This window comes from Heptranchias perlo, unplaced genomic scaffold (genome assembly GCF_035084215.1).
Source record: "Heptranchias perlo isolate sHepPer1 unplaced genomic scaffold, sHepPer1.hap1 HAP1_SCAFFOLD_180, whole genome shotgun sequence".
NCBI classification, from domain to species: domain Eukaryota; kingdom Metazoa; phylum Chordata; class Chondrichthyes; order Hexanchiformes; family Hexanchidae; genus Heptranchias; species Heptranchias perlo.
The window spans coordinates 361,218-433,098 of NW_027139077.1; the positions used below are offsets into that span (position 1 = coordinate 361,218).

The 71,881-nt window shown below is 51.5% G+C and overlaps 1 protein-coding gene across 4 annotated transcripts; it reads right to left on the reverse strand.

The window, feature by feature from the left end:
• Positions 1 to 1,197: 1,197 nt before the first annotated feature.
• Positions 1,198 to 54,769, reverse strand: LOC137309790 (netrin-G1-like). Of its 4 annotated transcripts, XM_067977821.1 has the most exons (7): positions 54,196 to 54,769; positions 21,375 to 22,018; positions 18,492 to 18,664; positions 17,395 to 17,421; positions 9,098 to 9,265; positions 4,013 to 4,147; positions 2,260 to 2,670 (listed from the first exon to the last, which is right to left on the reverse strand). In XM_067977821.1, the coding sequence occupies exons 1-7, from the start codon at positions 54,436 to 54,438 to the stop codon at positions 2,441 to 2,443; spliced, it is 1,620 nt and encodes a 539-aa protein (XP_067833922.1). In that variant the 5' UTR covers positions 54,439 to 54,769; the 3' UTR covers positions 2,260 to 2,440. The 4 variants fall into 4 exon arrangements, with proteins under 4 accessions (XP_067833921.1, XP_067833922.1, XP_067833919.1 ...); XM_067977820.1 differs by lacking the exons at positions 2,260 to 2,670; positions 9,098 to 9,265 and adding an exon at positions 1,198 to 1,270; XM_067977818.1 differs by lacking the exon at positions 9,098 to 9,265.
• Positions 54,770 to 71,881: the final 17,112 nt, after the last annotated feature.

The window sequence follows — 71,881 nt, forward strand, 5'->3', positions numbered from 1 at the left end:
GAGAGGAGGTGAGAAGGCCCCAAACAGCAGGTGAGAGCCTTTATCGCACGGCTTGTGGGCCCGGAGGAGCAGGAGTGCTTCCCCCAGGCCCAACAAGCTTCCCTGGGGCAACCCCTCCGCCCCATGATCTCTGACCCCCCGACACACAATCTCCAACCTGCCCCTACAATCTCAGACCCCCCCCCCACGATCTCCGACCCCACCACGATCTCCGACCCCCCCCTCGCCACGGTCGCCGATCCCCCCACAACAATCTCCGACCCCATCACCATCTGTGACCCCACCCACGATTTCCAACCCTACCACGATCTCTGACCCCTCACGATCTCTGACCCCCCCACGACCTGCGACCCCCCACAACCTGCGACCCCCACATGATCTGGGACCCCACCACGATCTCCGACCTCACCACGATCTCCGACATCCCCCACAATCTCTGACACCTCCCATGATGACCCCTGTACCCTGCGATTACTCCTGCCCGCTGGTGCCAACCCCCGATGACCCCTGATGACTATCGACCCTTCACCCCCGGTGAATTCCAGCCCCAATACCTCCCTCCCGCCCTCCGTCTAACACTCACCCCTCACATCATCTTCCTTGCTCTTCTCCCGTCCGACTGAGACCAGCCTGTCAATCCAGACGAACTTTTGGGCGCAAAAAAACCTAAAAGACGTCCTGACGTCAAAATCCTAAGGACGTCCGGGAAACCCGGACTCAAGGAATTCGCCCCCCGCCGACTTCACAGCTTGGAGTTAAAATTTCAGCCGGTGTCTTCGATCCCCGCCACAAACTCCGTTCCCATGCTGCTGATTCCACCCCCTCCCCTCCTCCCTGGCCACTGTCCCCCTCCCCCTCCGCCGCCTGTCTGGGGTCACGGGGTCAGGTCACTCAATCTCCCAGAGTGCAATACGGCCCAATCTGTCGATGGCTCCCGTTCAACAGGCTCCTGGAATCGGGGAACCCAGGACTGGAACCGACCCGGGACACTCCCCCCGAACCCCCTTCCTAACCCCCTTAACCCCTTCCCCTCAACCCCTTTCCCTCCCCCTCAACCCACTCCCCTGCCCCTCAACCCCTTCCCCCTCCCCCTGAACCCATTCCCACAGACACATAGTCAGGACCCAGATCAGGAGACCAGGACACTTTCTGCAGCAGCTTTTATTGTTGTCCAGAGTAAAGCATCAAATCCTTTCCTGGATCTTATGACACTTTCCAGAGCTGTAAACTCAGATGCTTTCATGTCAGCACGTTGCAGTTACAGAGAAATCTGCACAGGAAAATCATACAAATAAAATAAAACCGTCTCATTCCCCCCGTCGCTGGGAATTACACAGTGAGAGATATATTCATCAACACAAACCGCGATTCATACAAAAACTACATGGAACATTGTGGGATTGCAAGAAAATAACTTCATCTTAATACAAAAGAATCGATAAACGTACTAACACTCTCCACTCACTGCTCAGGATTATTCCCCCATCGCTCTGATGCGCTCCAGGATTACACACAACGGTCACTAAAGCCCAGGTTGTAGGCCGCTCGAAGCCGGCCCACAGATTTCCTCAGGTCACGATGTACCGTCAGCAATCCCTCGCAGTGAGTGAGGGAGTGAGTGAGTGAGGAATGAGTGAGTGACTGAGTGAGTGAGGGAGGGAGTGAGGGAGGGAAGGAGTGAGGGAAAGAGTGAGGGAGGGAGTGAAGGAGTGAGTGTGGAGAGTGAGGAGTGAGTGAATGAGTGAGGAGTGAGAGGGATGGAGGGAGTGAGTGAGTGAGGGGCAAGCAATTGATGAGTGAGTGGAGTGACTGAGGGAGTGAATGAATGAAGTGAGGGAGGGAGGGAGTGTGGATTGAGTGAGTGGAGGGACAGAGTGAGTGAGGAGTGAATGAGGGTGTGAGGGAGAGTGAGGAAGGGAGAGAGTGAGGGAGAGGGAGGGAGTGAGGGGCGAGCGAGCGAGGGCTGCACCAGAGCGGGGAACGGCCTCCTCTGAGCTCCACAAATTTTCTGCCGTGTTTCCTACATTCCAACAGTGACGACACTTCAAAAGTACTTCATTGGCTGTAAAGCTCTTTGGGACGTCCTGAGGTGGTGAAAGGCGCTATATAAATGCAAGTCTTTCTTTCTTTCTTCTTTCCCAAAGCTGGCCATCCGAGGCCAGGCTGGCGATTGGAGAATGAATATTAGCAGCTGCCTCCCTCCCTCCCTCCCTCCCTCCGGCGGGGGGTCTGAAAGTACAGTCCCCACTGACTGCCCATTCCTTCAGGGCTCGGAGATACAGTCGGGCTCGGTGGGTGGGTGGGTGGGCTCAGGCCTGGGTTACAGTTTGCCTTTCCCGGGCCGGAGGGCGGGGTCCGTGTTTAACGGGGACGCAGTAAACGCTGGATTCTCCTCCGCTCTTTGCACCTTCCCGTGAGCGTCCGTGGCGCTGGAAGCGGGTCAGAGCGCCGGGCGTCCGTTAGCGGTGGTTAGCAGCGCAGTGAGTGACAGCAGCACCCGGTGTAAGGTGGGGTCCCGGGGGGATTGGGAGACACACCCTCCTGCTTCCTTCCCACACTGGCCTTTCTCACACAGGAGCCCGGTGTAGGGAGCGGGACAGCGACACCTCCCATTGTCCTCGCACACTCCTCCGTTCTGACACCGCGTCAGCAAGTTATCGCACACGCCGGCTGCAAGAGGTCAGAGAAAAGAAACGTCAGGTCACTGAAAATCTCCTGACCTCAGAGATTGTTTGAACTGTCGCCGCTCCCAGTGTTTCACTTTTACACCAACAACTACTTGCATTTATATAGCGCCTTTAACGTAGTAAAACGGCCCAAGGTGCTTCACAGGAGCGTAAATCAGACAAAAATTAACACTGAACCACATAAGGAGATATTAGGATAGGAGACCAAAAGCTTGGTCAAAGAGGAAGATTTTAAGGAGGGTCTTAAAGGAGGAGAGAGAGGGGGAGAGGCGGAGAGGTTTGAGGGGAATTCCAGAGTTTCGGGTCCAGACAGCTGAAGGCACGGCCGCCAATGGTGGGGCGAAGGAAATGGGGGATGTGCAAGAGGCCAGAATTGGGGGAGCGCAGAGATCTCGGAGGGGTGTCGGGCTGAAGGAGGTTACAGAGATAGGGAGGGGCGAGGCAACGGAGGGATTTGAATGTGAGGATGTGAATCTTAAAATTGAGGTGTTGCTGGACCGGGAGCCAATGTAGGCCAGAGATCACAGGGGTGATGGGTGAACAGGACTAAATTGATGGTTAAATACTGAAGGAGAGACTGAGGGTTAAATTCTGTGTCAAATTATTGTGTCCAATTCTGGGCACCGCACTTTAGGAAGGATGTCAAGGCCTTGGAGAGGGTGCAGAGGAGATTTACCAGAATGGTACCAGGGATGAGGGACTTCAGTTATGTGGAGAGACTGGAGAAGCTGGGATTGTTCTCCTCAGAACTGAGAAGGTTAAGGGGAGATTTAATAGAGGGGTTAAAAATTATGAGGGGTTTTAATAGAGTAAATAAGGAGAAACTGTTTCCACTGGCAGGAGGGTCAATAACCAGAGGACACAGATTTAAGGTAATTGGCAAAATAACCAGAGGGGAGATGAGGTGAATGTTTTTACACAGTGAGTTGTTCTGATCTGGAAGCAGATTCAATAATAACTTTCAAAAGATAATTGAATAAATACTTGAAGGGGAAAAATTTGCAGGGCTATGGGGAAAGAGCAGGGGGAGTGAGACTAATAGGATCGCTCTTTCAAAGAGCCAGCACTGCCTCGATGGGCTGAATGGCCTCCTTGTGTGCTGTCTGATTCTATGAAATGCTCCTCACTGAACTCCAGTCCCTCCCTTTGCGAGGAGCTGTGCCACTAATTGTTTCTCAGGGTGATGGGGGAACCCAGGAGGGTTCCTTGTCTAAAAGCCTTTGTCTTTCCCCCCCTGGTATCTCTGCTATCGGATCCACTGCTGACCCTGACACACAGGAGCCAGGCGGAGTGAGGGAGGGTCTGGTGCTGGAACGGTTACTTACCTCGGCAGCCCCTGTGCCAGTAATATCCGGGCAGGCACTTGTCACACTTGGGCCCTGCTGTCCCCTCCTTACAGTCACAATATCCCGTCTCATTACAGCGATCATGGAGTGAGCCATAGGGGTGACACTGACAGTCTGCAGAAACAAGACAACACACACACTGCACATGGCTGTTCCCAATAAAACCCATCGACACAACCTCAGGGACACAAATGACTCGGGCCCAGGACAGGGGACGAGCCGACTCCGGGGGGAAACAAGTCTCCAACAGTTTACAAACAGCGTCAATCGTCCACACACTGATTGGACACGGCCCGTGTTCCACTCCTTGGGGCGACTGCACACAATTAACGCAGGTTAACAAGACCATAAAAAGCAAACCAAGCTCCAGGGTTCATTATTAGAGGGAGAGAATTCACAATCAGAGAGGTTATGTTAAACTTGTACAGAACCTTGGTTAGACCACACTTGGAGAACTGTGCACAGTTCTGGTCTCCATATTATAAAAAGGATAGAGAGACACTGGAGAGGGTGCAAAAATTCATCAGGGTGATACCAGAACTGAGAGGTTATAAATATCAGGAAAGATGGAACAGGCTGGGGCTCTTTTCTCAAGAAAAGAGAAGACTGAGGGGTGACCTGATAGAGGTCTTCAAAATTAAGACAGGGTTTGATAAGATAGACGGAGAGAAGATGTTTCCACTTGTGGGGGAGACCAAAACGAGAGGCTGTAAATATAAGACTGTCATTAATAAATCCAATAAGGAATTCAGGAGAAACTTCTCGATCCAGAGAGTGGTGAGAATGTGGAACTCACTGTAGTTGAGGCAAATAGCATAGTTGCATTTAAGGGGAAGCTAGATAAACACATGAGGGAGAAAGGAATAGAAGGATATGCTGATAGGATGAGATGAAGTAAGGTGGGAGGAGCCACGTGTGGAGCATAAACACCGGCACAGACCAGTTGGGCCGAATGGCCTGTTTCTGTGCTGTACATTCTCTGTAATTCTATGTGTGGAGAATGGGAAGGAGATGAGGAAATGGAGAGAGAACATTGATGTTAGACAATGGGGGGAGGGTAACATTGAGCAGAGGCGAGTGATGCTGCTACGATGAAGGATGTTCGTTTGCCGAGAGAACAAACAACATACAAATTCCAGAAAAACAATGGAGACAGGGAAGCAATGATTATATCGTCACAACACAGGGCTTTCAATTTACCTCAGGGCCAGGCCGCATCGCTAGGGAAAGGTCGGACCGGGTCTGATCTCCGGGGAAAGGTCGGACCGGGTCTGATCTCCGGGGAAAGGTCGGACCGGGTCTGATCTCCGGGGAAAGGTCGGACCGGGTCTGATCCCCGGGGAAAGGTCGGACCGGGTCTGATCTCTGGGGAAAGGTCGGACCGGGTCTGATCTCGGGGGAAAGGTCGGACCGGGTCTGATCTCCGGGGAAAGGTCGGACCGGGTCTGATCTCTGGGGAAAGGTCGGACCGGGTCTGATCTCCGGGGAAAGGTCGGACCGGGTCTGATCTCTGGGGAAAGGTCGGACCGGGTCTGATCTCTGGGGAAAGGTCGGACCGGGTCTGATCTCTGGGGAAAGGTCGGACCGGGTCTGATCTCCGGGGAAAGGTCGGACCGGGTCTGATCTCCGGGGAAAGGTCGGACCGGGTCTGATCTCCGGGGAAAGATCGGACCGGGTCTGATCTCCGGGGAAAGGTCGGACCGGGTCTGATCTCTGGGGAAAGGTCGGACCGGGTCTGATCTCTGGGGAAAGGTCGGACCGGGTCTGATCTCTGGGGAAAGGTCGGACCGGGTCTGATCTCCGGGGAAAGGTCGGACCGGGTCTGATCTCTGGGGAAAGGTCGGACCGGGTCTGATCTCTGGGGACAGGTCGGACCGGGTCTGATCTCCGGGGAAAGGTCGGACCGGGTCTGATCTCTGGGGAAAGGTCGGACCGGGTCTGATCCCCGGGGAAAGGTCGGACCGGGTCTGATCTCCGGGGAAAGGTCGGACTGGGTCTGATCTCTGGGGAAAGGTCGGACCGGGTCTGATCTCCGGGGAAAGGTCGGACCGGGTCTGATCTCTGGGCAAAGGTCGGACCGGGTCTGATCTCTGGGCAAAGGTCGGACCGGGTCTGATCTCTGGGGAAAGGTCGGACCGGGTCTGATCTCCGGGGAAAGGTCGGACCGGGTCTGATCTCCGGGGAAAGGTCGGACCGGGTCTGATCTCTGGGGAAAGGTCGGACCGGGTCTGATCTCCGGGGAAAGGTCGGACCGGGTCTGATCTCCGGGGAAAGGTCGGACCGGGTCTGATCTCTGGGGAAAGGTCGGACCGGGTCTGATCTCCGGGGAAAGGTCGGACCGGGTCTGATCTCTGGGGAAAGGTCGGACCGGTTCTGATCTCCGGGGAAAGGTCGGACCGGGTCTGATCTCCGGGGAAAGGTCGGACCGGGTCTGATCTCTGGGGAAAGGTCGGACCGGGTCTGATCTCTGGGGACAGGTCGGACCGGGTCTGATCTCCGGGGAAAGGTCGGACCGGGTCTGATCTCTGGGGAAAGGTCGGACCGGGTCTGATCCCCGGGGAAAGGTCGGACCGGGTCTGATCTCCGGGGAAAGGTCGGACTGGGTCTGATCTCTGGGGAAAGGTCGGACCGGGTCTGATCTCCGGGGAAAGGTCGGACCGGGTCTGATCTCTGGGCAAAGGTCGGACCGGGTCTGATCTCTGGGCAAAGGTCGGACCGGGTCTGATCTCTGGGGAAAGGTCGGACCGGGTCTGATCTCCGGGGAAAGGTCGGACCGGGTCTGATCTCCGGGGAAAGGTCGGACCGGGTCTGATCTCTGGGGAAAGGTCGGACCGGGTCTGATCTCCGGGGAAAGGTCGGACCGGGTCTGATCTCCGGGGAAAGGTCGGACCGGGTCTGATCTCTGGGGAAAGGTCGGACCGGGTCTGATCTCCGGGGAAAGGTCGGACCGGGTCTGATCTCTGGGGAAAGGTCGGACCGGGTCTGATCTCTGGGGAAAGGTCGAACCGGGTCTGATCTCCGGGGAAAGGTCGGACCGGGTCTGATCTCTGGGGAAAGGTCGGACCGGGTCTGATCTCTGGGGAAAGGTCGGACCGGGTCTGATCCCCGGGGAAAGGTCGGACCGGGTCTGATCTCCGGGGAAAGGTCGGACCGGGTCTGATCTCCGGGGAAAGGTCGGACCGGGTCTGATCTCTGGGGAAAGGTCGGACCGGGTCTGATCTCTGGGGAAAGGTCGGACCGGGTCTGATCTCCGGGGAAAGGTCGGACCGGGTCTGATCTCCGGGGAAAGGTCGGACCGGGTCTGATCTCTGGGCAAAGGTCGGACCGGGTCTGATCTCTGGGCAAAGGTCGGACCGGGTCTGATCTCCGGGGAAAGGTCGGACCGGGTCTGATCTCCGGGGAAAGGTCGGACCGGGTCTGATCTCCGGGGAAAGGTCGGACCGGGTCTGATCTCTGGGGAAAGGTCGGACCGGGTCTGATCTCTGGGGAAAGGTCGGACCGGGTCTGATCCCCGGGGAAAGGTCGGACCGGGTCTGATCTCTGGGGAAAGGTCGGACCGGGTCTGATCTCTGGGGAAAGGTCGGACCGGGTCTGATCTCTGGGGAAAGGTCGGACCGGGTCTGATCTCCGGGGAAAGGTCGGACCGGGTCTGATCTCTGGGGAAAGGTCGGACCGGGTCTGATCTCCGGGGAAAGGTCGGACCGGGTCTGATCTCTGGGGAAAGGTCGGACCGGGTCTGATCTCTGGGCAAAGGTCGGACTGGGTCTGATCTCTGGGGAAAGGTCGGACCGGGTCTGATCCCCGGGGAAAGGTCGGACCGGGTCTGATCTCTGGGGAAAGGTCGGACCGGGTCTGATCTCCGGGGAAAGGTCGGACCGGGTCTGATCTCTGGGGAAAGGTCGGACCGGGTCTGATCTCTGGGGAAAGGTCGGACCGGGTCTGATCTCCGGGGAAAGGTCGGACCGGGTCTGATCTCCGGGGAAAGGTCGGACCGGGTCTGATCTCTGGGGAAAGGTCGGACCGGGTCTGATCTCCGGGGAAAGGTCGGACCGGGTCTGATCTCTGGGGAAAGGTCGGACCGGGTCTGATCTCCGGGGAAAGGTCGGACCGGGTCTGATCTCTGGGGAAAGGTCGGACCGGGTCTGATCTCCGGGGAAAGGTCGGACCGGGTCTGATCTCCGGGGAAAGGTCGGACCGGGTCTGATCTCTGGGGAAAGGTCGGACCGGGTCTGATCTCCGGGGAAAGGTCGGACCGGGTCTGATCTCTGGGGAAAGGTCGGACCGGGTCTGATCTCTGGGGAAAGGTCGGACCGGGTCTGATCTCTGGGGAAAGGTCGGACCGGGTCTGATCTCCGGGGAAAGGTCGGACCGGGTCTGATCTCCGGGGAAAGGTCGGACCGGGTCTGATCTCTGGGGAAAGGTCGGACCGGGTCTGATCTCTGGGGAAAGGTCGGACCGGGTCTGATCTCCGGGGAAAGGTCGGACCGGGTCTGATCTCCGGGGAAAGGTCGGACCGGGTCTGATCTCCGGGGAAAGGTCGGACCGGGTCTGATCTCCGGGGAAAGGTCGGACCGGGTCTGATCTCTGGGGAAAGGTCGGACCGGGTCTGATCTCCGGGGAAAGGTCGGACCGGGTCTGATCTCCGGGGAAAGGTCGGACCGGGTCTGATCTCCGGGGAAAGGTCGGACCGGGTCTGATCTCCGGGGAAAGGTCGGACCGGGTCTGATCTCTGGGGAAAGGTCGGACCGGGTCTGATCTCTGGGCAAAGGTCGGACTGGGTCTGATCTCTGGGGAAAGGTCGGACCGGGTCTGATCCCCGGGGAAAGGTCGGACCGGGTCTGATCTCTGGGGAAAGGTCGGACCGGGTCTGATCTCTGGGGAAAGGTCGGACCGGGTCTGATCTCTGGGGAAAGGTCGGACCGGGTCTGATCTCTGGGGAAAGGGGAGCTGATTCCTTTTGCTCAGCCCTATCGAAGGTTCCTTTTTGTTTCTTTATCTTGTTTTGGGCTGAAATCTGAAGGGTGAAGGAAGGAGGCGAGAGCGGAGATTGTAACAGGAACTGACCGAGGCAAACGTTGTGATGGTCCAGCTCTGCTGACGGGTTTCGGTGATAGCCCAGTCGGCACAACTGGCAGTGTCGGCCTCTCGTGTTGTGCTTACAGCTCACGCAAATGGTGGTGGTGAGCAGCTCGATGTAACTGCACCGGTTCGAGTGGCCGAAACATTCACAGTCTTGCAAGGAGAAGACAGAAAGTGTAGACGGGACGTAGACAGGACGTAGGCGGGTCGTAAACTGCGAGCGGGTCACATGCTGCAGGAATGAGAGGCGGAGAGGAAATGTCTGGAATGGAAGGGAGGGGAGACACTGAGACTTTTAGCAGTGAGGGGAGAACATCAGACTCCTGGCTCGATACGGTCACATTGAATCAGGCAGATGGCGATGGATGGGAACGTTCCAGGGTTTATAGAGTCCGGTGGTGGGTTTTATACAGGGCTTCCAAGTTAAGGGCCTTTCAACTGTGGCTCAGAGGGTAACACTCTCGCCTCTGAGTTAGGAGGACGTGGGTTCAAGTCCCACTCCAGAGACTTGAACAGAAAATCCAGGCTGACAGTCCAGAGCAGTACTGAGGGAGTGCTGCACTGTCGGAGGGTCAGTACTGAGGGAGTGCTGCACTGTCGGAGGGTCAGTACTGAGGGAGTGCTGCACTGTCGGAGGGTCAGCACTGAGGGAGTGCTGCACTGTCGGAGGGTCAGTACTGAGGGAGTGCTGCACTGTCGGAGGGTCAGCACTGAGGGAGTGCTGCACTGTCGGAGGGTCAGCACTGAGGGAGCGCTGCACTGTCGGAGGGTCAGTACTGAGGGAGTGCTGCACTGTCGGAGGGTCAGCACTGAGGGAGTGCTGCACTGTCGGAGGGTCAGCACTGAGGGAGTGCTGCACTGTCGGAGGGTCAGCACTGAGGGAGTGCTGCACTGTCGGAGGGTCAGCACTGAGGGAGTGCTGCACTGTCGGAGGGTCAGCACTGAGGGAGCGCTGCACTGTCGGAGGGTCAGCACTGAGGGAGCGCTGCACTGTCGGAGGGTCAGTGCTGAGGGAGCGCTGCACTGTCGGAGGTGCCATCTTTCTGCTGAGACATTAAACCGAGGCCCTGTCTGCCCTCTCAGGTGGAGGGAAAAGATCCCATGGCACTATTTTGAATAAGAGAAGGGGAGTTTTCCCGGTGTCCTGGCCAATATTTATCCCTAAACCAACCTCAAAAAACAGATTATCTTGTCATTTATTTCATTGCTGTTTGTGGGATCTTGTTGTGTGCAAATTGCCTGCTGCGTTTCCTACATTACAACAGTGACCTCACTTCTAAAAGTACTTAATTGGCCGTAAAGCGCTTTGGGACAGCCTGAGATTGTGAAAGGCGCCATATAAATGCAAGTCCTTCTTTCTCCATCTTTCTGCTCCAAGCCAGTAGCATTGTTTGAGAGCTCCTCCCTTGCTTTGTGTTCGTGACCTCTAGTGATGAGATACTTGGCCGTGTCTGACCTTGCTTTGTGTTAGTGACCCCTAGTGATGAGATACTTGGCCGTGTCTGACCTTGCTTTGTGTTAGTGACCTCTAGTGATGAGATACTTGGCCGTGTCTGACCTTGCTTTGTGTTAGTGACCTCTAGTGATGAGATACTTGGCCGTGTCTGACCTTGCTTTGTGTTAGTGACCCCTAGTGATGAGATACTTGGCCGTGTCTGACCTTGCTTTGTGTTAGTGACCCCTAGTGATGAGATACTTGGCCGTGTCTGACCTTGCTTTGTGTTAGTGACCTCTAGTGATGAAATACTTGGCCGTGTCTGACCTTGCTTTGTGTTAGTGACCCCTAGTGATGAGATACTTGGCCGTGTCTGACCTTGCTTTGTGTTAGTGACCTCTAGTGATGAGATACTTGGCCGTGTCTGACCTTGCTTTGTGTTAGTGACCCCGAGTGATGAAATACTTGGCCGTGTCTGACCTTGCTTTGTGTTAGTGACCCCTAGTGATGAGATACTTGGCCGTGTCTGACCTTGCTTTGTGTTAGTGACCCCAAGTGATGAGATACTTGGCCGTGTCTGACCTTGCTTTGTGTTAGTGACCCCGAGTGATGAAATACTTGGCCGTGTCTGACCTTGCTTTGTGTTAGTAACCCCTAGTGATGAGATACTTGGCCGTGTTTGACCTTGCTTTGTGTTAGTGACCTCTAGTGATGAGATACTTGGCCGTGTCTGACCTTGCTTTGTGTTAGTGACCCCGAGTGATGAAATACTTGGCCGTGTCTGACCTTGCTTTGCGTTAGTAACCCCTAGTGATGAGATACTTGGCCGTGTTTGACCTTGCTTTGTGTTAGTGACCTCTAGTGATGAGATAATTGGCCGTGTCTGACCTTGCTTTGTGTTGGTGACCTCTAGTGATGAGATACTTGGCCGTGTCTGACCTTGCTTTGTGTTAGTGACCTCTAGTGATGAGATACTTGGCCGTGTCTGACCTTGCTTTGTGTTGGTGACCCCTAGTGATGAGATACTTGGCCGTGTCTGACCTTGCTTTGTGTTAGTGACCTCTAGTGATGAGATAATTGGCCGTGTCTGACCTTGCTTTGTGTCAGTGACCTCTAGTGATGAGATACTTGGCCGTGTCTGACCTTGCTTTGTGTTAGTGACCTCTAGTGATGAGATACTTGGCCGTGTCTGACCTTGCTTTGTGTTAGTGACCTCAAGTGATGAGATACTTGGCCGTGTCTGACCTTGCTTTGTGTTAGTGACCTCTCGTGATGAGATACTTGGCCGTGTCTGACCTTGCTTTGTGTTAGTGACCTCTCGTGATGAGATACTTGGCCGTGTCTGACCTTGCTTTGGATGAGCTGCGTCAGGAGAAATCAGCAACGATTAATCCCAGATGGAGAACAACGCGCGGTCTGAACAGAACATCTGTACTGTGCGCACAAACACATCGACTCGAGACTGCACGGGGAAGCAAGTGGGTCCGAGAGACAAGCAACCAGACACTTCCATCTCCGCCTCTCCACCAATCAGACAAAAACTGACACCGAGCCACATCAGGAGATATTGGGACAGGTGACCAAAAGCTTGGTCAAAGAGGTGGGTTTTAAGGAGGGTCTTAAAGGAGGAGAGAGAGAGGTTTGGGGAGGGAATTCCAGAGCTAAGGGCCGAGGCAGCTGAAGGCATGGCCGCCAACGGTGGGGTGATGAAAATTGGTGAGTCACAAGAGGCCAGAATTGGAGGAGCACAGAGATCTCGAAGGGTTGCAGGGCTGGAGGGGGTTACAGAGATCTCGAAGGGTTGTAGGGCTGGAGGGGGTTACAGAGATAGGGAGGGGTGTAAGGCTGGAGGAGGTTACAGAGATAGGGAGGGGTGTAGGGCTGGAGGGGGTTACAGAGATAGGGAGGGGTGTGAGGCTGGAGGAGGTTACAGAGATAGGGAGGGGTGTAGGGCTGCAGGAGGTTACAGAGATAGGGAGGGGTGTAGGGTTGGAGGAGGTTACAGAGATAGGGAGGGGCGAGGGAGTGGAGGAGGTGACAGAGATAGGAAGCGGTGTAGGGCTGGAGGAGGTTACAGAGATAGGGAGGGGTGTAGGGCTGGAGGTTACAGAGATGGGGAGGGGTGTAGGGCTGGAGGAGGTTACAGAGATAGGGAGGGGTGTAGGGCTGGAGGGGGTGACTGAGATAGGGAGGGGTGTAGGGCTGGAGGAGGTTACAGAGATAGGGAGGGGCGAGGGGCTGGAGGAGGTTACAGAGATAGGGAGGGGCGAGGGGCTGGAGGAGGTAACAGAGACCGGGAGGGGCGAGGGGCTGGAGGAGGTTACAGAGATAGGGAGGGGCGAGGGGCTGGAGGAGGTTACAGAGATAGGGAGGGGTGTAGGGCTGGAGGAGGTTACAGAAATAGGGAGGGTTGTAGGGCTGGAGGAGGTCACAGAGATAGGGAGGGGCGAGGGGCAGGAGGAGGTTACAGAGATAGGGAGGGGTGTAGGGCTGGAGGAGGTTATAGAGATAGGGAGGGGTGTAGGGCTGGAGGAGGTTACAGAGATAGGGAGGGGTGTAGGGCTGGAGGAGGTTACAGGGATAGGGAGGGGCGAGGGGCTGGAGGAGGTTACAGAGATAGGGAGGGGCGAGGGGCTGGAGGGGGTTACAGAGATAGGGAGGGGCGAGGGGCTGGAGGAGGTTACAGAGATAGGGAGGGGCGAGGGGCTGGAGGAGGTTACAGAGATAGGGAGGGGCGAGGGGCTGGAGGAGGTTACAGAGATAGGGAGGGGTGTCGGGCTGGAGGGGGTTACAGAGATAGGGAGGGGTGAGGGGCTGGAGGGGGTTACAGAGATAGGGAGGGGCGAGGGGCTGGAGGAGGTTACAGAGATAGGGAGGGGCGAGGGGCTGGAGGAGGTTACAGAGATAGGGAGGGGCGAGGGGCTGGAGGAGGTTACAGAGATAGGGAGGGGTGTCGGGCTGGAGGGGGTTACAGAGATAGGGAGGGGTGAGGGGCTGGAGGGGGTTACAGAGATAGGGAGGGGTGAGGGGCTGGAGGAGGTTACAGAGATAGGGAGGGGTGTCGGGCTGGAGGGGGTTACAGAGATAGGGAGGGGCGAGGGGCTGGAGGGGGTAACAGAGATAGGGAGGGGCGAGGCCAGGGAGGGATTTGAAGGTGAGGATGAGAATTTTAATTGCGAGGCGTTGCTGGACCGGGAGCCAATGTCGGTTCAATCAATCGCTTCTCCGGGTCGAATCACTGCCCGCGTTGGAGCTCGAAGCCGAGCGAACGCTAATTAGCTGGAATCTGGTCTGTGGAGCCGATGATTTAATGGGGGGAGGCCGGTGACAGGCTGTTATTATGGGATTTCAGTAATTTGAGTAGGTTGAGTGTTTGAAAGACAAACTGTGTAATCCAGTATCTGACTGAGTCTCCCTGTTATTATTCAGCGAGACTGAATCCAGTAACAATCACGGTCAGTCATTAAGGACAAAATAGATAATCATTGAAGACATTAGAACGAGTTTATCTTTCGTTAAGTTTGTGCCAGTGATGAAGGTTTTGATGGTCTGTTTTTTCATGTCGGTTCTGGCTGTACCTGGGCAGGAAAGGGGCAGGTTTGGGTCCAAAGTGTAACGTTTCATAGAACTCCAGGGTGTCCCAGTCCCAGTCCCAGTCCCAGCATCGCACATGTTCCTGTCCAGTATCGGACTGTGATACGGACACTCTGTCCCGGTCAGTACGGGGAGTTATGGACACTCTCTCCCGGTCAGTACGGGGAGTTATGGACACTCTGTCCCGGTCAGTACGGGGAGTTATGGACACTCTGTCCCGGTCAGTACGGGGAGTTATGGACACTCTGCTCCCGGTCAGTACGGGGAGTTATGGACACTCTGCTCCCGGTCAGTACGGGGAGTTATGGACACTCTGTCCCGGTCAGTACGGGGAGTTATGGACACTCTGCTCCCGGTCAGTACGGGGAGTTATGGACACTCTGCTCCCGGTCAGTACGGGGAGTTATGGACACTCTGCTCCCGGTCAGTACGGGGAGTTATGGACACTCTGTCCCGGTCAGTATGGGGAGTTATGGACACTGTGTCCCGGTCAGTACGGGGAGTTATGGACACTCTGCTCCCGGTCAGTGCGGGGAGTTATGGACACTCTGCTCCCGGTCAGTACGGGGAGTTATGGACACTCTGTCCCGGTCAGTACGGGGAGTTATGGACACTCTGCTCCCGGTCAGTACGGGGAGTTATGGACACTCTCTCCCGGTCAGTACGGGGAGTTATGGACACTCTGTCCCGGTCAGTACGGGGAGTTATGGACACTCTGTCCCGGTCAGTACGGGGAGTTATGGACACTCTGTCCCGGTCAGTACGGGGAGTTATGGACACTCTGCTCCCGGTCAGTACGGGGAGTTATGGACACTCTGTCCCGGTCAGTACGGGGAGTTATGGACACTCTGTCCCGGTCAGTACGGGGAGTTATGGACACTCTCTCCCGGTCATTACGGGGAGTTATGGACACTCTCTCCCGGTCAGTACGGGGAGTTATGGACACTCTCTCCCGGTCAGTACGGGGAGTTATGGACACTCTGCTCCTGGTCAGTACGGGGAGTTATGGACACTCTGCTCCCGGTCAGTACGGGGAGTTATGGACACTCTGCTCCCGGTCAGTACGGGGAGTTATGGACACTCTGCTCCCGGTCAGTACGGGGAGTTATGGACACTCTGTCCCGGTCAGTACGGGGAGTTATGGACACTCTGCTCCCGGTCAGTACGGGGAGTTATGGACACTCTGTCCCGGTCAGTACGGGGAGTTATGGACACTCTGCTCCCGGTCAGTACGGGGAGTTATGGACACTCTGCTCCCGGTCAGTACGGGGAGTTATGGACACTCTGCTCCCGGTCAGTACGGGGAGTTATGGACACTCTGCTCCCGGTCAGTACGGGGAGTTATGGACACTCTGCTCCCGGTCAGTACGGGGAGTTATGGACACTCTGCTCCCGGTCAGTACGGGGAGTTATGGACACTCTGCTCCCGGTCAGTACGGGGAGTTATGGACACTCTGTCCCGGTCAGTACGGGGAGTTATGGACACTCTGTCCCGGTCAGTACGGGGAGTTATGGACACTCTGCTCCCGGTCAGTACGGGGAGTTATGGACACTCTCTCCCGGTCAGTACGGGGAGTTATGGACACTCTCTCCCGGTCAGTACGGGGAGTTATGGACACTCTGCTCCCGGTCAGTATGGGTGCTGATTTGGGTGCTCAATGTAGCCGATGGTTTGGAATGACATGGACAGCATGCGAAGGGTTAAATAAACGGGAACGAGTTCATGCAAAATACAAGAAACAAAGGAGAAGAGATTGAGGCCGAGAGACACTCGTCCAGTTCCCATTTCTGTATCTGGGAGAACGGGATTACAACAGGTCCCGATTGATCTCGGTATCAGGAACCAGACAGCTTTCCACAAATACACTCAGTCCCTGTTCACACCTACACCTGTTCCACACTCACTCCCTGTTCACACCTACACCTGTTCCGCACTCAGTCCCTGTTCACACCTACACCTGTTCCACACTCAGTCCCTGTTCACACCTACACCTGTTCCTCATCCAGTCCCTGTTCACACCGACACCTGTTCCACACTCACTCCCTGTTCACACCTACACCTGTTCCACACTCAGTCCCTGTTCACACCGACACCTGTTCCACACTCACTCCCTGATCACACCTACACCTGTTCCACACTCAGTCCCTGTTCACACCGACACCTGTTCCACACTCACTCCCTGATCACACCTACACCTGTTCCTCATCCAGTCCCTGTTCACACCTACACCTGTTCCACACTCAGTCCCTGTTCACACCCACACCTGTTCCACACTCAGTCCCTGTTCACACCTACACCTGTTCCACACTCAGTCCCTGTTCACACCCACACCTGTTCCACACTCAGTCCCTGTTCCCACCTACACCTGTTCCACACTCACTCCCTGTTCACACCTACACCTGTTCCACACTCAGTCCCTGTTCACACCGACACCTGTTCCACACTCACTCCCTGATCACACCTACACCTGTTCCTCATCCAGTCCCTGTTCACACCTACACCTGTTCCACACTCAGTCCCTGTTCACACCCACACCTGTTCCACACTCAGTCCCTGTTCACACCTACACCTGTTCCACACTCAGTCCCTGTTCACACCCACACCTGTTCCACACTCAGTCCCTGTTCCCACCTACACCTGTTCCACACTCAGTCCCTGTTCACACCTACACCTGTTCCACACTCCCTGTTCCCACCTACACCTGTTCCACACTCAGTCCCTGTTCACACCTACACCTGTTCCACACTCCCTGGTCACACCTACACCTGTTCCACACTCACTCCCTGGTCACACCTACACCTGTTCCACACTCACTCCCTGTTCACACCTACACCTGTTCCACACTAACTCCCTGTTCACACCGACACCTGTTCCACACTCACTCCCTGTTCACACCTACACCTGTTCCACACTCAGTCCCTGTTCCCACCTACACCTGTTCCACACTCAGTCCCTGTTCACACCTACACCTGTTCCACACTCCCTGGTCACACCTACACCTGTTCCACACTCACTCCCTGGTCACACCTACACCTGTTCCACACTCACTCCCTGTTCACACCTACACCTGTTCCACACTCACTCCCTGTTCACACCTACACCTGTTCCACACTCACTCCCTGTTCACACCTACACCTGTTCCACGGTCAGTGAGACACGAGGGGGAGTCGAGGGGAAGGTTCGTTCGCTCCAGATACAGAAATGGGCTCAGGGTCAGCAGGTCGCAGGTCAGAGAGCGTAGGTCCTACTTACGGTCACTGGTGACGGTGTTCGGGAGGCCTGGAGAGGGAAACAGAAACAAAAATCAGGGCCTGAGTTCAGGTGTTTGTGTCGAACACGGATTATAAAGTATTTTAGTGGAACAATGTGTCAGAACGCAACGTAAACACATTACAGTGAAAGGAGACTTCTTCAGAGTGAAGGGAGGGGGAGGGGGAGGGGGAGAGGAGGGGAGAGGAGGGAGCAGAGGGGGGAGGATTGGGGATAGGGAGAGGGGAGGAGGGGGGATAGGGAGAGGGGAGGAGGGGGGAGAGGGAGAGGGGGAGGAGGGGGAGTGGGAGAGGAGGGGGAGTGGGAGAGGTAGAGGAGTGGGAGTGGAGGGGGAGGGGTATTGGAGGTGGAGTAGAGATTGGAGGGGGATGGGAAAGGAGTGGGAAGGGGAGACCAGAGAGGGGGAGGAGGGGAGAGGCGCAGCGGAGTGGAGGGGGAGGGGTATTGGAGGTGGAGTAGAGATTTGAGAGGGAGGGGAAAGGAGAGGGGAACGCAAAGGAGAGAGGGGGAGAAAGGGAGACGGGGAGGAGGTGGAGTGAAGGGGAGGGGGGAATGGAGGTGGATTGGAGATTGGAAGAGGAGGGGAGGGGAGAGGAGAGAAAGGGGAGGGGGATTGGAGGGGTTGGGGGAGGGGTTATCGGTTGGGGAGGGGGTTTGTGGGGAGGGGTTGTCAGTTGGGGAGGGGATTTGGGGATAATCCAGGAGTCACAATCACAGACTGAGCCCCACCTTGAGGGAATGGAGGCTCCGCCCCCCCTCCTCCCCCCCTCCTGAACCCCTTCTCCCTCCCTCCTGAACCCTCTTCTCCTCCCTCCTGACCCCCTTCTCCCCCCCTCCTGACCCCCTTCCCCTCCCCCTCGCGGTCCCCTCCCCCTGGAGTCAGTCCTTATTCCTGTTCTCTGTCTCTGTCCAATCTCCCGCTCTGAGTCTCTGTTTACACATTAATTCATTCACAAACATCCATTTGCTTCTATTTTGGAATCGGTGCATTGCCGGGAGTTGGAATTAGAATGAAATCTGAACCGAAACCCAAGGTGCCGCCGGTATCAGGCGGGGCCGGAGAAGCCCTCGTTACTCACAGATATTGGCCGTCCCTTTGGGGATCGGGAGGTACGAGCCGGCTCTCCACGGCCGGCCTTGAAAGCCTTTCTTGCATCTCCCGCAGTCCGGCCCCGTCGTGTTGTGCTCACACTCGCAACTCAGCTTCCCCTTCTCCAGGACACAGTTGTTGGCGTGAAGATTGCACTTACACCTGGCAAAAAAACAAGGGGACAAGCTGGTTTAAAATGACCCCGAGCAGCTCCGTTACACACCGGACTCTCTGCTCCGGGGCTCAGCTCTCCCTTTACCAGCTTAGGTTCCTGGTGTCTCCATCACAGGAAGGTCCTGGATCCCAGTTCAAGGTCATTGCAGAATTTTAAACTGATGCAAACCCCTTCCTGCAGAACATGGGCAGCCTGTGATCCCCTCACACAGTCTCCCCTTTCCCCAAACTGGACCCAGTGACAAGATCTCAGGCCCGAACTGCACAGGACGACAAACCCAGTACAGAGCGATTCCCAGCACGGGGCAGTTCCCAACGCAGAACGATTCCCAGCGCGGGGCGATTCCCAGTACAGAATGATTACCAGCACAGCCCACTCATGGACAATTCCCAGCACGGGACAATTCCCAGCACGGGACAATTCCCAGCACGGGGCAATTCCCACTGACTGGAGCAGCAGAGACCAGGAACATGGGTCAACTCTAAAAAGAGAAAGAACTCCCATTTCCACAGCGCCTTTCACCACCTCAGGACGTCCCAAAGCGCTTTACAGCCAATGAAGTAAATTTGAAATGTAGTCACTGTTGTAATGTGGGAAACACAGCAGCCAATTTACGCACAGCAAGATCCCACAAACAGCAATGTGATATTCAGATCTCGCCTCTGAGTCAGAAGGTCATAAGAGACTTGAGTACATAATCTAGGCCGGCACTCCCCGGTGTCAGTCCTGAGGGAGTGCTGCACTGTCGGAGGGTCAGTCCTGAGGGAGCGCTGCACTGTCGGAGGGTCAGTACTGAGGGAGCGCTGCACTGTCGGAGGGTCAGTACTGAGGGAGTGCTGCACTGTCGGAGGGTCAGTACTGAGGGAGCGCTGCACTGTCGGAGGGTCAGTACTGAGGGAGTGCTGCACTGTCGGAGGGTCAGTCCTGAGGGAGTGCTGCACTGTCGGAGGGTCAGTACTGAGGGAGCGCTGCACTGTCGGAGGGTCAGTACTGAGGGAGCGCTGCACTGTCGGAGGGTCAGTCCTGAGGGAGCGCTGCACTGTCGGAGGGTCAGTCCTGAGGGAGCGCTGCACTGTCGGAGGGTCAGTCCTGAGGGAGTGCCGCACTGTCGGAGGTGCTGTCTTTTGGAAGAGATGTTAAACCGAGGTGGGGGTAAAAGATCCCACAGCCATTATTTCAAAGAAGAGCGGGGGAGTTCTCCCCGGTGTCCTGACCAATGTTTATCCACCAACCAACATCATAAAACAGATTATTTGGTCATTATCACATTGAAGAGGGTTTAGTCGCTGTGATGGGAGTTTACAGTTTCTGGGGAAGGTCGGTCTGGGATCACCTCCTTGTGAAATATATATTTTAATGTTCTAAAGGACACAATCGCATCGCTGACATTAACAGTGAGTGTGATGAAGATTTCCCTTTAGTAAATACGATGTGGAAAGGCCCAGTGTGTTGTGAGGGTTTCTGTGTTGTAAAGTGTGAGATCGCTGGTCTCGGGGATTCTGTGCTAACAGCATCGGGCCGCCGTTTAACTCACTGGGAAGGTGAAGCTTCAAAATCTGCAGATTGGTCCTCACACATTCAGCACATTTGCTGTTCTCGGCACTTTTTGCTGAACTAAGCAGAAACCCAGACAGTTCCTTGGAGGCAAATTAACCTCAGCGTAAACATTTTCCTGTTCCTGTTCTCGAATTAGTGTCTGAAGATTCTCCTGGACTAAAAGCTCGAGTGAGTCTCCCAGATGCTGAGTGTAGAATTTCTCATCTACAGGCTGCCCCCCGTTGACATCATCTGAAAACACAACGTCAGGTTCCACATGTACACTGACGACACCCAGCTCCACCTCACCCCCACCTCTCTCGACCCCTCCACTCTCTCTGATTTGTCACGCTGCTTTTCCAACAGCCAGTACTGGAGGACCAGAAATTTCCTCCAATTAAATATTGGGAAGACCGAAGCCATTGTCTTCAGTCCCCGCCTCAAACTCCGTTCCCCAGACACCGACTCCATCCCTCTCCCCGGCCACAGTCTGAGGCTAACTCTGCTGCCCGTATCCTAACTCGCACCAAGTCCCGTTCTCCCATCACCCCTGTGCTCACTGACCAACATTGGCAAAGCCTCGATTTTAAAATTCTCATCCTTGTGTTCAAATCCCTCCATGGCCTCGCCCCTCCCTATCTCTGTAACCTCCTCCAGCCCTTCAACCCTCCGAGATCTCTCCAATTCTGGCCTCTTGCACATCCCCAATTTTAATCGCGACACCATTGGCAGCCGTGCCTTCAGCTACCTGGGAGCTAAGCTCTGGAATTCCCTCCCTAAACCTCTCCCCCTCTCCACCTCTCTCTCCTCCTTTGAGACGCTCCTCAAAACCTACCTCTTCGAACAAGCTTTTAGTCTCCTGTCCTAATATCTCCTTATGTGGCTCGGTATCAAATTTTTGTTTGATAATCGCTCCTGTGAAGCACCTTGGGACGTTTTACTCTGTTAAAGGGGCTGTATAATTGCAAGTTGTTGTTGTTGATAGAGTTCCCTCCAGATGTTGGCCCTGATAGACCGCCCCCCAGATGTTTGCCTTGATAGACAGTCCCCCAGATGTTTGCCCTGATGGACCGTCCCCCAGATGTTTGCCCTGATACAGCGCCCCCTGGATGTGAAGTGTGGGATCAGTGACCCTGAGCAGAGGTGACGAGGAGCTCTCACCGTCCGTGAATCTCCACGTTGGAGATGGCGTAGAAGTATTTGGAGACGTTGAGCTGGTCGACGCTGGTGGCCCCGGTGGCCGGCCGGAGCAGCCTGACCCGCAGGTCGGTCAGGGTGAAGAAGTCCCTCAGGTCCTTGGTGGTGTCCAGCTGGCCGTAGAGCGAGGCCATGTTGCGGAGAAGGGGCCCCCCGAACAGGGCGAACCGCTCCCTGATCTCGAAGCGGACCGTCTTGTCCACCTTCCACACGTAGCCCCTGGAGTCCTCCTCCGTGCAGATGATGTCCAGCACCGAGGCTGGGCTCAGATCCCGGACCGTTCTCCGCTCCATCCCGAAGGAGTTGAGGCAGTCGGCAGCGTAGAACTGGTAGGGCTGCCACGTCCGGCCGTGGTCCAGAGATTTCTCCAGGACCATCTGCTCCGGCCGGCCCGACTCGAAGGTGATGACGATATCCTCGGTCAGCTCGATGGTCTTGCCCCAGGACAGGGTGATATTGACCAGGAGGGGCTCGGGGAAACTCCTCCAGGAGACGCTTTGCCAAAAGGTGTTTGGGATCCTGCCCTCGTGATCCAGCATCAGCTCGGGGGGGTGTGCGAGCTCGGGCGTGCGAGCATCACACTCGTTGTTGCACATGTAGGGGTTCTCCTGGAAATGGGCACAGAGCAACACAGGTTAGATACAGAGTTAGGCCCCATCGACACTGTCCCATCAAACACTCCCAGGGCAGGTACAGCATGGGTTAGATACAGAGTAAAGCTCCCTCTACACTGTCCCATCAAACACTCCCAGGGCAGGTACAGCACGGGTTAGATACAGAGTTAGGCCCCATCTACACTGTCCCATCAAACACTCCCAGGGCAGGTACAGCACGGGTTAGATACAGAGTTAGGCCCCATCTACACTGTCCCATCAAACACTCCCAGGGCAGGTACAGCACGGGTTAGATACAGAGTTAGGCCCCATCTACACTGTCCCATCAAACACTCCCAGGGCAGGTACAGCACGGGTTAGATACAGAGTAAAGCTCCCTCTACACTGTCCCATCAAACACTCCCAGGGCAGGTACAGCACGGGTTAGATACAGAGTAAAGCTCCCTCTACACTGTCCCATCAAACACTCCCAGGGCAGGTACAGCACGGGTTAGATACAGAGTAAAGCTCCCTCTACACTGTCCCATCAAACACTCCCAGGGCAGGTACAGCACGGGTTAGATACAGAGTAAAGCTCCCTCTACACTGTCCCATCAAACACTCCCAGGGCAGGTACAGCACGGGTTAGATACAGAGTAAAGCTCCCTCTACACTGTCCCATCAAACACTCCCAGGGCAGGTACAGCACAGGTTAGATACAGAGTAAAGCTCCCTCTACACTGTCCCACATCAAACACTCCCTGGGCAGGTACAGCACGGGTTCGATACAGAGTAAAGCTCCCTCTACACTGTCCCATCAAACACTCCCAGGGCAGGTACAGCACGGGTTAGATACAGAGTAAAGCTCCCTCTACACTGTCCCATCAAACACTCCCAGGGCAGGTACAGCACAGGTTAGATACAGAGTAAAGCTCCCTCTACACTGTCCCACATCAAACACTCCCTGGGCAGGTACAGCACGGGTTAGATACAGAGTAAAGCTCCCTCTACACTGTCCCATCAAACACACCCAGGGCAGGTACAGGATTAGATACAGAATAAAGCTCCCTCTGCACTGTCCCATCAAACAGTCCCAGGGCAGGTACAGCACGGGTTAGATACAGAGTAAAGCTCCCTCTACACTGTCCCATCAAACACTCCCAGGGCAGGTACAGCACGGGTTAGATACAGAGTAAAGCTCCCTCTACACTGTCCCATCAAACACTCCCTGGGCAGGTACAGCACAGGTTAGATACAGAGTAAAGCTCCCTCTACACTGTCCCATCAAACACTCCCAGGGCAGGTACAGGATTAGATACAGAGTAAAGCTCCCTCTACACTGTCCCATCAAACAGTCCCAGGGCAGGTACAGCACGGGTTAGATACAGAGTAAAGCTCCCTCTACACTGTCCCATCAAACACTCCCAGGGCAGGTACAGCACGGGTGAGATACAGAGTAAAGCTCCCTCGACACTGTCCCATCAAACACTCCCAGGGCAGGTACAGGATTAGATACAGAGTAAAGCTCCCTCTACACTGTCCCATCAAACACTCCCAGGGCAGGTACAGCACGGGTTAGATACAGAGTAAAGCTCCCTCGACACTGTCTTGGAATCCAGGAATATCGATCCACTCTAATTTTCTCAGGGATAAGTTTTGATTAAACTGTACGCGCTCCATCTCACTGCACTCTGTGCTGGACGGTTAGACGGCTGGTTAATTATATCGCTGTAGTGTCGAGGAATGATTCTCGCTCTGTCGAACTAAAAATAGCTTCACACCTCTAAAATATTTAGAGACCTGAATTGTAAAACTACACAGGAATTGGAAACACAACTGTAAGATCCCACCTTATCCTCACTGGGGGTGATTCCCCGTCACTGGGGGTGATTCCCCGTCACTGGGGGTGATTCCCCGTCACTGGGGGTGATTCCCCGTCACTGGGGGTGATTCCCCGTCACTGGGGTTGATTCCCTGTCACTGTGCAGTTTGTTGTATCAGAATTCGGAATATCTGGATCACAGAATTTATCATCGGCCAATTTCTCAGGAATGTTGTTCTGAAAGAATCATTTGTGTTTATTAATTCTCGGGATGTGGGCGTCGCTGGTGAGGCCGGTATTTATTGCCCAAAAGGAGAGAGAGAGAGAAAGGAGGAGAGTTTTCCGGGCGGAATGATTGAGGGGCAGTTGTCTTTTTACAGTCCGTTGTTAAAACAATCCCTTATTTCCGACCAGGCCATAATCCTGGGCTCTGGGTGTCAGACCACAGCCCAGCCTGTGGTCCTAATGATGCTTTATCTGCGGCTGGTTTGCGAGGAAGCAGTCGGAGATGGCAGGGCTCCCTCGGGCTCACTTCAGGTCAGGGTCCTTCCGCAGTGAAGCAGCGACAGAGACAGCGGCAGCTCCACATATTTCACACAAGGTGCGTTTCGGGAATGAGTCGACGGCCCGCAGACAATCAGAGGTCACACATCAGCTTTTATGTGGGTCGTATTCTCCCATCACAATGTTCCCAGATTCTCTGATGATTCCGACAGTCGGGTGAAGGACAGACGAGGCCTCGGAGAGGGTGCAGAGGAGATTTACCAGAATGGTAACAGGGATGAGGGACTTCAGTTATGTGGAGAGATTGGAGAAGCTGGGGTTGTTCTCCTCAGAGTAGAGAAGGTTGAGGGGAGATTCAATAGAGGTGTTCAAAATTATGAAGGGTTTTGATAAAGTAAATAAGGAGAAACTGTTTCCAGTGGCAGGAGGGTCGGTAACCAGAGGACACAGATTTAAGGTAATTGGCCAAAAAACCAGAGGAGAGATGTGGAGAATTTTTTTCGCAGCGAGTTGTTCTGATCTGGAATGCACTGCCTGAAAGGGCGTTGGAAGCAGATTCAATAATAACTTTCAAAAGGGAATTGGATAAATACTTGAAAAGGAAAAATCTGCAGAACTATGGGGAAAGAGCGGGGGAGTGGGATTAATTGGATAGCTCTTTCAAAGAGCTGGCACAGGCATGATGGGCCGAATGGCCTCCTTCTGTGCTGTAAGGTTCTACGATTCTCTGATTGTAAGTCGGGATGGTGTGTGACTCGGAGGGGAACTTGGAGGTGACGGTGTTCCCATGCACCTGCTGCCCTTGTCCTTCTCGGTGGTGGAGGTGGTGGGTTTGGGAGGTGCTGTCGAAGAAGCCTTGGCGAGTTGCTGCAGTGCATCCTGTGGATGGGACACACTGATAACATCGGCAACACAGAATCAGACCAACATCCTTTTCCAAATGATCACACAGCTCGCCTGTTAGACCGCAATCTTCAGAAAGTGGCTGTTGCAGCAATCAATAAAACTAATGTGTGAGAAAGATGGAGAGGGGGCCGTATACAGAGAGAATAGAGATTAATGAATCTACAATTCTCACAGCATCTTTCTAAAGGCACTGACTAAAGCTGGATAATAGAGATTAACAAGAGAAATTAAAGATAGTGTTAAATCAAATAAAGAGGCAGAGAAAGACACCAGAAAAAGCAGTAAGCCTGAGGATTGGGAGCATTTTAGAATTCAGCAAAGGAGGACCAAGAAATTGATAAAGAGGGAAAATAGAATATGAGAGTAAACTAGCGAGAAACATACAAACAGACTGTAAAAGCTTCTATAGGTATGTGGAAAGGAAAAGACTGGCAAAGGCAAATGTGGGTCCCTTACACACAGAGAGGGGAGAATTTATAACGGGGAAAAAGGAAATGGCAGAGAAATTAAACAAACACTTTTTGTCTCTTCATGGAAGAAGACACAAAAAACCTCCCAGAAATACTAGAGATCCAAGGGTCTGGTGAGAATGAGGAACTGAAAGAAATTAGTATTCGTAAAAAAATAGTATTAGAGAAATTAATGGGACTGAAAGTCAATAAATCCCAAGGACCTGATGATCTCCATCCCAGGGTTTTGAAAGAGGTGGCGACAGAGATAGTGGATGCATTGGTTGTCATCTTCCAAAATTCTATAGATTCTGGAATGGTTCCTGCAGATTGGAGGGTGGCAAATGTAACCCCACTATTTAAGAAAGGAGGAAGAGAGAAAACAGGGAACTACAGACCTGTTAGCCTGACAACAGTAGTAGGGAAAATGCTAGAATCGATTAGAAAGGATGTGATAACAGGACACTGAGAAAATAATAATAGGATTTGGCAGAGTCAACATGGATTTATGAAAGGCCAAAAGGGAAATCATGTTTGACAAACCTATTGGAGTTCTTTGAGGATGTAACTGGTAGAATAGATAAAGGGGAACCAGTGGATGTGGTGTATTTGGATTTTCAGAAGGCTTTCGATAAGGTCCCACACAGGAGGTTGGTGAACAAAGTTAGAGCACATGGAATTGGGGGTAATTTACTGGCATGGATTGAGAATTGGTTAACAGACAGAAAACAGAGAGTAGGAATAAACGGGTCTTTTTCAGGTTGGCAGACTGTGACTAGTGGGGTACCACAGGGATCGGTGCTTGGGCCCCAGCTATTCACAATCTATACCAATGATTTGGACGCGGGGACCAAATGTAATATTTCCAAGTTTGCTGATGACACAAAACTAGGTGGGAATGTGAGTTGTGAGGAGGATGCAAAGAGGCTTCAAGGGGGTATCGACAGGCTAAGTGAGTGGGCAAGAACATGGCAAATGGAATATAATGTGGAAAAATGTGAAGTTATCCAGTTTGGTAGGAAAAACAGAAATGCAGAGTATTTTTTAAATGGTAACAGATTGGGAAATGTTGATGTTCAAAGGGACCTGGGTGTCCTTGTACATGAGTCACTGAAAGCTAACATGCAGGTGCAGCAAGCAATTCGGAAGGCAAATGGTATGTTGGCCTTTATTACAAGAGGATTTGAGTACAGGAGTAAAGATGTCTTACTGCAATTATATATGATGTGGAGATGCCGGTGATGGACTGGGGTTGACAATTGTAAACAATTTTACAACACCAAGTTATAGTCCAGCAATTTTATTTTAAATTCACAAGCTTTCGGAGGCTACCTCCTTCCTCAGGTGAACGATGTGGAAATGTTCCACAACGTTCACCTGAGGAAGGAGGAAGCCTCCGAAAGCTTGTGAATTTAAAATAAAATTGCTGGACTATAACTTGGTGTTGTAAAATTGTTTACAATTTGCAATTATATAGGCCTTGGTGAGACCGCACCTGGAGTATTGTGTACAATTTTGGTCTCCTTACCTAAGAAAGGATATACTTGCCATAGGTTCACCAGACTGATTCCTGGGATGGCGAGATTGTCGTATGAGGAGAGATTGAGTAGACGAGGCCTGTATTCTCGAGAGTTTGGAAGAATGAGAGGTGATCTCATTGAAAGTTGCAAAGTTCTTCCAGGGCTCGACAGGGTAGATGCAAGGAGGATGTTTCCCCCGGCTGGAGAGTCTAGAACCAGGAGTCACAGTGTCAGAATAAGGGGTCGGCCATTTAGGACTGAGATGAGGAGAAATTTCTTCACTCAGAGGGTGGTGAATGTTTAGAATTCTCTACCCCAGAGGGCTGTGGAGGCTCAGTCATTGAGTACATTCAAAACAGAGATCGATAGATTTCTAGATATTAAAGGCATCAAGGGATGTGGGGATGGTGCAGGAAAATGGCATTGAGATCGAAGATCAGCCATGATCTTGTTGAATGGCGGGGCAGGCTCAAGGGGCCGAATGGCCTACTCCTGCTCCTATTTCTTATGTTCTTATTAATGAATCCACAATTCTCACAGCATCTTTCCAAAGGCACTGACTAAAGCTGGATATTGGAAGAGATTATTTTAATGTCTGTATTTAGAATGAAACGAGTGTCCATTAGTAACAGAATCCTAAAGCTGTCAAAAGTATGAATGAATAATCACACTGTCCAGATGTTAAGTGCTCCTGAATTGCCGTGTCCTCGGTCCATAATTAACAGCCCCTTGTCCCAGTGCTACAACTCACCATTCTATGGAATGACAGTGTGTAAACGGTGAGGAAACTCGAGGGGCAATCAGTGGTGGGAGTTCAGTGTGAAACCACAGCGGGAGTGAAGAGAGAGACTGAGCGACTGTCTCTCTCCACCACTCGCTCGAGCTCTCTCTGATTCTCACATTTCTGGACCAGGTTTCTTGTTTACTGTTCCACTGCACCATCCATGCCTTTCTCACCTCCAGGCTCGACTATTCCAATACTCTCCTGCCCGGCCTCCCACCGTCCACCCTCCGTAAACTTCAGCTCATCCAAAACTCTGCCTCCCGTATCCTAACTCGCCCGTTCACCCATCACCCCTGTGCTCACTGACCTACATTGGCTCCCAGTCCAGCAATGCCTCGATTTTAAAATTCTTATCCTCGTGTTCAAATCCCTCCCTGGCCTCGCCCCCTCCTTATCTCTGTAACCTCTTCCAGTCCGACAACCCTCCGAGATCTCTGCACTCCTCCAATTCTGGCCTCTTGTGCATCCCCGATTTTCATCACCCCACCATTGGCAGCCATGCCTTCAGCTGACTCGACCCCAAGCTCTGGAATTCCCTCCCTAAACTGCTCCGCCTCTCCACCTCTCTCTCCTCCTTTAAGACGCTCCTTAAAACCTGCTTCTTTGACCAAGCTTTTGGTCACCTGTCCTAATATCTCCTTGTGTGACTCGGTGTTAAGTTTTGTCCGATTACGCTCCTGTGAAGCACCTTGGGACGTTTTACTACATTAAAGGCGCTATATAAATGCAAGTAGTTGTTGTTGAAACAGTAATTAAAGATCACCACACAGCCCAGGGAGGGAGAGAAACAACAGGCTCCTGCTCTGTGCAGCTGCATCAACGTGGGAAGGGAAGATATTTCAATACACGGATCACACCGTGCGGACAGCACGGTGTGAGGACAACAGTGTGCTGAGAGTTCGGTACGTGTGGGAGTTGAAGGGTTAATCTCTTTAAATCTAGTGCATATTGCTTCAACTGTTTAAGGTCAATTTAAAAGTTTAAATTTCTAAGTTTCTGTCTGGCTTCAGCAGAGAGCTGCTGTAGCAAGTTAATTGGTTAGCTAGATTCAATTGGTCCCTGAAGGTGGGGCAGGCCTGACTCATCTGAGTCTCAACTGTAGAAATACAGGGGCCTGTCAGTGCGGACAGCACGGTGTGAGGACAACACAGTGTGCTGAGAGTTCGGTACGTGTGGGAGTTTGGTGAAGTGGGGGAAGGAGGTGCTGCTTTGCCATGCTTTTCCTGCAGAGCGGTAGTGGACCTGAGAGCGGTGAGCGGCGGTAAAGAGCGAGACCAGAGCGGGGATAAAAACAGCGCGGAGAGAGCGAGAGTCCAGTCGGTGAGCGGCGGGAGAGAGCGAGACCAGAGCAGAGATATAAACAGCGCGGAGAGAGCGAGAGTCCAGTCGGTGAGCGGCGGGAGAGAGCGAGACCAGAGCGGGGATATAAACAGCGCGGAGAGAGCGAGACCAGAGCTTACTCTGAGAGCGAGACTCTGAGACCAGCGGCAGTTCAGGGTGACGTCACCAGTCAGAAAGTGACGCGGCACAGGGGAGGCAGCTGATTGGTGAGTAGGTTCAGGTGAGTATTTCTACCATTTTACTGTAAGTAAAGTAATAAGAAAGGGAAGATCTGCAGGTTTTATAGCAGATAGTTTTTTTTTAGTGAACCTAGGTCCCTAGTATAGTTAACATTTTCTAATTTCAACGTAATTTAAAAGGGGTAACTATGCTAAGGCAAGTCATGGCAGCAGACCTCGCACCCGTGATATGCTCCTCCTGCAAGATGTGGGAAGTCATGGACACTACCAGTGTCCCTGCCGACCATGTGTGCAGGAAGTGTGTCCACCTGCAGCTACTGACCGATCGTATCTCGGAGCTGGAGCTGCGGGTGGACTCACTGTGGAGCATTCGCGATGCAGAGAAACTCGTGGATAGCACGTTTAGCGAGTTGGTCACACCGCAGGTAAAGGGTATACAGGCAGGAAGTGAATGGGTGACCACCAGGAAGAGTAAGAGATGCAGGCAGGTAGTGCAGGGGTCCCCTGTGGCCATCCCCCTCTCAAACAGATATGCCACTTTGGATGCTGTTGGGGGGGATGACTTATCAGGGGAAGGCAGCAGCAGCCAACTTCCTGGCACCACGGGTAGCTCTGCTGCACAGGCTGGGAGGAAAAAGAGTGGCAGAGCTATAGTGATAGGGGACTCAATTGTAAGGGGAATAGACAGGCGTTTCTGCGGCCGCAACCGAGACTCCAGGATGGTGTGTTGCCTCCCTGGTGCAAGGATCAAGGATGTCTCGGAGCGGCTACAGAACATTTTGGAGGGGGAGGGCGAACAGCCAGCTGTCGTGGTGCACATAGGCACCAACGATATAGGTAAAAAAGGGGATGAGGTCCTAAAAGCAGAATATAGGGAGTTAGGAGGTAAATTAAAAAATAGGACCTCAAAGGTAGTAATCTCAGGATTGCTGCCAGTGCCACGTGCTAGTCAGAGTAGAAATAGGAGGATATTTCAAATGAATACGTGGCTAGAGGAATGGTGCAAGGGGGAGGGATTCAAATTCCTGGGACACTGGAAACGGTTCTGGGGGAGGTGGGACCAGTACAAACCGGATGGTCTGCACCTGGGCAGGGCCGGGACAGCTGTCCTAGGAGGAGTGTTTGCTAGTGCTGTTGGGGAGGGTTTAAACTAAAGTGGCAGGGGGTTGGGAACCTGAGCAGGGAGAGAGAGGAAAGCGTAACAGGAAGGGACAGAAGGTATGGAGTAATAGGTAAAGTGTTAAAAAAGGAAAAAGCAGGAACTAAGCGTCACAAAACAGATTTGAAAGTTCTTTATCTGAATGCACGTAGCATTCGTAATAAAATGGACGAGTTAACGGCACAAATAACTACGTATGGGTATGATCTTGTGGCCATTACAGAAACATGGCTGCAGGGTGACAACGACTGGGAATTAAATATGCCAGGGTATTTAACAATCAGGAAGGACAGGCAGGAAGGAAGGGGAGGTGGGGTGGCTATGTTAATAAAGGAAGGAATCACTGTAATACAGAGAAATGATATTGGGACAAAGCATCAAGATAATGAAACAGTTTGGGTGGAGATAAGGAATAATAAGGGAAAAAAAACATTAGTGGGCGTAGTATATAGGCCTCCTAATAGTTGCAACTCTGCTGGAAGAAGTATTAATCAGGAGATAGTCGGGGCATGTAATAAGGGAACAGCCATAATTATGGGGGATTTTAATTATCATATTAACTGGACAAATCAAATTGGGCAGAGCAGCCTTGAGGACGAGTTCATTGAGTGCATTAGGGATGGATTTCTTGAGCAGTATGTAACTGATCCTACAAGGGGGCAGGCAACCTTGGACCTGGTCCTGTGTAATGAGTCAGGATTAATTAATAATGTCCTAGTTAAGGATCCCCTTGGAACGAGCGACCACAACATGGTTGAATTCCATATCCAATTAGAGGGTGAGAAGGTTGATTCTCAAACAAGCGTACTGAGCTTGAATAAAGGAGACTATGATGGTATGAGAGCGGAATTGATTAAAGTGGACTGGGAAAATAGATTAAAGGGTAAGACGGTACATGAGCAGTGGTGTTCATTTAGGGAGTTATTTTACAACTTTCAAAATAAATATATTCCACTGAGGAAAAAAGGGTGTAAAAGAAATGACAGCCATCCGTGGCTAAGTAAAGAAATCAAGGATAGTATCCGACTAAAAACAAGGACATATAAGGTAGCCAAACTTAGTGGGAGGATAGAAGATTGGGAATTCTTCAAAAGACAGCAAAAAGTAACTAAAGGATTGATTAAGAAAGGGAAGTTAGATTATGAAAAGAAATTAGCAAAAAATATAAAAACAGATAGCAAGAGTTTCTATAGTTATATAAAAAGAAAAAGGGTGGCTAAGGCAAACATAGGTCCCTTAGAGGATGAGACCGGGAAATTAATGGTGGGAAACATGGAGATGGCAAAAATGCTGAACAAATATTTTGTTTCAGTCTTTACAGTAGAGGACACTAAGAATATCCCAACACTGGACAAACAGGGGACTCTCGGGGGGGAGGAGCTAAATACGATTAAAATCACTCAGGAGATGGTACTCAGTAAAATAATGGGACTCAAGGCGGATAAATCCCCTGGACCTGATGGCTTCCATCCTAGGGTCTTGAGGGAAGTGGCAGTAGGGATTGTGGATGCTTTGGTGATAGTTTTCCAAAATTCCCTGGACTCAGGAGAGGTTCCGGCAGATTGGAAAACTGCTAATCTAACACCGTTATTTAAAAAGGGTAGTAGGCAGAAGGCTGGAAATTATAGGCCAGTTAGCTTAACATCTGTGGTGGGTAAAATTTTGGAGTCTATTATTAAGGAGACAGTAACGGAACATTTAGATAAGCATAATTTAATAGGACAAAGTCAGCATGGCTTTATGAAGGGGAAGTCATGTCTGACAAATTTGCTTGAGTTCTTCGAGGATATAACGTATAGGGTGGATAAAGGGGAACCAGTGGACATAGTGTATTTAGACTTCCAGAAGGCATTCGACAAGGTGCCACATAAAAGATTATTACTTAAGATAAAAAATCACGGGATTGGGGGTAATATTCTGGCATGGGTGGAGGATTGGTTATCGAACAGGAAGCAGAGAGTTGGGATAAATGGTTCATTTTCGGACTGGCAACCAGTAACCAGTGGTGTTCCACAGGGGTCGGTGCTGGGTCCCCAACTCTTTACAATCTATATTAACGATTTGGAGGAGGGGACCGAGTGCAACATATCAAAATTTGCAGATGATACAAAGATGGGAGGGAAAGTAGAGAGTGAGGAGGACATAAAAAACCTGCAAGGGGATATAGACAGGCTGGGTGAGTGGGCGGAGATTTGGCAGATGCAATATAATATTGGAAAATGTGAGGTTATGCACTTTGGCAGGAAAAATCAGAGAGCAAGTTATTTTCTTAATGGCGAGAGACTGGAAAGTACTGCAGTACAAAGGGATCTGGGGGTCCTCGTGCAAGAAAATCAAAAAGTTGGTATGCAGGTGCAGCAGGTGATCAAGAAAGCCAACGGAATGTTGGCTTTTATTGCTCGGGGGATAGAATATAAAAACAGGGAGGTATTGCTGCAGTTATATAAGGTATTGGTGAGACCGCACCTGGAATACTGCATACAGTTTTGGTCTCCATACTTAAGAAAAGACATACTTGCTCTCGAGGCAGTACAAAGAAGGTTCACTCGGTTAATCCCGGGGATGAGGGGGCGGACATATGAGGAGAGGTTGAGTAGATTGGGACTCTACTCATTGGAGTTCAGAAGAATGAGAGGCGATCTTATTGAAACATATAAGATTGTGAAGGGTCTTGATCGGGTGGATGCAGTAAGGATGTTCCCAAAGATGGGTGAAACTAGAACTAGGGGGCATAATCTTAGAATAAGGGGCTGCTCTTTCAAAACTGAGATGAGGAGAAACTTCTTCACTCAGAGGGTGGTAGGTCTGTGGAATTTGCTGCCCCAGGAAGCTGTGGAAGCTACATCATTAGATAAATTTAAAACAGAAATAGACAGTTTCCTAGAAGTAAAGGGAATTAGGGGTTATGGGGAGCGGGCAGGAAATTGGACATGAAGCTGAGTTCGGATCGGTCAATGCCCTGTGGGTGGCGGAGAGGGCCCAGGGGCAATGTGGCCGGGTCCTGCTCCGACTTCTTGTGTTCTTTAGATTTGTGGTTGGGATCAGATCAGCCATGATCTTATTGAATGGCGGAGCAGGCTCGAGGGGCCGATTGGCCTACTCCTGCTCCAATTTCTTATGTTCTTATGTTCTTCTATATTACAGGAACTGTTCCTGCCACACTGGAGTGTAAACGGAGCATCTTATGAATCATTGTTACTTCTCCAAATCCACTCACCACTTGACATTTATTTCAGGGCTTTAAGTGTTTCTATCTTGGATTTACAATGTGTTGTGTGAGTAACAGCCTGTCATTCTCACTAACTAAACCTCTCGCTATCTGCACGGTTCAGTCCCCTGGTTAATTATGTTAATTAGGGTATTATTAAGTACAGGAGTTAGTGGCTCCATAAAGTACAATCCCGCAGATTGCGGTCACTCCCCATCGCCAAGTAATCAGCTCCTTTGTTACAGTTAATTTTAGAGCAGAGTTGCTCAGTTTGGAGGTTAATGATTGGACAGAGAATAAAATGAGCAGCGTTTAGTGTCCCAGAGAGGAGCTGAAATATTCTCCAGTAATCTCGACAGGACAGAGGCAGCGAGAGGATAAAACGGGTCAGAAATTCACCCCCATCCTTTTATACTGTCTGAGGGTTAAAGAGACAATAAATCAGACTCCAAACCTGGAGACTTTTACACCGACTCATTTACAAAACCCCCAACAGCAAATGGAAATCCTGCTATTAATTATGGGGATGTCTCACTTTTTCATAAATTTGACTATTTTAGGGGATCGATTGTTTCTGATAAATACAGTTCAGGAAGTGAATAAAAGGATCATTTAGAGGGTTTTTTTTATCTTCTTTGCCTGATCTCAATCTCATGCTTCTGTCAAACTATCAGCGATTAATCGTTCCTTCAGATCCCAATATCAGGAATACTCTCTGTCCCCTCCCCTCAATGGGTACCCTCCCTCTCTCCCCTCCTCCAATGGGTACCCTCTCTCTCTCTCCCCCTCAATAGGTACCCTCCCTCTCTCTCCCCTCCTCCAATGGGTACCCTCCCTCTCTCCCCTCCTCCAATGGGTACCCTCCCTCTCTCCCCCTCCTCCAATGGGTACCCTCCCTCTCTCTCCCCTCCTCCAATGGGTACCCTCCCTCTCTCCCCTCCTCCAATGGGTACCCTCCCTCTCTCCCCTCCTCCAATGGGTACCCTCCCTCTCTCTCCCCTCCTCCAATGGGTACCCTCTCTCTCTCCCCTCCTCCAATGGGTACCCTCCCTCTCTCTCCCCTCCTCCAATGGGTACCCTCCCTCTCTCTCCCCTCCTCCAATGGGTACCCTCCCTCTCTCCCCTCCTCCAATGGGTACCCTCCCTCTCTCCCCTCCTCCAATGGGTACCCTCCCTCTCTCTCCCGTCCTCCAATGGGTACCCTCCCTCTCTCTCCCCTCCTCCAATGGGTACCCTCTCTCTCTCCCGTCCTCCAGTGACCCTCGGGATCACCGGTCCAGGCCTCGGGATCACCGGTCCAGGCCTCGGGATCACCGGTCCAGGCCTCGGGATCACCGGTCCAGGCCTCGGGATCACCGGTCCAGGCCTCGGGATCACCGGTCCAGGCCTCGGGATCACCGGTCCAGGCCTCGGGATCACCGCTCCAGGCCTCGGGATCACTGGTCCACCACATTCCTCCAATTCTGGCCTCTTATTCATCCCCGATTTTAATCGCTCCACCATTGGCGGCTGTGCCTTCAGATGCCTCGGCCCTAATCTCTGGAATTCCCTCCCTAAACCTTCTCCGTCTCTCTCTCCTCCTTTAAGATGCTCCATAAAACCCACCTCTTCACCTGTCCTAATATCTCCTTATGTGGCTCGATGCATCTGTACACGACAGGAAGTGGATGTGAAGCTGCAACAATCAAGAACCTGAACACCATTCAGGATAAAGCAGTCCGTTCGATCGGCAGCCTCTCCCCCACCTTAAACACCCACTCCCTCCCCCGCCTTAAACACCCGCTCCCTCCCCCACCTTAAACACCCACTCCCTCCCCCACCTTAAACACCCACTCCCTCCCCCACCTTAAACACCCACTCCCTCCCCCACCTTAAACACCCACTCCCTCCCCCACCTTAAACACCCACTCCCTCCCCCACCTTAAACACCCACTCCCTCCCCCACCTTAAACACCCACTCCCTCCCCCACCTTAAACACCCACTCCCTCCCCCACCATAAACACCCACTCCCTCCCCCACCATAAACACCCACTCCCACCCCCACCTGAAACACCCACTCCCTCCCCCACCTTAAACACCCGCTCCCTCCCCCACCTGAAACACACACTCCCTCCCCCACCTTAAACACCCACTCCCTCCCCCACCTTAAACACCCACTCCCTCCCCCACCATAAACACCCACTCCCTCCCCCACCATAAACACCCACTCCCTCCCCCACCTTAAACACCCACTCCCTCCCCACCTTAAACACCCGCTCCCTCCCCCACCTTAAACACCCACTCCCTCCCCACCTTAAACACCCGCTCCCTCCCCCACCATAAACACCCACTCCCTCCCCCACCTTAAACACCCACTCCCTCCCCGCCTTAAACACCCACTCCCTCCCCCACCTTAAACACCCACTCCCTCCCCACCTTAAACACCCGCTCCCTCCCCCACCTTAAACACCCGCTCCCTCCCCGCCTTAAACACCCGCTCCCTCCCCCACCTTAAACACCCACTCCCTCCCCCACCTTAAACACCCGCTCCCTCCCCACCTTAAACTCCCACTCCCTCCCCCACCTTAAACACCCACTCCCTCCCCCACCTTAAACACCCGCTCCCTCCCCCACCTTAAACACCCACTCCCTCCCCCACCTGAAACACCCACTCCCTCCCCCACTGGCGCACCATGTCTGCAGTGTGTACCATCCACAGGATGCACTACAGTAAACTCGCCAAGGCTTCTTCGACAGCACCTCCCAAACCCACCACCTCCACCACCTGGAAGGACAAGGGCAGCAGGTGCATGGGAACACCGTCACCTCCAAGTTCCCCTCCGAGTCACACACCATCCCGACTTGGACATATATCGGCCGTTCCTTCATCGTCACTGGGTCCAAATCCTGGAACTCCCGACCGAACAGCACTGTGGGAGAACCTTCACCACACGGACTGCAGCGGTTCAAGAAGAAGGCCCATTACCACCTTCTCAAGGGGCAACTCGGGATGGGCAATAAATGCCAGCCTTGTCAGTGACACCCACATCCCCAGAATGAATTATAAAAACACTCTGTGTACATGAAAACATTACAAGATATTTATGGAGTGAGTCCGTCAGCAGCTGCACACAGACCTGATTCTAACCGGACGGTGTTTTAAGAGGCTGTTTCCAGATGTTGAGGTAATGACTGACTGACCTTGTGACCCTGTCATCAGGGGATGGATTTTTCTATCGACCAGTTTGAATGATGAGGAGTCTCGGGGCCGTCTCCTGTTATTCTCTGTTTCCCGTTCTCTGTATTGCCCACGTTCATATTTAATTATAAACACAGATAGAGACAGACAGGCAAGGTCATGGGTACAAGGCCCACTCCAGAGACTCGAGTACATAATCCAGGCCGACACTCACAGTGCAGTACTGAGGGAGTGCAGCACTGTCGGAGGGTCAGTCCTGAGGGAGTGCTGCACTGTCGGAACGTCAGTACTGAGGGAGTGCTGCACTGTCGGAGGGTCAGTACTGAGGGAGTGCTGCACTGTCGGAGGGTCAGTACTGAGGGAGTGCTGCACTGTCGGAGGGTCAGTACTGAGGGAGTGCTGCACTGTCGGAGGGTCAGTACTGAGGGAGTGCTGCACTGTCGCATGGTCAGTACTGAGGGAATGCTGCACTGTCGGAGGGTCAGTACTGAGGGAGTGCTGCACTGTCGGAGGGTCAGTACTGAGGGAGTGCTGCACTGTTGGAGGGTCAGTACTGAGGGAGTGCTGCACTGTCGGAGGAGGGTCAGTACTGAGGGAGTGCTGCACTGTCGGAGGAGGGTCTGTACTGAGGGAGTGCTGCACTGTCGGAGGGTCAGTACTGAGGGAGTGCTGCACTGTCGGAGGGTCAGTACTGAGGGAGTGCTGCACTGTCGGAGGGTCAGTACTGAGGGAGTGCTGCACTGTCGGAGGGTCAGTACTGAGGGAGTGCTGCACTGTCGGAGGAGGGTCTGTACTGAGGGAGTGCTGCACTGTTGGAGGGTCAGTACTGAGGGAGTGCTGCACTGTCGGAGGGTCAGTACTGAGGGAGTGCTGCACTGTCGGAGGGTCAGTACTGAGGGAGTGCTGCACTGTCGGAGGTGCCGTCCTTCAGATGAGACATTAAACCGAGGCCCCGTCTGCCCTCTCAATTGGGTGTAAAAGATCCCACGGCCACTATTCGAAGTAGAGATGGGGAGTTCACCCCGGTGTCGAGGTCAATATTAATCCCTCAACCAACATCACTGAAACAGATTATCTGCTCATTATCACATTGCTGTTAATGATACCGGGGCTAAAAGGGTTAAATTATGAGGACAGGTTGCAAAACTTGTTTTGTTTCCCTCGAGTTTGGAAGGTTGAGGGATGATCTAATCGAGGTGATTAAAATGATAAAAAAGGGTTTGATAGGGTCGATAGAGAGAAACTAATTCCTCTGGTGGGAGAGTCCAGAACAAGGGGGAATAATCTTAAAATTAGAGCTCGGCCGTTCAGGGGTGATGTCAGGAAACATTTCTTCACACAAAGGGGAGTGGAAATCTGGAACTCTCTCCCCCAAAAGGCTGTGGATGCTGGGGGTCAATTGGAGCTTTCAAGACTGAGATCGATAGATTTTTGTTGGGTGAGGGTATCGAGGGACACGGAGCAAAGGAGGGTAAATGGGATTGGATATAGATCAGACGTGATCTAATTGAATGGCGGAACAGGCTCAAGGGGCTGAATGGCCTCCTCCTGTTCCTATGTAACAAGCTCGAGGGGCTGAATGGCCTGGTCCTGTTCCTATGTAATTTGAGGGGCTGAATGGCCTCCTGCTTGTTTAATATTTGCTGGAGATTCTCATTCTTTCTCCAGTCAGGTTTCCGTTCTCTTGAACCCTCCCTGTGCTCGGCTCATTACTGAAATGTTCAAACACAAACACCAGGTGCAGAGTTCTGGGTTTTATTAACTTGAACAAACATTCATTTCCACCGGCTCAGATTCTCTGTAATTAAATTTCGACGCTTAGAATCCCATCGAGCTCCCTGGGAAGATGTGGACTTAAAACATCGTTCGTTTATTAAATTCATTCTGGGGATGTGGGCGTCGCTGGCAAGGCCGGCATTTATTGCCCATCCCTAGTCGCCCTGAGAAGGTGGTGCTGGGCCTTCTTCTTGAACCGCTGGGAGCGGGTTTGATACAAACTGAGTGTCTTGCTCGGCCACTTCAGAGGGAGGTTAAGGGTCAACCACGTTGGTGTGGGACTGGAGTCACATATCGGCCCAGACCGGGTAAGGACGGCAGGTTTCCTTCCCTAAAGGACATTAGTGAACCGGTTGGGTTTTTACGACAATCTGACAGTTTCATGGTCACTTTTACTGAGACCAGATTTTTATTTCCAGATTTATTTAAACTGAATAAAAATATACGGGATTCTGGGCTTTATAAACAGAGGCAGTGAGGACAAAAACAAGGAAGTTATGGTAAACTTCTATCAATCACTGGTCAGGCCTCAGCTGGAGAATTGTGTCCAATTCTGGGCACCGCACTTTAGGAAGGATGTCAAGGCCTTGGAGAGGGTGCAGAGGAGATTTACTAGAATGGGACCAGGGATGAGGGACTTCAGTTATGTGGAGAGACTGGAGAAGCTGGGGTTGTTCTCCTCAGAGCAGAGAAGGTTAAGGGCAGATTTAATAGAGGTGTTCAAAATCATGAAGGGTTTTGATCGAGTAAATAAGGAGAAACTGTTTCCAGTGGCAGGAGGGTCGGTGACCAGAGGACACAGATTTAAGGTAATTGGCAGAAGAACCAGAGGGGAGATGAGGAGACATTTTTTTATGCAGTGAGTTGTTCTGATCTGGAATGTGCTGCCTGAAAGGGCGGTGGAAGCAGATTCAATAATAACTTTCAAAAGGGAATTGGATTAATACTTGAGAGGAAAAATTTACAGGACTATGGGGAAAGAGCAGGGGAGTGGGACTAATTGGATAGCTCTTTCAAAGAGCCGGCACAGGCACGATGGGCCGAATGGCCTCCTTCTGTGCTGTAAGATTCTACGATTCTATGAATTGAAATTCTCAAACTGCCCATGGTGGGATTTGAACTCACGATCTCTGGATTATTCGGCCAATAACAGGCTTGATGGACCAGCTGGTCCTTTCCTGCCCGTCATTTCCATGTTTGTAACAAAATCACCACATCACCGGACCCCTTTTCTGGGAGAAATTTCTGGAGAACACGGAACCGAATCACTTGACTCGGCTCAAAGAAGAGAAGCCGACACTTCCCGTTAACATTCTCCAGCTGTCGAGACTCGCTGGGATTTTCATAATTGGTGCTCGGATTTAGAAATAATTGGCTGTCAGACTTTTAGCCGAGTGAGTCACACAGACTGTGTTTCTCCAGAAGTAGTGATGTTCCTCCCTTTAAGTCGACAGTTCGAGCAAACCTCACAACACAGGTAGAGAATTCGCTGAGACAAGGATTCCTGGTTAACCACATCCTCCTTCAAACTCATGGACAGTGAGTGAATTTAAAGGGAGCAAAATAGTGAGATAATCCCATCACTTTATAAATCATTGGTGCGACCGCACGTAGAATAAAGTGTACAGTTCATAGAATACAGTGTACAGTTCACAGAATACCGTGTACAGATCTTCGAATAACCATGTACAGATGTTAGAACACCGTGTACAGATGCTAGAACACTGTGTACAGATGTTAGAACACCGTGGCAGTTCTGGTCACCACAGTACAAAAAGGATATTGCAGCTATTGAAAGGATCCAGAATGATTGAGGGGATGGAGGGATTGGATTATGAGGAGCGATTATGTCAATTGGGAATATTCTCACTGGGAAAGAGAAGGTTGAGAGGTGATCTGATTGCTGTGTTTAGGATTCCAAAGGGACTGGATAATGTCGACCATGACCAGCTGTTTCAGCTTGTGCAGAACAGTAGAACCCGAGGACACGGCCTGCGCTCGAAGGGGGTCAATTCAAAACTTATCTGTGGGAACAATATTTCAGTGAGCGAGTGGTCAATCTATGGAACAGGTTCCCCAGGGAGACGGTGGGAACAGTTAGTATTGATTCACTCAAATACAAATTACATCGATTTCATTCAGAAATAATATTTTGTGATCCAGTATCTGAGTAATTTGAGACATGACGTGTGCTGAGTGTAACAGGCTCGGGAGGAACAGGGGACTTTGGACCTATGGTTCCCAAAGCTCTCCCCCACTGGGGGTTTTCCTCACCTCATGTCTGGGTCTGTTGGAGACTCATTGATGGAGATTGATTGCTGTGATTGGTCAATAACTCCATTACCATTGGATCATGTGATTACCAGGATGGTAGAAGGTGAACGAGATCGACCTCGGTCTTTTCCCCTCCAGTAATTCCTATGGACGGCCATCAAACCAATCCCAGACAAACAGAAATACCACATTCTTCTCCCATCTGGCGTGACTCCGTCACACAGCAGACTCCGCACGGTTACAGACACAAAACAATCCAATCACAATAAAGTCAGTCATTGACCGGGAGCCTGAAATTTACACACAGTCACAAACTGTGACGATGGGGAGGTCACGTCCGGAAATAGAGAAATTGCTGAAGCTTCGAACCGTTCGTTTTTTAACAATGTTTACAAAAGAAATGGGGGGAGAAAGGTCAGAATTGGGGTCCAGTTTAAAGGTGAATGTGGATGGGGAAATGTGGAGAGGACATGTTGGGGAGGTTGTTGAAGCTCAAGGGAGATGAGGCTCCTGGATCTGATACGTTTCATCCCAGGGGTCTGAAGGAATCAACACAAACGATTGAGAGTCTTGTGGATATTTTTCAGAGTTGACGAGACTCGGACCAAATCCCAGAGGATCAGATATGGACAAAAGAGCTGAATTCCAGAGGTGAGATGAGAGTGACGGCCCTTGACATCAAGGCAGCATTTGACCGAGTGTGGCACCAAGGAGCCCGAGTAAAATTGAAGTCAATGGGAATCAGGGGGAAAACTCTCCAGTGGCTGGAGTCATACGTAGCACAAAAGAAGATGGAAGTGGTTGTTGGAGGCCAATCTTCTCAGCCCCAGGGTATTGCTGCAGGAGTTCCTCAGGGCAGTGTCCTAGGCCCAACCATCTTCAGCTGCTTCATCAATGACCTTCCCTCCATCATAAGGTCAGAAATGGGCATGTTCGCTGTTGATTGCACAGTGTTCAGTTCCATTCGCAACCCCTCAAATAATGAAGCAGTCCGAGCCTGCACGCAGCAAGACCTGGACAACATCCAGGCTTGGGCTGATAAGTGGCAAGTAACATTCGCGCCTGACAAGTGCCAGGCAATGACCATCTCCAACAAGAGAGAGTCTAACCACCCTCCACTTGACATTCAACGGCATTACAATCGCAGTATCCCCCACCATCAACATCCTGGGGGTCACCATTGACTAGAAACTTATCTGGACCAGCCATATAAATACTGTGGCTACAAGAGCAGGTCAGAGGCTGGGTATTCTGCGGCGAGTGACTCACCTCCTGACCTCCCCAAAGCCTTTCCACCATCTACAAAGCACAAGTCAGGAGTGTGATGGAATACTCTCCACTTGCCTGAATGAGTGCAGCTCCAACAACACTCAAGAAGATCGACACCATCCAGGACAAAGCAGCCCGCTTGATTGGCACCCCATCCACCACCCTAAACATTCACTCCCTTCACCACCGGTGCACTGTGGCTGCAGTGTGTACCATCCACAGGATGCACTGCAGCAACTCGCCAAGGCTTCTTCGACAGCACCTCCCAAATCCGCGACCTCTACCACCTAGAAGGACAAGAACAGCAGGCACATGGGAACAACACCACCTGCATGTTCCCCTCCAAGTCACATACCATCCCGACTTGGAAATATATCGCCGTTCCTTCATCGTTGCTGGTCAAAATCCTGGAACTCCCTTCTTAACAGCACTTTGGGAGAACCTTCACCACACGGACTGCAGCGGTTCAAGAAGGCGGCTCACCACCCCCTTCTCAAGGGCAATTCGGGATGGGCAATAAATGCCGGCCTCGCCAGCGATGCCCACATCCCATGAACGAATAAATTAAAAAAAAGAAAATCCCAAATGTGAGTCCCAGAAAGGGACGAGGGATGAACCATCGAATCACAGACCCACAAGCTTTACTTCCAGTGTTGGGAAAGTGTTTGAAAGGATTGGGAGGGATAATATAAGGGTCATCTTGTGAGACATGAGCTAATTCGAGACAATGGGAGGTGGTGCTTGGCTTATTGATTGGATTTCTTTGAGGAGATGACGGACCGAGTAGATCGGGGGAGACGGTGGATGTTGTCTCCCCAGGATTCAGGAAGACATTTAACAACGTCCCAAATAATAGGCGACAACATAAGGTCCAAGCCCACGGGACAGATGGGAATGGATTAAACTGGATTGGGATATGATTGGAAGATAATGAGTCGTGGGGGATGGGCAGGTCTCTGATTGGCCGACAGTTACCAGGGGAGTGTCACAAGGTTCAGTGTCGGGCCGCTGTTTATAATTTTTATAAATGATTTAGAGGAAGGAATTGTGTCCAAATTTTCAGACGATACCAACTTGGGAGCAGTGGAAAATGATGAATATCAATGGGAACAAATTCAAAAGGATCTTGACAAGTTCGATCAATGGGCAGAGAAATGGCAAATCCAGTTTAATACAGAGAAATGTAAGGTCATGAGATTGGGCAGAGGGAAGGTTGATGTGGATTATGTGCTAAATGGGAATGTACTTGAGGTGTTGGAGCAGGAGAGAGATCTCGGGGTCTGAGTGGACAGGTCACTGAAACCATCAGCACAATGTTCCCAGGCTGTTAAACAAACAATCAGAATATTGGGGGTCACAGCACGGGGTTATACTGGCGCAGTGGGCAGCACTCTCACCTCTGAGTCAGAAGGTCGTGGGTTCAAGACCTACTCCAGAGACTTGAGCTCCATAATCTAGGCCGACATCCCCAGGGCAGTACTGAGGGAATGCTGCACTGTCGGAGGTGCCGTCTTTTGGATGAGACATTAAACTGAGGTCCTGTCTGCCCTCTCAGGTGGACGTAAAAGATCCCATTCTCTCCGGTCAATATTTATCCTTCAACCAACACCTAAAACAGATTATCGGGTCATTTATCTCATTGCTGTTTGTGGGATCTTGCTGTGCGCAAATTGGCTGCCGCTTTTCCTACATTACAACAGTGACTACACTTCAAAAGTTACTGAATTTGCTGTGAAGCTTTGGGACATCCTGAGGTCCTGAAAGGTGCTATAGAAACACAAGTCTCTCTGTCTTCCTTTCTTTCACAGCCCTGCAATTGTTTCCTTTTCAAGTATTTATCCAATTCCCTTTTGAAAGTTATTATTGAATCTGCTTCCACCGCCCTTTCAGGCAGCGCATTCCAGATCAGAACAACTCGCTGCTTAAAAAAATTCTCATCTCCCTCCTGGCTTTTTTGCCAATTCCCTTAAATCTGTGTCCTCTGGTGACCGACCCTCCCACCACTGGAAAGAGTTTCTCCCTCTCTACTCTGTGAAAATCCCTCATTATATTGAACACCTCTGTTAAATCTCCCCTTAACCTTCTCTGCTCTGAGGAGAACAATCCCAGCTTCTCCAGTCTCTCCACACCTGAAGTCCCTCATCCCCGGTCCCATTCTATTGGAGACGGGGATTTTCACTCAGGAGGCGAGTGTTTGGCCCGTTTTGCCGGGGCTGAATTTCGGCCCCAATTGGGGCTGGTTTTCGATGGTCCTGTTTTCCTGCTCTCGGACACTTTTTAATTCCTCTCTCAGTATTTACCCAGTGACCTTTTCAATACTATAAATGATTCAGTATCGATCAGCACTTGTGGCAAAGCTTCAATCATTCGGATTTCAATCATCAGTGATTTTAATTCTGATTTTAAAATTCTCTTCTTCTTCTTCAAATCCCACCAATGGCCTCGCCCCTCCCTATCTCTGTAACCCCCTCCAGCCCTACACCCCTCCCTATCTCTGTAACCTCCTCCAGCCCTACACCCCTCCCCATCTCTGTAACCCCCTCCAGCCCTACACCCCTCCCTATCTCTGTAACCCCCTCCAGCCCTACACCCCTCCCTATCTCTGTAACCCCCTCCAGCCCGATACCCCTCCCTATCTCTGTAACCCTCTCCAGCCCTACACCCCTCCCTATCTCTGTAACCCTCTCCAGCCCTACACCCCTCCCTATCTCTGTAACCTCCTCCAGCCCTACACCCCTCCCTATCTCTGTAACCCCCTCCAGCCCTACACCCCTCCCTATCTCTGTAACCTCCTCCAGCCCCACACCCCTCCCTATCTCTGTAACCTCCTCCAGCCCAACAACCCTCCGAGATCTCTGCACTCCTCCAATTCTGGCCTCTTGTCCATCTCCCAATTCCTTCACCCCACCATTGGCGGCCGTGCCTTCAGCTGTCTAGACCCTGAGCTCTGGAATTCCCTCCTGAAACCTCTCCGTCTCTCCCCCTCTCTCTCCTCCTTTAAGACCCTCCTTAAAACCTACCTCTTTGACCAAGATTTTGGTCTCCTCTCCTAATATCTCCTTCTTTGGCTCGGTGTCAATTTTTGTCTGATTTATGCTCCTGTGAAGCACCTTGGGACGTTTTACTACGTTAAAGGCGCTATATAAATGCAGGTAGTTGTTGTTGTGAGTGGAAAGAAACCCTGAAAATGCAGGAGGGAAAGGCTGAGCCCAGACATTATCCCGTCTCCTTTTCACACACGTTTATCGACCCGCGAACCAAATCGAACTGAAGGTGGACTCTGGGCACGAGGTCAGCGGGAGGTCGAAGGGTGAACGGGCAGAGAACGGGCCGTGTATTAACAAGCAAACGACAGTCAGTCCTGCTTCTGTCCACAGCCCCACTCCTCAATGCTGACCCACAGGGTAATAAACCCAGCAACAAAGGATCATCACTCCTTTAAAGTGGAAACCTGGCCCGGTTTAAAGATGAAAGGAATCTTACAACACCAGGTTATAGTCCAACTGTTTTATTTGAAAATCACAAGCTTTTGGAGGCTTTCTCCTTCGTCAGGTGAGTGTGGGATTCCATGGAAGGTTACCGCATTTATAGTCAGAGAACAATACCTGGTGATTACAGATAATCTTTCCAACTGCCCGTTGTCAAGGCAATCAAAGCGTTCAGACAGAGAGATGTTACCTACAGGACCACCAAATATACAAACGGCCAGAACAAAAGACAGACAGAGAGAGAGAAACATCCAAAAGGAAGAGAAAGACAGAGAATAACCCGTTGTAAGAAAAACAGATAACTTTTTTTCCTGCTGGTGGGGTTACGTGTAGCGTGACATGAACCCAAGATCCCGGTTGAGGCCGTCCTCATGGGTGCGGAACTTGGCTATCAATTTCTGCTCGACGATTTTGCGTTGTCGTGTGTCTCGAAGGCCGCCTGGCAGTTGGAAAGATTATCTGTTGTCAATGGTGACCCCCAGGATGTTGATGGTGGGGGATTCGGTGATGGTAATGCCGTTGAATGTCAAGGGGAGGTGGTTAGTCTCTCTCTTGTTGGAGATGGTCATTGCCTGGCACTTGTCTGGCACGAATGTTACTTGCCACTTATCAGCCCAAGCCTGTATGTTGTCCAGGTCTTGCTGCATGCGGGCACGGACTGCTCGGACTGAAACACGGGCACACTGGACAGTGCACACTCGGGGTTTAATGGGTCAAATTATGAGGACAGGTTGCATAAACCAGGCTTGTATTCCCTCGAGTTTAGAAGATTGAGGGAGATCTGATCGAGGTGTTTAAAATGATAAAGGGAATCGATAGGGTAGATAGAGAGAAACTATTTCCTCTGGTGGGAGAGTCCAGAACAAGGGGGAATAATCTTAAAATTAGAGCTCGGCCGTTCAGGGGTGATGTCAGGAAGCATTTCTTCACACAAAGGGGAGTGGAAATCTGGAACTCTCTCCCCCAAAAGGCTGTCGATGCTGGGGGTCAACTGGAGCTTTCAAGACTGAGATCGATAGATTTTTGTTGGGTATCGAGGGATACGGAGCAAAGGAGGGTGAATGGGGTTAAGATACAGATCAGCCATGATCCAACTGAATGGCGGAACAGGCTCGAGGGGCTGAATGGCCTCCTGCTGTTCCGATGTTCCCGACAGTGTTTGCTTCACTCACCAATACTCCCCTCCCCTCTCCTCACACTGTCCCCTCAGTATTTCAATCAAACCTCAACCATGTTTTGTTCTCTGGAGAAGCAACTTTACATCAATTATTAACAGACTTTCCGGGGAGAGAAGGTGAGCGATATAATCAGTAACAAGGCCATGGATTCAGTTGGTCAGCTGACATTGAACATCATGTCCTGGAGATGCTGAAATATTGATCGTAACCCCTTCATTCTGCTGTCGAGAGACTTTGGTAAAATTAGTGACATTGCAGGAAGTGGAGCCCAGAATGTGAGTCAGACTGGGTGAAACCGCGGCCTTTTATATAAATATAGCCCATTATCTGAACTCGAACCTGAGCTCCCACACTTTAGAGAAACACGTCCATCATTGGCTCTTTGTTCAGTCTGATTTTACAGCTCACAGGAAAAGATCAAAAAAATGTAGAGATTTAAAAACCTGGGCCCCGATATTAAAGGGCCTCTCGGCCCCCAGACTGGAGTCACATATGGGCCCAGACCGGGTAAGGACGGCAGGTTTCCTTCCCTCAAGGACATTAATGAACCAGTTGGGTTTTCACGACAATCCGACAGTTTCATGGTCACTTTTACTGAGACCAGATTTTTATTTCCAGATTTTTAAAACTGAACTCAAATTCTCAAACTGTCCGGGTGGGATTTGAAGTTACATTCTCTGATTCCTCGTCCTGTAACAGAACCTCGACACCACTGGATCCAAACATTACATCACCACAACAACAACCTGCATTTATATAGCGCCTTTAATGGAGTAAAACTTCCCAAAGCCCTTCACAGGAGCGATTATCAAACAAAAATTGACACCGAGTCACAGAAAGAGATATTAGGACAGGCGACCAAAAGCTTGGTCAAAGAGGTAAGTTTTAAGGAGCGTCTTAAAGGAGGAGAGAGAGGTGGAGAGACAGAGAGGTCGAGGGAGGGAATTCCAGAGCTCAGGGCCCAGGCAGCTGAAGGCACGGCCGCCAATGGGGGAGTGAAGAAAATTGGGGATGGGCAAAAGGCCAGAATTGGAGGAGCGCAGAGATCTCGGAGAGTTGTAGGGTTGGGGGAGGTTACAGAGATCTTGGAGGGTTGTAGGATTGGGGGAGGTTACAGAGATCTCGGAGGGTTGTAGGGTTGGGGGAGGTGACAGAGATCTCGGAGGGTTGTAGGGTTGGGGGAGGTTACAGAGATCTCGGAGGGTTGTAGGGTTGGGGGAGGTTACAGAGATCTCGGAGGGTTGTAGGGTTGGGGGAGGTTACAGAGATCTCGGAGGGTTGTAGGGTTGGGGGAGGTTACAGAGATCTCGGAGGGTTGTAGGGTTGGGGGGAGGTTACAGAGATCTCGGAGGGTTGTAGGTTTGGGGGAGGTTACAGAGATCTCGGAGGGTTGTAGGGTTGACGAGGTTACAGAGATCTCGGAGGGTTGTAGGGTTGACGAGGTTACAGAGATCTCGGGGTGTTGTCGGGTTGGGGGAGGTTACAGAGATCTCGGAGGGTTGTAGGGTTGACGAGGTTACAGAGATCTCGGAGGGTTGTAGGGTTGACGAGGTTACAGAGATAGGGAGGGGAGAGGCCATGGAGGGATTTGAACACGAGGATGAGAATTTTAAAATCTGCAGCATCTGTGCAGGAATTGCTGTCTTTGCACCAACACTACAGCCAGAGTCTGAATCCATTCTCACCCTGCAGTCTTTCCGTCTCACTCACCCACTCACATTGAATACTGAATCAGAGAACAGAATCAGAGAACAGAAGTTCAGGAGAGGGAACAGATTGGGAGAGAAGGAGCGAGGACACGAGTAAAAAACACAGTTACAGAATAAAAAATATACAAACTACGAGATACCGGCCGAACAACAAGGCTCCGTTTCTCAGGCGTAAACCGGCCAACTAAGGTCCCAATATGGCGGCAGGAAGTTAATATTTATCCTCAACCAATCATTAAAACAGATTATCGGGTCATTTATCACATTGCTGTTTGTGGGATCTTGCTGTGCGCAAATTGGCTGCCGCGTTTCCTACATTACAACAGTGACTACACTTCAAAAAAAGTCCTTCATTGGCTGTGAAGAAAGAAAGAATGAACTTGCATTTCTATAGCACCTTTCACATCCTCAGGACGTCCCAAATCGCTTTACAGCCAATGAGGTACTTTTTGAATTGTAGTCACTGTTGTAATGAGATAAATGACCAGATCATCTGTTTTTGATGTTGGTTGAGGGATAAATATTGGCCAGGACACGGGGGAGAACTCCCCCACTCCTCCTCGAAATAGTAACTCTGGGATCGTTCACGTCCACCCGAGAGGGCAGATGGGACCTCGGTTTAACGTCTCATCCAAAAGACGGCACCTGTGACAGTGCAGCACTCCCTCAGTACTGACCCTCCGACAGTGCAGAACTCCCTCAGTACTGACCCTCTGACAGTGCGGCGCTCCCTCAGTACTGACCCTTCGACAGTGCAGCACTCCCTCAGTACTGACACTCTGACAGTGCGGCGCTCCCTCAGTACTGACCCTTCGACAGTGCAGCACTCCCTCAGTACTGACCCTCTGACAGTGCGGCGCTCCCTCAGTACTGACCCTTCGACAGTGCAGCACTCCCTCAGTACTGACCCTCTGACAGTGCGGCGCTCCCTCAGTACTGACCCTTCGACAGTGCAGCACTCCCTCAGTACTGACCCTCTGACAGTGCAGCGCTCCCTCAGTACTGACCCTTCGACAGTGCAGCGCTCCCTCAGTACTGACCCTTCGACAGTGCAGCGCTCCCTCAGTACTGACCCTCTGACAGTGCGGCGCTCCCTCAGTACTGAGCCTTCGACAGTGCAGCGCTCCCTCAGTACTGACCCTTCGACAGTGCAGCGCTCCCTCAGTACTGACCCTCTGACAGTGCGGCGCTCCCTCAGTACTGACCCTCCGACAGTGCAGTACTCCCTCAGGACTGACCCTCCGACAGTGCGGTGCTCCCTCAGTACCGACCCTCCGAAAGTGCGGCGCTCCCTCAGTACCGACCCTCCAACAGTGCGGCGCTCCCTCAGTACCGACCCTCCGACACTCCCTCGGTACTGACCCTCCGACAGTGCAGCACTCCCTCAGTACTGGGAGTGTCAGCCTCGATGATGTGCTTGAGTATTTGGAATGGGACTTGAACCCATGACCTTTTGATTGAGAGGGAAGAGTGCTCCCCACTGAGTCACCTTTAAAACACTGAGGGACAACCCGAGGTGTGTGAATCTCACACAGTGACACCCAGTCCGGTCTCACTGGGTCCGGGCAGTGTTTCACACACAGTGACACCCGGTCCGGTCTCACTGGGCCCGGACAGTGTTTCACACACTGTGACACCCGGTCCGGTCTCACTGGGTCCAGGCAGTGTTTCACACACAGTGACACCCGGTCCGGTCTCACTGGGTCCGGACAGTGTTTCACACACAGTGACACCCGGTCCGGTCTCACTGGGTCCGGGCAGTGTTTCACACACAGTGACACCCGGTCCGGTCTCACTGGGTCCGGACAGTGTTTCACACACAGTGACACCCGGTCCGGTCTCACTGGGCCCGGGCAGTGTTTCACACACAGTGACACCCGGTCCGGTCTCACTGGGCCCGGGCAGTGTTTCACACACAGTGACACCCGGTCCGGTCTCACTGGGCCCGGGCAGTGTTTCACACACAGTGACACCCGGTCCGGTCTCACTGGGTCCGGGCAGTGTTTCACACACAGTGACACCCGGTCCGGTCTCACTGGGTCCGGACAGTGTTTCACACACAGTGACACCCGGTCCGGTCTCACTGGGTCCGGACAGTGTTTCACACACAGTGACACCCGGTCCGGTCTCACTGGGCCCGGACAGTGTTTCACACACAGTGACACCCGGTCCGGTCTCACTGAGTCCGGGCAGTGTTTCACACACAGTGACACCCGGTCCGGTCTCACTGGGTCCGGGCAGTGTTTCACACACAGTGACACCCGATCCGGTCTCACTGGGCCCGGACAGTGTTTCACACACAGTGACACCCGGTCCGGTCTCACTGGGTCCGGGCAGTGTTTCACACACAGTGACACCCGGTCCGGTCTCACTGGGTCCGGACAGTGTTTCACACACAGTGACACCCGGTCCGGTCTCACTGGGTCCGGGCAGTGTTTCACACACAGTGACACCCGGTCCGGTCTCACTGGGCCCGGGCAGTGTTTCACACACAGTGACACCCGGTCCGGTCTCACTGGGTCCGGGCAGTGTTTCACACACAGTGACACCCGGTCCGGTCTCACTGGGTCCGGGCAGTGTTTCACACACAGTGACACCCGGTCCGGTCTCACTGGGTCCGGGCAGTGTTTCACACACAGTGACACCCGGTCCGGTCTCACTGGGTCCGGACAGTGTTTCACACACAGTGACACCCGGTCCGGTCTCACTGGGCCCGGACAGTGTTTCACACACAGTGACACCCGGTCCGGTCTCACTGGGCCCGGACAGTGTTTCACACACAGTGACACCCGGTCCGGTCTCACTGGGCCCGGACAGTGTTTCACACACAGTGACACCCGGTCCGGTCTCACTGGGTCCGGACAGTGTTTCACACACAGTGACACCCGGTCCGGTCTCACTGGGTCCGGACAGTGTTTCACACACAGTGACACCCGGTCCGGTCTCACTGGGTCCGGGCAGTGTTTCACACACAGTGACACCCGGTCCGGTCTCACTGGGTCCGGACAGTGTTTCACACACAGTGACACCCGGTCCGGTCTCACTGGGTCCGGACAGTGTTTCACACACAGTGACACCCGGTCCGGTCTCACTGGGTCCGGGCAGTGTTTCACACACAGTGACACCCGGTCCGGTCTCACTGGGTCCGGGCAGTGTTTCACACACAGTGACACCCGGTCCGGTCTCACTGGGCCCGGGCAGTGTTTCACACACAGTGACACCCGGTCCGGTCTCACTGGGTCCGGGCAGTGTTTCACACACAGTGACACCCGGTCCGGTCTCACTGGGTCCGGACAGTGTTTCACACACAGTGACACCCGGTCCGGTCTCACTGGGCCCGGACAGTGTTTCACACACAGTGACACCCGGTCCGGTCTCACTGGGCCCGGACAGTGTTTCACACACAGTGACACCCGGTCCGGTCTCACTGGGCCCGGACAGTGTTTCACACACAGTGACACCCGGTCCGGTCTCACTGGGCCCGGGCAGTGTTTCACACACAGTGACACCCGGTCCGGTCTCACTGGGCCCGGGCAGTGTTTCACACACAGTGACACCCGGTCCGGTCTCACTGGGCCCGGGCAGTGTTTCACACACAGTGACACCCGGTCCGGTCTCACTGGGTCCGGGCAGTGTTTCACACACAGTGACACCCGGTCCGGTCTCACTGGGCCCGGACAGTGTTTCACACACAGTGACACCCGGTCCGGTCTCACTGGGTCCGGGCAGTGTTTCACACACAGTGACACCCAGTCCGGTCTCACTGGGTCCGGGCAGTGTTTCACACACAGAGACACGCGGTCCGGTCTCACTGGGCCCGGACAGTGTTTCACACACAGTGACACCCGGCCCGGTCTCACTGGGTCCGGGCAGTGTTTCACACACAGTGACACCCGGTCCGGTCTCACTGGGTCCGGGCAGTGTTTCACACACAGTGACACCCGGTCCGGTCTCACTGGGTCCGGACAGTGTTTCACACACAGTGACACCCGGTCCGGTCTCACTGGGTCCGGGCAGTGTTTCACACACAGTGACACCCGGTCCGGTCTCACTGGGCCCGGGCAGTGTTTCACACACAGTGACACCCGGTCCGGTCTCACTGGGTCCGGACAGTGTTTCACACACAGTGACACCCGGTCCGGTCTCACTGGGTCCGGGCAGTGTTTCACACACAGTGACACCCGGTCCGGTCTCACTGGGCCCGGGCAGTGTTTCACACACAGTGACACCCGGTCCGGTCTCACTGGGTCCGGGCAGTGTTTCACACACAGTGACACCCGGTCCGGTCTCACTGGGCCCGGGCAGTGTTTCACACACAGTGACACCCGGTCCGGTCTCACTGGGTCCGGACACTGTTTCACACACAGTGACACCCGGTCCGGTCTCACTGGGCCCGGACAGTGTTTCACACACAGTGACACCCGGTCCGGTCTCACTGGGTCCGGGCAGTGTTTCACACACAGTGACACCCGGTCCGGTCTCACTGGGCCCGGACAGTGTTTCACACACAGCTCCTACAGTGGAATATGGGACTGGTGTAAGATTTACCTCAAAGAGTCGTATTATTGTTGGAACAGATTACTAATTGACCTGGAGAATAATTCCCTCTGATAAACTACATGTTCTGCAATAAATTACACAGTTTTAATTATTGGTGAAACATATGACGGATTATTAATTCAGGAGTTTTCCCTCTAACAATGATGAAGGAACCAGTTGTCCTGAGGAGATGATTAACTCAACGAGAGGATAATTAATATTTAGAAACAGCCCTGAATTTACATCTCAATGACTTCATTACAGGACAGTTTACATCGTACGGAAACCCAATCAGATCAGATTGTCAGACTCGGGGAGATTACAGCAAAGCCAATCGGGATCGAGTCTGTTGCCTTTTGGGCTAAATTGGATCTTCAGAAAATGACAAGTCTCCCAGCAGCCCCAGAGAGACAGAACATTATAATAAATCAGTGGTGTCCAGAAATATAATTGGACATATTCCCCCACTGGAGATATTGGACAGTGTTCAGAGACACAATTGGACATATTCACCTGCTCAGGGCCATAAATATAAGATCGTCACTAATAAATCCAATAGGGAATTCAGGAGAAACTTCTTCACCCAGAGAGTGGTGAGAATGTGGAACTCACTCCCACAAGGAGAGGTTGAGGTGAATAGTGCAGATGGATTTAAGGGGAAGCTGGATAAACACAGGAGGGAGAAAGGAATAGAAGGATATGCTGATAGGGTGAGATGAAGGAGGGAGGGAGGAGGCTCGTGTGGAGCATAAACACCAGTATAGACCAGTTGGGCCGAATGGCCTGTTTCTGTGCTGTACATTCTCTGTAATTCTATGTAATGACTCACTTTGATAAAGGCCATTCAGTGACCGTCCATTCCCAGCGTGACACACAACAGAGACTGGGTGTGAAAGGCTTCTACTCACCAGCGTGCAGTACATCTCCGGGGTCTCTCCACACGTACTGTTGGGGGGATCCAACCTCACCCTCAGGAACCTGCTGACCAGCTCCGCCTCGGGCTGGCAGGCCATGTAATCCCAACTCCTCCCCTGGTCCCAGTGAATCTGAGTCTTACACAGGTCGTAGTGACCCCAGGACGGGAAGTGCTGTGTGGAGACAGACAGGGCTGTCCAAAGGGCCTGAAGGGGCAACAAACCGGACAGACGCATCGTTCCGAATGGACCCTCGCTCAGAGAGGGGGTGATCTCAGTCTGTCTGGGGGTGATTCAGGGGGGTCTCCGCTCCGAATGGACCCTCGCTCAGAGAGGGGGTGATCTCGGACTGTCTGGGGGTGATTCAGGGGGGTCTCCGCTCCAACTGGACCCTCGCTCAGAGAGGGGGTGATCTCGGTCCGTCTGGGGGTGATTCAGGGGGGTCTCCACTCTGAGGTCTGGTGTGAACGTTCTGTGACGATCCGACTTTGACTGGACACTGATTCCAGATGTTTTTCCCCAGCGGTGTTTGCAGATATTCCAGATGTTGGGGTTCCAGCTGTTTTTCTCAGCTGTGTTTGCGAATGTGTCAGGTGTTAGGATTCCAGCTGTTTTTCCACAACAGTGTTTGCAGATGTGCAGGTGTTATGGTTCCAGCTGTTTTCCCCGGCTGTGTTTGCAGATGTTCCAGGTGTTTGAATTCCAGCTGTTTTCCCCCCAGCTGTTCTCTGTGTCAGACAGTTGTCCTTATTCACTGATCAGTCAGTACTGGGACCCAATGAGATGACTGTGTCCTGACAAGACTCTCTCTCCCATTGATCATCTCCTCCTTCTGACATCAGCTCCCTGTTGGGAGAGAAATAAAATCAATGGATTTTGGACCAGGTTCTGCTCCTGACCTTCGAGCCCAATCCTCAGACTCACACTGCCCATTAACAGCCAATCCCCGCACTCTGACTAATCCAATCCGAGTGCCTGGATTTGAGACTTTATCTCGATTTCGATGAGATGAAGATTTCAACTCAACTCCCAGGATTCTGATCGAGATAAAAATAAATCTTGTGATGGGATTTTCCCGTTAAATCTCGGCCTCTATTGAAAAGCTCACTGATTAAATAGAACACACTGGAGTTTGAGGGATTAAGGATATTATTCATTATCTGATTATAAACGCACTGATTTACTGCAACATTCAGAAATTACAGACAATCAAAAGATCCTTTCAGACAACACCAGATCTAGACTCTGGATCCCTGATCATCAGGACCACACTGCCCAGAATCAATCGTTACCGCCTTTTATTAGTTTTAATATAAACCAATAACTGCAGACACTGAGAACCAGTGAGTGTGACGGAGCCGGGTCACCTATTGGCTGGAGTGAGGATTAAAGTGAAACAGCTTTGTTTAATTTTAAAATGTGAGAGTCTCCAGCCCTTCAATTCAATGACAAGGAATCGAGGTTCCCACTCAAACACTTTCTATTGGCTCTCTCTGTGGAGGACTTTGTTTGAGCAGCTTTGGGACTTTCACATCCTCAGGACGTCCCAAATTGTTTACAGCCAATGAAATACTTTATTGAAGTGTAGTCACTGCTGTAATGTAGGAAACGCGGCAGCCAATTTGCGCAGAGCAAGATCCCACAAACAGTAATGAGATAAATGACCAGATAATCTGTTTTTTCACAATGTTGGTTGAGGGATAAATATTGGCCAGGACACCGGGAAGAATTCCCATGCTCTTCTTAAAAATAGTGCCATGGAATCATCGATATCAACCTGAGAGGGCAGACGGGGTCTCGGTTTAACATCTCATCCGAAAAACGGCACCTCCAACAGTGCAGCACTCCCTCAGTACTGACCCTCCAACTGTGCAGCACTCCCTCAGTGCTGACCCTCCAACTGTGCAGCACTCCCTCAGTGCTGACCCTCCGACAGTGCAGCACTCCCTCAGTACTGACCCTCCGACAATGCACCACTCCCTCAGGACTGACCCTCCGACAGTCCAGCACTCCCTCAGTACTGCACCGGGAGTGTCGGCCTGGATTAAGTGCTCGAGTCTCTGGAGTGGGACTTGAGTCAGCACCTTCAGGAGAGGTGAGAAGGAGATGCAAAAGCAAAAATATTCTCCTCCCTCCATCATCTCACCTCAATCTCAGCAGCTCCTCACACGGGAAAAGTGAAATTATTCTCATTCTCTTTTTAAAAGTGGCCCCTATAAAAACTCACAAACTCTGGGTTTGATGTCCCTCCCGCGGACCATTTTATGACACAATGTGTTACTCTGGACTCTGACTGATATACAGACTTGTAACTGGGATATTTATAACCCATTTTCTATAATAAATACTACGGCCTTTTATAAGCTGCTACACCGTGAGCAGAAATAGTCTCCGAGCGTCACCCTTCCTCCCCCGGAATGCTGTTCCCCTTCAGCTCGATCCTCACAATCCACACTCATCTTCTGGCTCCTACGTCACATCACCTGCTCGTAGGGTTTGTGAATCTTTAGAATTCTCTACCCCAGAGGGCTGTGGATGCTCAGTCGTTGAGAATATTCAAGACTGAGATCGATCGATTTTTGGACACTGAGGGAATCAAGGGATATGGGGATTGGGCGGGAAAGTGGAGTTGAGGTCGAAGATCTGACTGAATGGCGGAGCAGGCTCGAGGGGCCGAATGGCCTCTTCCTGCTCCTATTTCTTGTGTTATGTTCTTATGTCACCCCAACAACAACTTGCATTTATATAGCGCCTTTAACGTAGTAAAACATCCCAAGGAACTTCACAGGAGCGATTATCAAATAAAATTTGACACCGAGCCACATAAGGAGATATTAGGACAGGTGACCAAAAGCTTGGTCAAAGAGGTTGGTTTTAAGGAGGAGAGAGAGGGGGAGAGAGAGGGGGAGAGGCAGAGAGGTTTAGGGAGGGAATTCCAGAGCTTAGGGTCTGGGCAGCTGAAGGCACGGCCGCCAATGGAGGGGTGAAGGGAGTGGGGGATGGACAAGAGGCCAGAGTTGGAGGAACGCGGAGATCTCGGAGGGTGGGAGGGCTGGAGGGTCTCACAGTCGGACATCACTAGAGTTTGATGAGGTTTTGATATATTGGGCCTAGTTTAGGAGAGATTTGTTTCAGTGATCACATTATCTTCACAAGCTGCAGATCAATAGGAATAATTACACCTCGATAACAGGCGAGTTGGGGTTGAATTTATTGGCAGCTCAGAGCTGAGGGGAGTGTGAATCTTGCCCAGTGGCTGGTTCGGGGATGTGGGCTGGTTTGATGCCCTCGCTCTGGAAACTCTGCTGTGATTTAGAAATGAAATGAAATGTTGTGAGAAGTGAATCTGATCCCAGACAGGAGCATTAAACACACGGCGGGGGGAAACAGGACAAGTTCAGCACCGGCCGCTCATCAAAAACTCATTTCATCAACGCTGATTTAAGGCTCATCCAATCCCATTGTTTGTGTGTTCAGGATTATTTCTTTATTAACCATTAAATAAAGAAAGCTCCTTCTGCATCTCGAATCGTTTATAAAGTCAGACAATGTGGGAAGGAGTGAGTTGGGGGAGACGCTCAGTGAAAGGAAATTGTCCCCAAAACTGGGGGTGGTCCAGGGTGTGAGACTGGGCCAGACCGGCAGGGGGCCCTGTTCCAGCCCGGGGGAAATGGGAATCAGAGTTTGTGGGTGTTGGAGATTGTCAGATTGCAGGAAGCAGCATATCCCACCCTGGACCGTGCACAGAGCCCGTACACCGCGCACAGAGCCCGTACACCGCGCACAGAGCCCGTACACCGCGCACAGAGCCCGCACACCGCGCACAGAGCCCGCACACCGCGCACAGAGCCCGCACACCGCGCACAGAGCACTGTACACCGTGCACAGAGCCCGTACACCGCGCACAGAGCCCGCACACCGCGCACAGAGCCCGTACACCGCGCACAGAGCCCGTACACCGCGCACAGAGCCCGTACACCGCGCACAGAGCCCAAGACACCGTACACAGAGCCTGTACACCGTACACAGAGCCTGTACACCGTACACAGAGCCCTATACACTGTACACAGAGCCTGTACACTGTACACAGAGCCTGTACACTGCACACAGAGCCTGTACACCGTACACAGAGCCCTATACACTGCACACAGAGCCTGTACACTGCACACAGAGCCCTATGCACTGTACAGAGCCCTATACACTGTACACAGAGCCCTATACACTGTACACAGAGCCCTATACACTGTACACAGAGCCCTATACAATGTACACAGACCTCCCTATACAATGTACACAGACCCTCCTATACAATGTACACAGACCCTCCTATACAATGCACACAGACTCTCCTATACAATGTACACAGACCACCTATACAATGTACACAGACCCTCCTATACAATGTACACAGACCCTCCTATACAATGTACACAGACCCTCCTACACAATGTACACAGACCCCCCTGTACAATGTACACAGACCCTCCTATACAATGTACACAGACCCCCCTATACAATGTACGCAGACCCTCCTATACAATGTACACAGACCCCCCTATACAATGTACACAGACCCCCCTATACAATGTACACAGACCCCCCTATACAATGTACACAGACCCCCCTATACAATGTACACAGACCCCCTATACAATGTACACAGACCCCCCTATACAATGTACACAGACCCCCCTATACAATGTACACAGACCCTCCTATACAATGTACACAGACCCCCCGATACAATGTAGACAGACCCCCTATACAATGTACACAGACCCTCCTATACAATGTACACAGACCCTCCTATACAATGTACACAGACCCCCCTATACAATGTACACAGACCCCCCTATACAATGTACACAGACCCTCCTATACAATGTACACAGACCCCCCTATACAATGTACACAGACCCCCCCTATACAATGTACACAGACCCCCCTATACAATGTACACAGACCCCCTATACAATGTACACAGACCCCCCTATACAATGTACACAGACCCTCCTATACAATGTACACAGACCCCCCTATACAATGTACACAGACCCCCCTATACAATGTACACAGACCCCCCTATACAATGTACACAGACCCCCCTATACAATGTACACAGACCCTCCTATACAATGTACACAGACCCTCCTACCGGGGGGACATGTCCAGAGTCTCACTTACACTGGCCGAGATCAGCGCCCTCCGATCAGGGACCGAGCTCCACATTCCTCAGGACGGAGCCTCTTCAATCGGGTCCGATGACTTTAGCAGAGAAACCGGATTAAAGTTGATTTTGCGGCCGCGGGATTTGCTGACAGGAAATAAATCCCGAAATAAAATGATCGACTCGGTCCTGGGATCGACCCGTCTGCAGAGAGCGGGTGGAGGGGGAGAATCCGAGTCCCGTTTGATGGGTGTGATGGGGACATGTGTTGGGTGTTGGCGGATTGTGAGACTGAGAGATGGGATCGGCAATTAGACCATCACAAGGAGAGGGGGAGAGGGAGGGAGAGAGGGAGGGAGGAATAGATGGGGAGAGAGGGGGGAATAGATGGGGAGAGAGGGGAATAGATGGGGAGAGGGGGGAATAGATGGGGAGAGGGGGAATAGATGGGGAGAGAGAGGGGAATAGATGGGGAGAGGGGGGGAATAGATGGGGAGAGAGGGGGGAATAGATGGGGAGAGAGGGGGGAATAGATGGGGAGAGAGAGGGGAATAGATGGGGAGAGAGGGGGGAATAGATGGGGAGAGAGGGGGGAATAGATGGGGGGAGAGGGGGGAATAGATGGGGAGAGAGGGGGGAATAGATGGGGAGAGAGGGGGGAATAGATGGGGGGAGAGGGGGGAATAGATGGGGAGAGAGGGGGGAATAGATGGGGAGAGGGGGGAATAGATGGGGAGAGAGGGGGGAATAGATGGGGAGAGAGGGGGGAATAGATGGGGAGAGAGGGGGGAATAGATGGGGAGAGAGGGGGAATAGATGGAGAGAGGGGGGAATAGATGGGGAGAGAGGGGGAATAGATGGGGAGAGAGGGGGGAATAGATGGGGGGAGAGAGACCGGACCGGTCCCGGAGAGATTCACAGAGAGAGAAATAAAATCTCAATCCAGGAGCAGACACAGACTGGAAACATCAACCCACCTGAGGCTTCCCCGCGGTCCTAAAGCCCGCCGAGTTACTCTGCCCGATAGTCCCACCTGAGGCTTCCCCGCGGTCCTAAAGCCCGCCGAGTTACTCTGACCAATGGTCCCACCTGAGGCTTCCCCGCGGTCCTAAAGCCCGCTGTTTAAAACTATCGGATTTCATTAACACTCAAATTTGTCCGAATCAAAATGAATCCGATATTCAGCCCGGATTTGGGCTTGTGTGTTCTACTGTTACTGATAAATATGAATAAACATACTACAAGAAATGTGAAGTAATCACAGTTTAAATAATATGGGGGAAGGGATATGAAAGTCCAGGGCTGGGGTTTGATGTCTGTTTCACTTCAGGGATCGGTCCTGTTTCTGTTTACAACATTCCCAGGTCGGGTTGCCAACCCTCCAGGATTGTCCTGGAGTCTCCAGGAATAAAATATTAATCTCCAGGACACCGCTGCGAGCAAACCGGGGGAGAAACATCATGGGGGCATTAAAAAATGGTACGTTGTTTACATTTTCTTTGAGTACTTTCATTTATTAATTGTAAAAATATTGTCGATGGCGGAGATTGGCTGTTTGACTGAGAGTCAAGAATCATCCATTCGGGTAACAAAGAGTCTGTTCACTTTCCGCGAGGTGTGGGATGGACGTGTTGGGTGACCAATGGCGGGAGTGCAGGGGGAGGTTCCCATGTATGGACGTATCAGGCGACCAAAGGAGGGAGTGTGGGGGCGGGGCGTCATTAAGATGGACGTGTCGAGCGACCAATGGTGGGGGTGAGGGGGTGGGGAGACACTCGGATGGATGTGTCGGGCGACCAAAGGTGGGAGATTGGGGGAGGGGGCGGGGTGTCATGAGGATGGATGTGTCGGGCGACCAAAGGCGGGAGAGTGGGGGTGGGGTGTTTGGAGGTGAGAGGTCATGTGATGAAACCTCCAGGAACATGTCCAACCAGAGTTGCCGACCCGATTCCCAGGAGAGCTGACTGATGCTCCATCTATACAGGGCTATGGGGAAAGAGTGGGGGAGTGGGATTAATTGGACAGCTCTTTCAAAGAGCTGGCACAGGCATGATGGGCCGAAAGGCCTCCTCCTGTACTGTACGATTTTATGGAAGGATAAAACACATAAACCTTGGGGTGATGGGGTTCTTGGACCCTTCGTACCTCCTGCTCCCCCTCCCCCCTCACACCACGACATTTTACTTGAGAAATGAAGACAAGTCCGGCAGCTTTAAGAGAGACGCAGAGAAAGGCCATTCGGCCCATCCAGCCCCACCTTTCCAAGAAATCCTACAAATCCCCCAGCCCCGCCCGTCACAGCCTCCAACTGACCCTTGTGAATGGCCCCAGAGGTTTCAGTCCCACTCCCCTGCTCCGGGACTAATTTCAGATATTGGTCACTCTCTGTGTGAAGTGCTTCCTGACACCAGTCCTGAACCTGCCTTTTCCCAGTCTGTACCTGTGTCTCCTGCAGTCACGGTTTAATTTAAAATAGTGACTGGGGATTAACCTTTTCCATTCCACTCAGTATCATACACGATTCTGTAAGATCCCGTCTCATTCACTCCCCGAGAGAGAGAGAGAGAGAAACATTCAGAGACAGAGAGACAAAGAGAGAGAGAAAAACAGAGACCCCATTTTCTGGTCTTTCTTGGTATTTATTTCCCTCACTCCAGGCAGCGTCCCAGTGAATCTGTATTTTACTCTCTCTAAACCCCAATATCCTTCCTACAGTGTGGAGCCCAATACTGTCCACAGTCCTCGAACTGAGGTCTTATTAAGATTTTATTTAGGTTCATCATTACCTCTTGGTTTTTATATTCTGCACCTTTTGAGGTGAAACATACAATTCCATGAGCTTTTTACAGCCTTCTCCCCCTGAGGTGGTGCCTTTAATGACCTGTGACCCTGTCCTCCCCCAAATCCCTCTGCTCCCCCACAGTCCTGAACCCACCCCCATTCACAGTATAATTACTGCAGTTGTTTATTTAACCAAAATGCATCACCTCGCACTGACTGACATTGAATCCCATTGGGCCCTGTCCAGCCCATTCCCCATCTCATCAATATCCCTCTGCCCCTGTCCAGCCCATTCCCCATCTCATCAATATCCCTCTGCCCCTGTCCAGCCCATTCCCCCATCTCATCAATATCCCTCTGCCCCTGTCCAGCCCATTCCCCATCTCATCAATATCCCTCTGCCCCTGTCCAGCCCATTCCCCATCTCATCAATATCCCTCTGTCCCTGTCCAGCCCATTCCCCATCTCATCAATATCCCTCTGCCCCTGTCCAGCCCATTCCCCCATCTCATCAATATCCCTCTGCCCCTGTCCAGCCCATTCCCCATCTCATCAATATCCCTCTGCCCCTGTCCAGCCCATTCCCCATCTCATCAATATCCCTCTGCTCCTGTCCAGCCCATTCCCCATCTCATCAATATCCCTCTGCCCCTGTCCAGCCCATTCCCCATCTCATCAATATCCCTCTGCTCCTGTCCAGCCCATTCCCCATCTCATCAATATCCCTCTGTCCCTGTCCAGCCCATTCCCCATCTCATCAATATCCCTCTGCCCCTGTCCAGCCCATTCCCCCATCTCATCAATATCCCTCTGCCCCTGTCCAGCCCATTCCCCATCTCATCAATATCCCTCTGCCCCTGTCCAGCCCATTCCCCATCTCATCAATATCCCTCTGCCCCTGTCCAGCCCATTCCCCATCTCATCAATATCCCTCTGCTCCTGTCCAGCCCATTCCCCATCTCATCAATATCCCTCAGTCCCTGTCCAGCCCATTCCCCATCTCATCAATATCCCTCTGCCCCTGTCCAGCCCATTCCCCATCTCATCAATATCCCTCAGTCCCTGTCCAGCCCATTCCCCATCTCATCAATATCCCTCTGCCCCTGTCCAGCCCATTCCCCATCTCATCAATATCCCTCTGTCCCTGTCCAGCCCATTCCCCATCTCATCAATATCCCTCAGCAGCTTCCTTTAACCTTCTGAAGAATTAACCACACCTCCTAATCTGGAATTGTCCGCAAATTTCCCCGTCCGAAGCCCTCAGTCACCAACTCGCCCAGTGCCCCGATCGGAGAGACTCACCCAATAAACTTCTGTCCTTCAGGCATCGAAATTGTTGCATCAGCAAATCCTCAGCCCGTTAATCCGGATCAGTGAGTCGCGACACACCCAGATCGACCTGCTTCAGATCACTGTCTGGACCATCGACTCGATCAAACCCTCGGCCGTGTGTTTGGGCACCGGACAGTAACAGACCCTGAGACCGGGGGTCGGGACCTCGGCTGCTGCCTCCCAGTGACAGGGATTTACATTCAGAAACACACGGCAAGAGAAAGGGAATCCGGGACTGGGGTTAATCCGGGACTGGGGTTAATCAGGGACTGGGGTTAATCCGAGACTGGGGTTAATCCGGGACTGGGGTTAATCCGGGACTGGGGTTAATCCTGGACTGGGGTTAATCAGAGACTGGGGTTAATCCGGGACTGGCGTTAATCAGGGACTGGGGTTAATCAGGGACTGGGGTTAATCAGAGACTGGGGTTAATCAGAGACTGGGGTTAATCAGGGACTGGGGTTAATCAGAGACTGGGGATAATCCTGTACTGGGGTTAATCAGAGACTGGGGTTAATCAGAGACTGGGGTTAATCCTGGACTGGGGTTAATCAGGGACTGGGGTTAATCAGGGACTGGGGTTAATCAGAGACTGGGGTTAATCCGGGACTGGGGTTAATCAGAGACTGGGGTTAATCCTGGACTGGTGTTAATCCTGGACTGGGGTTAATCCGGGACTGGGGTTAATCCGGGACTGGGGTTAATCAGGGACTGGGGTTAATCCGGGACTGGGGTTAATTCGGGCCTCGGGTTAATCAGGGACTGGGGTTAATCAGGGACTGGTGTTAATCCGGGACTGGGGTTAATCAGGGACTGGGGTTAATCCGGGACTGGGGTGAATCCGGGACCGGTTTTAATCCGGGACTGGGGTTAATCCGGGACTGGGGTTAATCAGGGACTGGGGTTAATCCGGGACTGGGGTTAATCAGGGACTGGTGTTAATCCGGGACTGGGGTTAATCCGGGACTGGGGTTAATCAGGGACTGGCGTTAATCCTGGACAGGCGTTAATCCGGGACTGGGGTTAATCAGGGACTGGGGTTAATCAGAGACTGGGGTTAATCCGGGACTGGGGTTAATCCGGGACTGGGGTTAATCCTGGACTGGCGTTAATCCGGGACTGGGGTTAATCAGCGACTGGGGTTAATCAGGGACTGGGGTTAATCAGAGACTGGGGTTAATCCGGGACTTGGGTTAATCAGAGACTGGGGTTAATCCGGGACTGGGGTTAATCAGGGACTGGGGTTAATCAGGGACTGATGTTAATCCGGGACTGGGGTTAATCCGGGACTGGGGTTAATCCGGGACTGGGGTTAATCAGGGACTGGCGTTAATCCGGACTAACCAACAACTTGGTCAAAGAGGTGGGTTTTAAGGAGGTGGAGAGATTTAGGGAGGGAATTCCAGAGTTTAGGGCCTCGGCAGCTGAAGGCACGGAGCTGTTCAAGAAGGCGGCTCACCACCACCTTCTCAAGGGCAATTAGGGATGGGCAATAAATGCCGGCCTCGCCAGCGACGCCCACATCCCATGAACGAATAGAAAAAGGTACGAAGGGGTTTATACACTGCTCTGTGTGTCTGACTCTCTCTCTCACTGACACGGGCTCTCTGTGTTAAACTGACTCACACCAGCCTCCGTCTCCTAACGAACCTCCATCGTTTAGTAACAGCTCTCTCATTATTATTCATCATTAATATTCCAGATGTTTAAGTCCTGACTGGAAACCAGAGTAAATTTGGAATTGAGTTTAATAAATGATATAAAGGGTGAGAGGAATTCTCTCCCCAAACACAGCTCCACACTGTTCTCCCAAGAAACAATATCCAACAATTAACGGGGCAGTTTCAGAAACCCCAGAACAACACGAGCATTAACCAGGGATTGATTGGGATTTGGAGAGAGTTCTGTAAACAGATCCTGAGATTAGATTTAAAAGATATCTGAAGACAAAGAAATCGATCAAAATAAAAACAGAGCTTCGAAATTGAACACTCTGCTGTCACTGAAATAAAACCAGGAAGTGTTACTGAACCGTGTATAAACTGGAATAAAACAATGATCTTTATCCTCCCTAAAGCTCATCCAAAACTCTGCTGCCCGTATCCTAACTCGCACCGAGTCCCGTTCACCCATCACCCCCTGTGCTCACTGACCTACACTGGCTCCCAGTCCGGGAACGCCTCGATTTTAAAATTCTCATCCTTGTGTTCAAATCCCTCCCTGGCCTCGCCCCTCCCTATCTCTGTAACCTCCTCCAGCCCTACAACCCTCCGAGATCTCTGCACTCCTCCAATTCTGGCCTCTTGTCCATCCCCGATTTTAATCGCTCCACCATTGGCGGCCGTGCCTTCAGCTGCCGAGTCCCTGAGCTCTGGAATTCCCTCCCTAAACCTCTCCCCCTCTCCACCTCTCTCTCCTCCTTTAAGATGCTCCTTAAAACCTGCCTCTTTGACCAAGTTTTTGGTCTCCTGTCCTAATATCTCCTGATGTGACTCGGTGTAAATTCTGTCTGATAATCCCCTCCTGTGAAGGGCCTTGGGAGGTTTCCCTACCTTAAAGGCGCTATATAAATGCAGGTAGTTGTTGTTGTTGCTGTGGGCTGTACACTGTCCACACACTGTAATAAATGGATGGTGTTGGGCTGCAATAATCGAGATCCACCTGCCCGGAGCCCCCGATTTCTCTCTCTCTCACTCACCGCCTATTTCTGAAGGTTATTTCCTGCACGGATTATTCCCAGGACTGATTGGACCGACCCAGCTCCACTTTAAAGCTTCCAGTTTTATCCCGGTTGGTTTGTGAGAGTCGTGTGTTCACTGGAGACGGGCGAATGTTCCCCTCTCTCGATAGCTCGACACGTCCAGCCCCCGATCCACGGCAGCATCCGCACTGAATGAACCAAGACGGGAAACTAATCACTCGGCACATTGGGGCCGTCCAGCCCTTTAATTCAGTGTTAATGCTGGTCTGTGAAAGCTTTGCACACACTGCCTGTGGGCTGATGGCTGGGATACAGACAGCGATCGAAAACTGGAGCCTGGAATAAATGAGCAGCCTCCCCCTCACCGCGGCCAGTCTCACTCTCCCTGTAAATCCCCTTCCTCAGGCTGGGTCCCCTCAGTGTTCCAGGGGAATGAGTGAGGGGCAGAGTCCTGTGTGTGGGACAAGGGCGGGGGCAATGGGTTTATATCAATATACACGTGTGTGTGTTTTGTGTACAGAAGGACATGCAGGTATATGTAAGTGTACACACTTATTTATATATTTAAATGCATTAACCCTATATATACACATATTTATATCTATATGAATGTGCATATATATTATACATAATATTGGACTTTCAAAACACATAACAGTGCGAGGTGATGCACTTTGGAGGGACTAACAAGGCAAGGGAATACACAATGAATGGGAGGACCCTAGGCAAGACAGAGGGTCAGAGGGATCTTGGTGTGCAAGTTCACAGATCCCTGAAGGCGGCGGAACAGGTAGATAAGGTGGTAAAGAAGGCATATGGGATACTTGCCTTTATTAGCCGAGGCATAGAATATAAGAGCAAGGAGGTTATGATGGAGCTGTATAAAACACTGGTGAGGCCACAGCTGGAGTACTGTGTGCAGTTCTGGTCGCCACACTACAGGAAGGATGTGATCGCTTTGGAGAGGGTGCAGAGGAGATTCACCAGGATGTTACCAGGGCTGGAGCGCTTCAGCTATGAGGAGAGACTGGGAAGATTGGGTTTGTTTTCCTTGGAGCAGAGGAGGCTGAGGGGGGACATGATTGAGGTGTACAAAATTATGAGGGGCACAGATAGGATGGATACTAAGGAGCTTTTTCCCTTCATTGAGGGTTCTATAACAAGGGGACATAGATTCAAGGTAAAAGGCGGGAGGTTTAGAGGGGATTTGAGAAAGAACTTTTTCACCCAGAGGGTGGTTGGAGTCTGGAACTCACTGCCTGAAAGGGTTGTGGAGGCAGGAACCCTCACAACATTCAAAAAGCATTTGGATGAGCACTTGAAATGCCATAGCATACAAGGCTACGGACCAAATGCTGGAATATGGGATTAGAGTAGACAGGGCTGATGGCCGGCGCGGACACGATGGGCCGAAGGGCCTCTATCCGTGCTGTATAACTCTATGACTCGATGACTTGTCAGCAAATGTGAAGCCATGAGATTAAAGGGACAGTGGGAGTGTGGGTATGAAATTGTCTGAGGGACAGAAAGCAGAGAGTAGTGGTGAGCGGTTGTTTTTCAGACTGGAGGGAAGTTTACAGTGGTGTCCCCCAGGGCTCGGTGTTGGGACCACTGCTCTTTTTGATTTATATTAAGAGAAGTGTGAAGAGATTCACTTTGGTCAGAAGAATGAAAACTAAATGGTACAATTTTAAAGGGGGTGCTGGAACAGAGAGACCTGGGGGTGGATGTACACAAATCTTTAAAGGTGGCAGGACAAGTTAATAAGGCTGTTAAAATAGTGTACAGGGTTCTGGGCTTTATAAATAGGGGCATAGAGTACAAAAGCAAGGAAGTTATGCTAAACCTTTATAAAACACCGGTCAGGACCCAGCTGGAGAATTGTGTTCAATTCTGGGCACCGCAATTTAGGAAGGATGTCAAGGCCTTGGAGAGGGTGCAGAGGAGATTTACTAGAATGGGACCAGGGATGAGGGACTCCAGTTGTGTGGAGAGACTGGAGAAGCTGGGATTGTTCTCCTTCGAGCAGAGAAGGTTAAGGGGAGATTTAATAGAGGTGTTCAAAATCATGAAGGGTTTCGATAGAGTAAATAAAGAGAAACTGTTTTCATTGGCAGGAGGGTCGGTGACCAGAGGACACAGATTTAAGGTAATCAGCAAAAGAATATAGAACCATGGAACCAGAGAAAAGATACAGCACAGAAGGAGGCCATTCGGCCCATCGTGTCCGCACCGGCTCGAAGAACAACCAGGTGCCCATTCTAATCCCACCTTCCAGCACCCGGTCCGTAGCCCTGCAGCTTACAGCACTTTAGGTGCAGGTCCAGGTACTTTTTAAAAGAGTTGAGGGTCCCTGCCTCTACCACCAATTCGGGCAGTGAATTCCATACACCCACCACCCTCTGGGTAAAAAAGTTTTTCCTCATGTCCCCTCTAATCCTTCCGCCAATCAGCTTAAATCTATGTTCTCTAGTTCTTGAACTCTCTGCTAGGGGAAACAGGTACTTCCTGTCTACTCTCTCTGGGCCCCTCATAATTTTGTACACCTCAATCAAGTCTCCCCTCAGCCTCCTCTGCTCCAAGGAAAACAACCTCAGCCTATCCAATCTCTCCTCATAGCTGCAATTTTCAAGCCCTGGCAACATTCTTGTCAATCTTCTCTGCACTCTCTGCAGAGCAATTACATCCTTCCTGTAATGTGGTGACCAGAACTGCGCACAATACTTCAGCTGTGGCCTTACCAGCGTTTTATACAGTTCCATCATTACATCCCTGCTTTTGTATTCTATACCTCGGCTAATAACGGAGAGCATTCCGTATGCCTTCTTCACAACCTTATCTACCTGTACTGCCACCTTCAGGGATCTGTGCACATGCACTCCAAGGTCTCTCACTTCCTCTACCCCTCTCAATATATTCCCGTTTACTGCATATTCCCTTTTACTGTTTGCCCTCCCTAAGTGCATTACCTCACACTTCTCCGGGTTGAACTCCATTTGCCACTTTTCCGCCCACTCCACCAACCCATTGATATCTTCTTGGAGTCTACAGCTATCCTTTTCACTATCAACTACACGGACAATTTTTGTGTCGTCTGCAAGTTTGCCAATCAAGTCCAAATCATTAATATAAACCACAAACAGGAAGGGACCCAACACTGAGCCCTGTGGGACACCACTGGAAACGGATTTCCATTCACTAAGACATCCATCGACTTTTTCCCTTTGTTTCCTGTTACTGAGCCAATTTTGGATCCAATTCATCACATTTCCCTGTATCCCATGGGCTTTTACCTTTCTGACCAGTCTGCCATGTGGGACCTTGTCAAATGCCTTACTAAAATCCATGTAGACAACATCCACTGCACTACCCTCATCAATCTTCCTTGTCACTTCCTCAAAGAATTCAATCAGTTTTGTACGGCATGACCTTCCCTGAACAAATCCATGCTGACTATCCCTGATTAAACCATGCCTTTCCAAGTGACAGTTTATCCTATCTCTCAGTATTGATTCTAATAGTTTACCCACCACCGAGGTAAGACTGACCGGCCTATAACTGTTCGGCCTGAGGAGAGATGAGGAGTGAGAGAGTACTAAACGCTCCCAGTGACAGTTCCATCCTTGTGGGAAGTGTAGGATTAATTCACAATATATATAATCCCTGATCGGGACTTCCCAAAGGTCGGAATGTCAGCTATTACTGGGCATGAAGGGAGGAAACAAGGATCAAAATGACAGCCTCACAATCTGAAGGAGAGTGAGAGGCAAATCACACAGTCACTGATTGAATTCCCCAGGACTCTGGGTTTGAACATCAGCCGATTAATGTCCTGGCCAATATTTATCCCTTAAGATTCTGAGGGGGCTTGACAGGGTAGATGCTGAGAGATTGTTTCCCCTGGCTGGAGAGTCTAGAACGAGGGAGCACAGTCTCAGGATAAGGGGTCGGCCATTTAAAACTGAGATGAGGAGAAATCTCTTCATTCAGAGGGTTGTGAATCTTTGGAATTCTCTACCACAGAGGGCTGTGGATGCTCAGTCATTGAACATATTCAAGGCTGAGACCGATAGATTTCTGGACTCTCGGGGAATCAAGGGATATGGAGAAATGGAGATCGGGCAGGAAAGTGGAGTTTTTTTTATTCGTTCATGGGATGTGGGTGTCGCTGGCAGGGCCGGCATTTATTGCCCATCCCTAATTGCTCTTGAGAAGGTGGTGGTGAGCCGCCAACTTGAACAATTGAGTGGCTTGCTCGGCCCTTTCAGAGGGCGATTAAGAATCAACCATATTGCTGTGGGTCTGGTGTCACGTATCGGCCAGACCGGGTAAGGACGGCAGGTTTCCTTCCCGAAAGGACATTAGTGAATCAGATGGGTTTTTACAGCAATCCGTAGTTTCATGGCCACCATAACTGATACTAGTTTTTTTAAATTCCAGATTTTTATTTAATTGAATTTAAATTCTCCAGCTGCCGTAGTGGGATTTGAACTCATGACTCGGGAATATTAGTCCTCTGGATTACTAGTCCAGTAACATAACCACGATGCTACTGCACCCAGTTGAGGTCAAAGGTGAGCCATGATTTGATTGAATGGCGGAGCAGAGTTGAGGGGCCGAATGGCCGACTCCTGCTCCTATTTCTTAACCAACATCATAAAACAGATTATCCGGTCATTATCACATCTCTGTTTATGGAACATCTTCAACCACTGGTTGGAGACAGGATCAGTTTTGTCTGTGATTCCCCCCAAAGTTGAATATCGAGCTGACATTCACTCAGCTTTAAGAGAGATGCAGAGAGAGGCCATTCGGCCCATCCAGCCCCACCTTTCCAAGAAATCCTACAAATCCCCCAGCCCCGCCCGTCACAGCCTCCAACTGACCCTTGTGAATGGCCCCAGAGGTTTCAGTCCCACTCCCCTGCTCCGGGACTAATTTCAGATATTGGTCACTCTCTGTGTGAAGTGCTTCCTGACACCAGTCCTGAACCTGCCTTTTCCCAGTCTGTACCTGTGTCTCCTGCAGTCACGGTTTAATTTAAAATAGTGACTGGGGATTAACCTTTTCCATTCCACTCAGTATCATACACGATTCTGTAAGATCCCGTCTCATTCACTCCCCGAGAGAGAGAGGGAGAGAAACAGAGAGAAAGAGAGAGAAAGACAGACATGTACAGACAGACAGAGGTGCAGGGAGAGAGAAATAGACAGAGACAGATACAGAGACACAGAGAAACAGACACAGACAGATTTTTCCAAGAAATCTCACAAATCAGAGAAACAGACACAGACTGACAGAGACAGAGGGACAGACAGAGAGATAGAGAGAGACAGACAAAGAGAGAAAAACAGACAGATACAGAGCGAGACAGAGAGAGAGAGAGAGAGAAACATTCAGAGACAGAGAGACAAAGAGAGAGAGAAAAACAGAGACCCCATTTTCTGGTCTTTCTTGGTATTTATTTGCCTCACTCCAGGCAGCGTCCCAGTGAATCTGTATTTTACTCTCTCTAAACCCCAATATCCTTCCTACAGTGTGGAGCCCAATACTGTACACAGTCCTCGAACTGAGGTCTTATTAAGGTTTTATTTAGGTTCATCATTACCTCTTGGTTTTTATATTCGACACCTTTTGAGGTGAAACATACAATTCCATGAGCTTTTTACAGCCTTCTCCCCCTGAGGTGGTGCCTTTAA

Bases quoted from the DNA above. Each gene is read 5' to 3' on its own strand.
- LOC137309790 (XM_067977821.1), bottom strand. From the start codon at position 54,438: ATGCGTCTGTCCGGTTTGTTGCCCCTTCAGGCCCTTTGGACAGCCCTG. The intron at 17,422-18,491 runs GTGAGTAACGAG...TTCCCTCTCCAG, and splicing joins CAAAGGGACGGCCAATATCT to GCCTCCCGAACACCGTCACC. The intron at 4,148-9,097 runs GTCAGTTCCTGT...TTGTTTCTGCAG, and splicing joins CCATCACAACGTTTGCCTCG to ACTGTCAGTGTCACCCCTAT.